At 42.4% G+C, this 71,736-nt stretch overlaps 2 protein-coding genes and 1 long non-coding RNA gene across 8 annotated transcripts; all 3 read left to right on the top strand.

Annotated features, from left to right (window-relative positions):
* The first annotated feature begins 2,477 nt into the window (after positions 1–2,477).
* Positions 2,478–23,938, top strand: LOC132540347 (butyrophilin-like protein 8). The gene is made up of 4 exons (XM_060197399.1): positions 2,478–2,587; positions 6,949–7,296; positions 19,506–19,781; positions 23,440–23,938. Exons 1-4 carry the CDS (start codon positions 2,539–2,541, stop codon positions 23,556–23,558), a joined length of 792 nt encoding a protein of 263 aa, XP_060053382.1. The 5' UTR covers positions 2,478–2,538; the 3' UTR covers positions 23,559–23,938.
* Positions 23,939–25,229: 1,291 nt separating this feature from the next.
* On the top strand, positions 25,230–25,758 carry LOC107522747 (uncharacterized). Its single transcript, XR_009551507.1, has 3 exons — positions 25,230–25,251; positions 25,546–25,587; positions 25,728–25,758. It is a non-coding gene; the product is annotated as an uncharacterized LOC107522747 (long non-coding RNA).
* A 10,049-nt stretch (positions 25,759–35,807) lies between these two features.
* BTNL9 (butyrophilin like 9) lies at positions 35,808–59,806 on the top strand. 6 transcript variants are annotated; one of them, XM_060197371.1, is made up of 11 exons: positions 35,808–35,996; positions 39,330–39,470; positions 42,378–42,725; positions 44,596–44,877; positions 48,184–48,312; positions 48,463–48,495; positions 48,942–48,962; positions 50,878–50,898; positions 53,410–53,436; positions 57,252–57,278; positions 58,472–59,806. In XM_060197371.1, the coding sequence occupies exons 2-11, from the start codon at positions 39,350–39,352 to the stop codon at positions 59,107–59,109; spliced, it is 1,647 nt and encodes a 548-aa protein (XP_060053354.1). In that variant the 5' UTR covers positions 35,808–35,996; positions 39,330–39,349; the 3' UTR covers positions 59,110–59,806. The 6 variants fall into 6 exon arrangements, with proteins under 6 accessions (XP_060053354.1, XP_060053355.1, XP_060053359.1 ...); XM_060197372.1 differs by having other exon boundaries at positions 39,333–39,470; XM_060197376.1 differs by lacking the exon at positions 58,472–59,806 and adding an exon at positions 57,549–58,464.
* Positions 59,807–71,736: the final 11,930 nt, after the last annotated feature.

The following is a 71,736-nucleotide window of genomic DNA, read 5'->3' on the forward strand; positions in this document are numbered from 1 at the left end:
AAACTGAGAAATGTTATGCATGTACAAACTATTGTGTTTATTGTTAACTGTAAAACATTAATCTTCCCTCCCAGGGAGTCAGGCTCTAGCACAGCGGGTTAAGTGCAGGTGGTGCAATGCACAAGGACCGGTGTAAGGATCCTGGTTCGAGTCCCCAACTCCCCACCTGCAGGGGAGTTACTTCACAGGCGGTGAAGCAGGTCTGCAGGTGTGTGTCTTGCTCTTTCCCTCTCTGTCTTCCCCTGCTCTCTCCATTTCTCTCTATTCTATCCAACAATGACTACAATAATAATAACTAAAAAAAAAAACCCAAAAATTAATCCCCTAATTAATCTAAAGGAAAAAACTTGAAAAAGAGATAAAAATCTGCCAATAACCTTAGGGGGATTTCTATTATAGGTGAATCTGTTCTTCTCTTGTTGCCCTTAGGATCCTTTAATTATCCTTCATTTATGTCATTTTAATCTTGTGATGTCTTAGTGTATATATAGTTAGGTTGATTTTGTATGGCAATTTATTATATCTACCTCTTTAATCAATCTGGAGGAGGCCTGGCAGTGGTGCATCCAGTTAAGCTCACATATCACCATGCAAAAGGACCCAGGTTTGTGTCCCTCCTCCCCACCTGCAATGTGAACATTTCATGAGCAGTGAAGCAGGTCTTCAGGTATCTATTTTTCTCTCCCTGTCTTATCTTCCCTCTCCTTTCAGTTTCTCTCTGTCCTGGCAAATAAAAAGAAAAAAATGGCCTCCGGGAGCAATGGATTCATAGTGGAGGTACTGAGCCCCAACGATAACCCTGGTGGCAACTACCTATACCTATACCTATACCTATACCTATACCTATACCTATACCTATACCTATACCTATACCTATACCTATACCTATACGTTCCAGTGGTCCCTCCTTCACTTCCTTTCTAGTTCACCCCTACACCTATTACTATTTCCAAGTGTCTTTCCTTCTTCCCTCCTCTCTCTCAGTTAAGCAAAACCATGCCTGACTTCCTCTGGTGTTGTCTAGATTTGCTTCCCTTTCATTGATGGTATGTAAACAAGATTCCTGGTAACCAGTGCATCAGGTTCTGGTAAAAGAGGGTACAGAGCCCTCAGGTTTACTCCCCCTATTGTTTAACCCTCTGAGTAGACACCTGCAGACCTATTTCACCACCTGTGAAGTGACTCCCCTGTAGGTGGGGAGCCAGGATTCTTACACCAGTCCTTGTGCTTTGTGCCATGTGCACTTAACCCGCTGAGCTACTGCCCAACTCCCAAGAATGTTTTTTGTGGTGATATCTATGGAGACTTACTTTGTGATCTAGTAACAGCCATTATTGAAATTTTTCATAGGTTTGAGAAGAGCATAATTCCTAACTATAGGGACTGCCATGTGTATCTAGTTAATGATTGAATGACTGGGCTTCGCTTTCCTCTAATCCCTGAACCATTGCCCAAGTGACTTCGCTAATACCTTGAATCTCCATAGAACAAATCCCTGCCTTATTCTAGCATGTTCTTATCCATCTGGACTTAGGAACTCAAGCCAAAGGAGAGATGGGAAAGATTAATTTAGAATGTGTCAGGAAATATAGCCCTAACTTGCTTTTGGTTTCACCTCCTAGAGCACTGTGATACACCTGAATATATTAAACCTTGTACTAGAATGATGTCTCTTTCAGGACTAAATCTTCACCTCCCATATAGTTTTGTCTGCCAGGAAAAAAAAAGCTGAATATATCCCTGCATATTCTTTTTTTATATATTTTATTTATTTATTAATGGGAAAGATAGAAGGAGAGAGAAAGAACCAGCCATCACTCTGGTACATGTGCTGCTGGGGATTGAACTTAGGACCTCATGCTTGAGAGTCTAACACTTTATCCACTGTACCACCTCCCAGACCACATATCCCTGCATATTCTTTTGTTTTGTTTTATTATTAAATTTTATTTTTTTTATATTTATTTTATTTTCCCTTTTGTTGCTGTTGTTTTTTTATTGTTGTTGTAGTTGTTGTTGTTATTGCTGTCGTTGTTGCTGGATAGGACAGAGAGAAATGGAGAAAGGAGGGAAAGATAGAGAAAGGGTGAAAAAGAGAGACACCTGCAGACCTGCTTCACCACCTGTGAAGCAACTCCCCTGAGGTGGGGAGCCGGGGGCTCGAACCAGGATCCTTACACCGGTCCTTGTGCTTGTGCCACATGTGCTTAACTCGCTGTGCCCAACTCCCTTTTAGGTTGTATTCTTAGAATATGCAGCGACTCCACCTTCTTTCTACTTTTGCTTCCTTGATGTGAGTTAAATATTTATGATCAGTGTCAATGAATGCAGTTATTCAAAGTCCAGAGACTCCATTCTCTTGACAGACAATCATTTCTGTGACAAAGAAGAAGAATGTAGTTTGCCATCAGTTTAGAAGGGAAAACTCATTGGCTTCTGCACCAGAAACAGCTGGAATGATTCTTCCTCAACTAATCCATCCACCTGTCCCTACTAGCATGTGTTCCATGCTGTGAGGTCTACCTAGAGAACACATCCATGCCTCTTCTAATCATTTTGATTCTCAGTTTTCTTAAGCTGGGGTCAGGTAAGTAATTCAAGCTAATCAAACTTTCTTCCCTTTTTCTGGATTGGATATTTAGCAAGAATGATTATAGTGTGTGGGATGAGGACATCTTTCTTTTTTAATTCAAATTATTTTATTAGGAAAAATAGTTGTTTACAAGACAGTTGTTATACAAGTATAGTTTCTTTTCATTTATTTAAAATGACTTTTATTTATGATTTAATAATGGTTTACAAGATTGTAAAATTAAAGGATTATAGTTCCACACCACACCCATCACCACAGTTTTCTGACCACCACCTCCAGCCAATCCTCCCACCATAATAACTATTATAATTCTCACAAAAGCCTTAGAGGAAGTTTGGTCCATAAGAGCAGTTTCTTATCATCCTGGGTTAGGGTGTCTGTGCTCTGTTCCCACCGCAAAATACTATCTTCACCATCGTGCATGGATCCCCATCATCCTCTCAACATCTCCTTCTTTCCCCCTTTAGACTCTGAAATTCTAATACACTAGACCACAGACAGTCTAAGTTTCATCCTGTATTTTCCCTTTCTTTGTTTCTTAACTTCCACAGCTTCTCTTGTCCTGGTCTATCAATGTCAAAGACTATAGCAACACAGGAAAGATTGAAAAACTCAGGCACTGTGGAAACGTGACAGTAGCCCAAAGTCAATGGGGATGGGTGTTGAAGAAAGACCACTGTAGCACAGATGAATGTTAAAGTGAATTAATTAAATGTTTGTCTTGAATAGATTGTGGGTTCTAGGCAGGATAGATCTGAAGTAGAACACCAGGTCTTTGGGTACCTGAGAAATAGGGGATGTCATTTAGGACATTTGGAGAAAAGATAATATCCCCAGTTGTGTGTGGGTATGTTGAGCTGGCAATGGTTGTGGTATGTGAGCTGCCAGTGAAGAAACTGTCTGATTTTTTTATGAAGAATAAAATAGCATCTGGCATATTCTGGCAGAACTAGGACTGGTAGATTACCAAAGGCGAAGGTGCATTCAGCAGACAGCTGAGATCAGAGTTGTGAAGCCTATAGGTGAATATGACAGGTGGGAGGAAACATATTCATCCCACTCCAGGGAACTAAGAGGGGTGGAGGATGAGGGGCAAAACTCAGTGTCTGCCAGGCCAGATCAGCAACTAGTCAGAGATCATTCTGTGAAGTCACATCTCATTAAATGATAATCTTCTTTAAGATGTATGAATACAATATACTTAGGAAGACTTAAAGTCCAAAGATAGGGATTATGAAATCTAATTATTGTGAATTCCCATTGAACTTAAATTTGCTCCAATGTATATACATACCTCCCTATATATTCACATATTATGAATTAATCTATGTATATAAATCAATCAAGAGACATTTAAATACCAAAGGGATATGTACACAGTGTTATCTCTGGATCCCCATAGTCTATAGTCTCTCTAAAAAGAAATATAACAGGGTTAGGGTTGAGTGCACATGTTACAGCATGCAAGTATCCAAGTTCAAGCCCCTGGTCCCCACCTGCAGGGGGGAAGCTTTGTGAGTGGTGAAGCATGGCTGCAGTGTATCTCTGTCTCTCCCTCTCTATCACCTTCTTCCGTCTCCATTTCTGGTTGTCTCTATGCAATAAGTAAATAAAGTTGATTTAAAAATTAAAAAAGGAAATAGAACTACTGCAGTACTGCAGAGTGGTAAATGTGATTTACACCAGGAAAATTACTTTAAAAATCACTAAAGAGTTGAGCAGGCAATGGCACACCTGGTTAAGTATACATTACAGTGCACAGGGACCTGGGTTCAAGCCTCTGGTCCCCACCTACAAGAGGAAAGCTTCACAAGTGGTGAAACAGGGCCTCAGGTGTCTCTTTGCCTTTTTCCCTCTCTATTTTCCTCTCCTCTCTGAAGTTCTCTTTGTCTATACACAATAATATAAATATATATATATGTTTTTATTTATAAAAAGGAAACACTGTCAAAAACCATAGGATAAGAAGGGTACAGTTCCCTCCACCAGAACTCCGTATCCCATACCCTCCCCTGATAGCTATTCTTTATCCCTCTGAGAGTATGGATCCAGGGTCATTGTGGGATGCAGAAGGTGGAAGGTCTGGCTTCTGTAATTGCTTCCCCGATGAACATAGGCATTGGCAGGTCAACCCATACTCCCAGCCTGTATCACTCTTCCCCTAGTGGGGTGGAGCTCTAGGGAAGCAGGGATCCAGGACACATTGGTGGGGTCATCTGCCCAGGGAAGTCCAGTTGGCATCAGGAACCTGGTGGCTGAAAAAAGAGTTAATATATAAAGCCAAACAAATTGTTGACTAATCATGAACCTAAAAGCTGGAATAGTTCAGATGAAGAGTTGGGGGGAGTCTCCATTTTGTAGATAAATCATTAAAGAGCAAAGAAGTAAGGAAGAAAATAGTGCTCACCATTCATATGTATAACCACACTTTGGGACTCAAGTTCTCTTCTTAGCATTGCGCTTGCTAGACTCAGTCTAGAGCTATGGGAAGAAAGACAGACCGTGTCTCCGTGAAACAAAGAGTTATGCAGGAAATATTCACAGAAAAGAAATAGTGATCATTCTTAAAAACAAATTAATGAAGAAAGTTTCAAAATTAAAGTGAAAGTAGAACTGTACCACAAAAAAATAAAGTAAAATAAAAGTGATTTTATTCATGAGCACAAGCTACCATATAAAATATTACAGATGTGTGTGTGTGGATGTGCTCAAAGAAAACCTTAAGGGTGGGAATAGATAGCGTAATGGTTATGCAAAAAGACTCTCATGCTTGAGGATCCAAAGTCCCAGATTCAATTCCCCACACTACCATAAGCCAGAGCTGAACAGTCTGGTTAAAAAATAAATGAATGAATAAGAAATAAATAAGAAAGCAAAAAAAAAGAAATAAAGAAAAAAGACTTTGAAAATTGGACCCCAAACACAGCAATACACTTTCCTCTTAAGTCTTTGGAAAGGGACATTTTTGAGGATGAAATGGGGAAACAGATGGGCAGAGAGGAGAGAATATATAATCTTCTCAAATCAAGAGGGTCTACTCTGGAGAGTATCCTTTTTTTGTCTCTTGACTAATTATTTAGTCTTTTTGGTACATGACTTTTTCTTTTTAAAAATGACAATATTAGTAAAAAGAAAAAGAAGAACCACTTGTCAGGATGTGTGTGAAGCTTGCTTGGAATGACTGACATGGAAGTTTTTTCTTAGATGTGTGGGATGAAAGAGATGTAAGTCACCAGGTTTGTAAAGGGGTATTTAATGACTGTTAGAATCCCATCACACCACCAGCCCTTGCCTTTCCTAAGCAGAAACACCAGTATGCAGCTTCCTGGGCCAGTGGGGGGTGGGAGTGGGTGGGAGGGATGGGTTACAGTCTTTTGGTGGTGGGAATGGTGTTTATGTACACTCCTAGCAAAATGTAGTCATATAAATCACTAGTTTATTAATATGAGAGAGGGAAAATCAATTGTATGGCTCAAAGTTTCTCAAAACACAGGCTGAATCTTTTTAATATATAGGCTGTGTATTTGATATGCGGACTCTCTCAAAGGCCTAGACCAAGTAGATTAGAAGCATCCAATAGCACAGCTATATACAAGATACTGGGTACTGTACAGCAAACCCTAACAAAAGGAGTTTTCAGAGTTAACCCAATTACCAAATAATGTGATGATAACATTAACTATCGATTGTCTTTTGGAACCCTAAGACAGCAGGAACCTCACATCTCCACTATAAAGCCTCTACTTCCCCCAGTCCTGGAACCCTTGGATAGGGCCCACTTTCCCGTATGCGTCTCCCAATCCATACCAAATAATATTGCATCCGCCGATCACAACCTAACCAACGCAACGATTGCCACCTCAACATGCTTCACCTCAGACTGTGTCCAGAGACTTCACGTGTGGAATGACAACCCTTCAGCTTCATTACTCGGGTTCCAGATGCCACCAGGATGCTGGCCAGGCTTCCCTGGATTGAAGACTCCACCAATGTGTCCTGGAGCTCAGCTTCCCCAGAGACACACCCTACCAGGGAAAGAGAGAGGCAGACTGGGAGTATGGACCGACCAGTCAACGCCCATGTTCAGCGGGGAAGCAATTACAGAAGCCAGACCTTCTACCTTCTGCAACCCTCAATGACCCTGGGTCCATGCTCCCAGAGGGCTAGAGAATGGGAAAGCTATCATGGGAGGGGGTGGGATATGGAGATTGGGTGGTGGGAATTGTGTGGAGTTGTACCCCTCCTACCTTATGGTTTTGTTAATTAATCCTTTCTTAAATAAAAAAAAAAAAAAGAAAGAAAGAAAGAAACACCAGTATGGGTTTTATTCTGTTATCTGCTATTTCTTCCCACAGGTCAGTGGCAGGTGACTGGACCAGACCAGCATGTCCAAGTCTTGATTGGGGAGGATGCTGTGTTCACCTGTTTCCTGTCTCCTGAGACAAGTGCAGAAACCATGGAAGTGCGGTTCTTCAAGAATGAGTTTTCTACTCTGGTTCATCTTTACAAGGATGGGAAAGACAAGAATGAAGTGCAGACAGCAGACTATAAAGGGAGAACTGAATTGGTTAAAAACTTCATGGCGGTGGGCCATGTCTCCCTGAAGCTGAAAAATGTCACTACTTTGGATGCTGGTCTATATGGTTGTTTGTTCAGCTCTGAAGCTTACTACCAAGATGCTCTCTGGGAACTGCAGGTGTCAGGTCAGTTGCTTATTTCAGATAGTCCAAGGCTAACTGTCAAGTTTCCCCATTCTGGACTTTATAAACAGAGTAAATTGGAAAATGCGTAGTTATCTCATTCAGCTAGAAGACATAATACATCAGTTAATTCTGCCTTGTGTTTGTTATGAGCTCTTTTATTTTTCACATGTGTAGATTTTTTAATTTCTTTATTAGGGGATTAATGTTTTACAGTTGACAGTAAATACAATAGTTTGTACATGCATAACATTTCTCAGTTTTCCACGCAATAATACAACACCCATTAGGCTCTCTGCCATCCTGTTGCAGGACCTGAACTCCTCCACACCATCACCTACCCCAGTCATTTACTTTGGTGCAATACACAAACTCCAGTCCAAGTTCTGCTTAGTGTTTTCTGATCTTGTTTTTCAGCTTCTGCCTGTGAGTGAGAGCATCCCATATTCACCCTTCTGTTTCTAACTTATTTCATTTAACATGATTTCTTCAAGCTCCATCCAAGATGGGGTGAAATCACCATTTTTACTGTGAAAATTTCCAGTAGTTCTAGTTTATCTATCTCTTTATTTAGATTATTTGTTTCTTTATTGATTTTCTGCCTGGATAATCTGTCAAGTTTAGCAAGTGGGGTGTTTAAGTCTCCTACTATTACTGTGTTGCTGTTAATATTTTGCTGTAGCTCTTTTCTTTCTGTAGCTCTTTCAGAAGATGTTTGATGTATTTAGATGGCCTCTCTCAGTGGGTGCATAGATGTTGATGATCATTAAGTCCTCTTGATGTCCAATTGGTCCTCTAAGCACTAAGTAATGTCCATCCCTATCTTTTCAAATTTTATTCATTTTAAGGTCTATCATGTCACATTTGAGCACAACTGTTCCTGCCCTTTTTTTGTGGGCCATTGGCTTGTATGATAGTTTTCCGTCTTTTCACTTTGAGTCTGTGTTTGTCTTATTGAGTTAGGTGGGATTCCTGCAGACAACATATGGGTTGGTTGTGTTTTCTGATCCATCTTCCTACACTGTGCTTTTTAATAGGTAAATTCAGGCCATTGACATTTACTGATATTATAGATTGAACATATTTTAATGCCACTATTGTAGATTTTTAGAGTGTTCTGATATATGGCCTATTTATGGTGGTCTGACTGTTTATAGGAGACCTTTCAGAACGTCTCTCAGGGCAGGCTTGGTGACAGTTGATTCCTTCAACTGTTGCTTGTCTGAGAAGGTTTTTATGCCTCCATCTAGTCTGAATGACAGTCTAGCAGGATACAGTAGTCTTGGTTGAAAGCCTTTCTCATTGAGCACTCGATAGATATTTTGCCATTCTCTTTTTGCCTGTAGTATTTGTGTGGAGAAATATGTTACTAATCTTATGGGTTTTCTTTTGTAGGTGACTCTTTGTTTTTTGTCTTGCAGCTTTCAGAATCTTTTCTTTGTCCTTATTCCTTTTCATTCTAAATATGATGTGTCTTGGTGTCTTTAAGTCTGGGTTAATTCTGTTTGGACCCTCTGGACTTCTTGAACCTTTGTGTCTTTTATGTTGTCTAAATTGGAGAAGTTCTCAGCTATTATGTTCTGTAGAATGCTTTCTTCCCCTCCCTCTCTTTCTTCCTCTGGTAGACCTATAATAAGTATATTATTTCTTTTTTTTTTCCTCTGCCAGAGACTAAGTCCAAAGGGAGTCCTGGTTGACCTGCTGGCTCCACAACCATGGCCTGGGGGTCTGGGAACTGGGATCCAGGATCTGGGTGCCAGGGTCTGGGGTCTGGAGTTCGGGTATTGGGATGTGATGGCAGACTTCATCCAGACTCCTGGTCAACCGCAAGTTCCTCTGACAGAGACTGAGTCCCAAGGGAGTCCTGGTTGACCCAGCAGCTCCAGAACCACAACCCAAGGGTCCAGGGTCTGGGTCCAGGTGCCGTGATGCGATGGCGGATTTCATCCAGACTCCTGGTGAACCCACGAGTTCCTCTGCCAGAGACTAAGAGTCCCAAGGGAGTCCTGGTTGACCTGCTGGCTCCAGAACAGGGGCCCAAGGGTCCGGGAACCAGGATCCAGATGCCAGATTCCAGGTGCCAGGTCCAATGTTGGACTTCATCCAGAGATCCCCCCCCCACCAGAGATCAAGTCTCAGCAGTGTTGTTTGATCCAAAGGCTTGCCCAAGAAGGGACCGTGACAGCCAAGAGTCAGAAATGGGCTGCTGGTCAACCCCCATATTATTTCTTTGGAAGTCATCCCATATGTCTCTGTTGTTGTTTTCACTATCTCTTAGTCTCTTTTTGAGATCTCTTACTTCTTTCTTATTTTTCTTTAATTTGTCTTCAATCTTGTTAATTCTGCCTCATTTATTCTATTCTTTCTCCCCTCTGTTGTTTTCTGTAGCTCAGCTATTTTGTTAGCCTGTTCTGATACTGTATTAGCTTGTTTAGCTAGTTGTGCCTTTCTGATATATGGCATTCTCGGGGTTTAAAGAGGTATCTCATTGTTGTCTTTATTTGCATTTCTCTGATAGTCAATGACTGTGAACACTGTATCATGTGTCTCTTGAGCCCTCAGAGCTCGTCCTTGTGGAAGTTTCTGCCCATAACCTCGCTCCAGTTTCTAAAGGGGTTATTTAGGGGCTTTGTTGTTGTTGTTTGATTGTTTTGTGCTGAGTTTACTGAGCTCTTCATGTATTTTGGTTATTAGTCCTTTATCTGAAGCATATTGTTTAAAAATCTTCTCCCACAAGTAGAGTGTTTGAGAGATAGTATCCTTTGCCATGCCAAAGCTTTTCAGTTTGATGTAGTCCTATTGATTTTTTTCTTTGCTGTTGGCTTAAATCTTTGAAGACATTTAAAAAATTTTTAAATTATCTTTATTTATTGATTGGATAGAGACAGCCAGAAATCAAGAGGATAAAGGGAAGACAGAGAGGGAGAGAGACACCTGCAGCACTGCTTCGCCACTCATGAAGCTTTCTCCCTGCAAGTGGGGACTAGGGACTTAAACCTGGTTCTTTTTTTAATTTTATTTATTTTTTATTTTTTATTAAAGAAAGGATTAATTAACAAAACCATAGGGTAGGAGGGGTACAACTCCACACAATTCCCACCACCCAACCTCCATATCCCACTCCCTCCCCTGATAGCTTTCCCATTCTCTATCCCTCTGGGAGCATGGACCCAGGGTCATTGTGGGTTGCAAAAGGTAGAAGGTGTGGCTTCTGTAATTGCTTCCCCACCGAACTCGGGCATTGACTGGTCAGTCCATACTCCCAGTCTGCCTCTCTCTTTCCCTGGTAGGGTGTGTCTCTGGGGAATCTGAGCTCCAGGACACATTGGTGGGGTCTTCATCAGGGAAGCCTGGCCGTATCCTGATGACATCTGGCACCTGGTGACTGAAAAGAGAGTTAACATACAAAGCCAAACAAATTGTTGAGCAATCATGGACCCAAAGCTTGGAATAGTGGAGAGGAAGTGTTAGGGGGTTACTCACTGCAAACTCTAGTGTACTTCTGCTTTCAGGTATATATTTTGCAGTAGTTTATGGACACATGTGAACATATGCTCTCTCTCACAGAAACTGGTGTATATCTAGGTTTTGGGACTTTGTTAGAAAATGAACCACTTGAGATGGAATTAGAGTAAACTATGAAAGGAAAGGTCTCACCTGAGTAATGAAGCTGAAGGGTTGTCATTCCACACGTGAAGTCTCTGGACACAGTCTGAAATGAAGCATGTTGAGGTGACAATCATTGCGTTGATTAGGTTGTGATCGGCAGATGCAATATTATTTGATATGGGTTGGGAGAGGCATATGGGAAAGTGGGCCCTATCCAAGGGTTCCAGGACTGGGGGAAGTAGAGGCTCTATAGTGGAGAAGTGAAGTTCCTGCTGTCTTTGGGTTCAAAAAGACAATCGATAGTTAATGTTATCATCACATTATTTGGTAACTGGGTTAACTTTGAAAAGTCCTTTTGTTATGGTTTGCTGTACAGTACCCAGTATCTTGTATATAGCTCTGCTATTGGTTGCTTCTGATCTACTTGGCCTAGGCTTTTGAGAGAGTCTGCATATCAGTTACACAGCCTATATATTAAAAAGATTCAGTTTGTGTTTTAAAAAACTTCGAGACATACAATTAATTTCCCCCCTCTCATATTAACTAGTGATTTATATGACTACATTTTACTAGGAGTGTACATAAACACCATTCCCACCACCAAAAGACTGTGACCCATCCCTCCCACCCACTCCACCCCCCACTGGCCCAGGAAGCTGCATGTCTACCCCTCACCTCAGGGTTTTTACTTTGGTGCCCTACCTACAATTTGGTCAGGTCCTGCTTTTAGTTTCTCTTTCAGATCTTCTTACTCAACTTCTGTTGATGAGTGGGATCATCCCATATTAAACCTGGTTCTTGTGTGTTGTAACATGTGCACTCAGCCAGGCATGCCACCACCTGGTCCCAGTGAAGACATTTTAAAAGCATAAATCATGACATGTTCTGCCAAGGTTTTCTTCTCTATATTTGAAATTTTATAGTTTAATGTCCTTGTCTTTGATCCACTTGGAGTTGACTTTTGTGCATAGTAATATGTAGTGGTCCAATTTCATTTGTTTGCAAGTTTCAATCAAGTTTTCCTAATATCACTTGTTGAAGAGACTCTCCTTTCTCCATTTAATGTTTTGTGTGTGTTGTCCAAAATTAGTTGTCCATAGGTATGGGGGCTTATTTCTGGTCTTTCTGTTCTATTCCGCTGTTGTAATTTAACTTAAAAAGGGTTTTAAAAAGATGTGGTGCATAAAAGGATTCACTGCAGGGAGCTGGGAATGGATTTAAACAATACAAGGTTTATTAGGGCATTACAAAAGTATGGGACATATATTTAGATACACAAAATAAGCAGTTATTACCAGGGGCTAAGAGTACGCTTGGTCCATGAAGTCTAAGTATAGTTATCAGAAGTTCAGTCCCATAAGATAAACAATTATCAGCTTTGGTAAAAGTTGCTCATGGCTGTAGAGGGGTCTAAAAGTTTACTGGCTAGCTGAGTCACATGTGTTCAGTTCCTAGAAGAAGTAGCCATGGCGGATACCTGGAGCACCTGTGTCGAGATGCTTCTGACCAGGAGAAGAAGCAGCAGCCAAAGAGAGAGGCTTGCTCCAAGTCCTGCCTTTTATACATTCCCTTCTCTGTCACACCTCCTCAGAGTGATGTCATTTGTATGCTAATAGTACCAAACTACTGTTGGGGTCAAAACAGTTCCTCACTTCTGATTAAAGATATGGACAAGATGTTCAGTCTGTATGAGCATAAGAGAAATAAGCAAATCTTCAGTGATTCTAGGGTTACCCCTGCAAGCTCTGCCTTTACCCCCTGCCGCAGAGTGTGGGTGCAATAACTGGGTATCAGATAAGGCCCTGTTAGCCTGAAGACCTGTGGTCTACTATCTGTGTCTAACCCAGAGACAGTCCATCACTTAGGGGGGCTCAGAACAGAGACTTACAGAGGTATCCCCAAGTTCAAGTGGCTCCTGGGTGGCAATCATGGCATATCCAGGGTATTGGATTGCTGCAACCCTTGCTTCAGCTCATGTTCTTATGAGGAGTTTGCAGATGAGAGGGGTTTAACTGATCAGCATACAGGACCTGTGAATGATAAACTAAAAGAAATATACCCTATGCCTTAAGTTAGTAATTTTATTGACTTCAGTCACAAAGACCAGGCAAATCACAAGGCATCTGCTTGGAGAAGGAATAGCTCTGGAAGAAAAGTAACACTTAGCAACTATCTGATTAGAATTATGCAGTACAAAATTTAAAATATATAAAGCTCTCTGTATTCTTCTGTTCGTGACTGAGAAATAGCCCTTTAAGGGTACATATGACGTTCCACAATTACTCATCTAGCGGGGTAGGAAGGCATGCAAAATGCATGTTTAGAAGAAATAGGCCTTAATCTAGAATCATATTTAGGGTCGTAGTTAGTCTAATAAGGAATACCTCAGCAGCAAAGGCAGATAAAGTGTTCACAAACATGGGTTGCTTACTATGCAACAGGTGGTATGTATATAGCCTATAACAATGTCCACAGAGATAGGAATAAATTTCAACTTAGCAAACTGAGGGATGTGTGAAACATCCATTTTTCAGAACCAACGTTAAAAAATCCACTGAGAAAAACACCCATAAAAGGGGAAGAGCCATGCCATTCTAGCATACAGGAACAATGAATGACTTGTGCTATACCAGAGAAATATCCAATCATTTAACTAGAGCTTAGCACTTTGGTAAAAGAAGGACTGGGAATTAATAGCTTGTCAGTATGCATCCTCATCCTAGCAGGATCATTGATGGCCTTTGTAAGTAGGGTATAGGGATCATACTGTGAAGCTCAAGTGCATAGGGCAAATGACAAATTTTAATTTGTCCTGCATGGTCAGTACCAATACTTCTAGAATGTGCTTGAACACTAGAGAGGTTAACTAGAGCATAGTAGCAAAACATCAGTAAAAGCTATGGGGAGAGGACACCAAACACTGGTGGATACATTCTACTGTTTTTTTTGTGTGTGTTTTTTAAGATTTTATTTATTTACTAATGAGAAAGAGGAAGAACCAGACATCACTCTGATACATGTGCTGCCAGGGCTTGAACTGAGGACCTCTTGAGTTTCATTGCTTGAAAGTCCAATGCTTTATTCACTGCACCATCTCCCAGACCACACTATTTCACTGTTTTTTCAACAAATGATTTAACCATATAGAGTAAAAGATCCTCCCCCCGCCTTTAAAGCTGATGAGTTTTTTCTAATACCTTTGTATTATTTTAATTGGAGAGAGGGTTGATGGTTTACAGTACAGTTGTTGACAAATCCTCATCTTTCCTTATAGATGCCTGCAAAACACTCTTTACTCCCAACTTATGTCCCTATCCACCACTCATGCACCAGGATGTGAATCACACCAGCCCTCCCCTTCTTCTTCTTCCCCAGAATCCTTGGCTTTGGTGGAATGTATCAAATGCAGTTCAAGTTTTACTTTGCCTATACACATTTATTATTTCTAGCAGACTTTTTTAATACTTTGTTTGTTTGTTTATGAGGAGAGGGAGGGATAGAATGAAAACCAGACATCACTTTGGTACATGGAATAGAACTCAGGACCTCGTGCTTGAGAATCCAGTGCTTTATCCACTATGCCACCTCCTGAACAATTTTCTAACAGTTTTTGTTTGTTTGGTGTGTTTTTTTTGTAATTGGCTCTTCTAATTTCATTTAAGTTTTCTAATTACTAAGCATCTATACATATTTAAATTCTGTGCTTACAGTGTCTTCTTAACACTTTTTTCCACTGGCTTGGGGGTCAAAGGGTAGCGCAGGGGAATAAGTGCACATGGCACAAAGCACAAGGACATGCGGAAGGAACCCGCTTCCAGCCTCTGGCTCCCCACCTGCAGGGGAGTCACCTCACAGGCTGTGAAGCAGGTCTGCAGGTGTCTTTCTCTCCCCTTCTCTGTCTTCCCCTCCTCTCTCCATTTCTCTCTGTCCTATCCAACAACAAACATCAACAATAATAATAACCACAACAAGGCTACAACAACAAGGGCAACAAAAGGGGAGAAAATGGCCTCCAGGAGCAGTGGATTCATGGTGCAGGCACTGAGCCACAGCAATAACCCTGGAGGCAAAAAAAAAAAAAATTCATACCTGCTTTTCATATTTCAATTTCCTCTCCGAAAGCTTACTGATACATTTAAATTATGTACATTACAATGCATAAAGATTGAATCCTATTTCAGTGTTTTTATTTGTGATACATAGTTTTACTTCTTAAAATGTGCAAAATTTGTTAATTGGAAAAATATATCTCACTATAGTTAATATTTTCTTGCATAATTAGTCACACTTTTAGTTTTTAACTCCTTTCTTTTTCTTTAATTTTTTAAATTTATATTTACTAATGAGAAAGATAGGAAGAGAAAGAGAAAGAACCAGACATCACTCTGGTACATGTGCTGCCAGGGATTAAACTCAGAACATCATGCTTAAGAATCTAATGCTTTATCCACTGCACCACCTCCCAGACATTATTATTATTAATTATTATTATTATTATTAGGATGAATTATTTACAGTCAACAGTAAAATACAACAGTTCACATGTGTAACATTTCTCAGTTTTCCACATAACAATCTTTTTTAAAAATTTTCTTTGTTGGGGGGATTAATGGTTTATAGTCCTTAGTAAAATACAATAGTTTGTACATGTGTAATATTTCTCAGTTTTCCACATTTCCATTTAACCCCTACTAGTTCCTTCTCTACCATCATGTTCCAGGACTTGAACCCTCCCCCTAAACCCAGACTCTTTTACTTTAGTGCAATACACCAACTCTAGTCCAAGTTCTCTTTTTTTATTATTTCTTTATTGGGGAATTAATGTTTTACATTCAACAGTAAATACAATAGTTTGTACATGCATGACATTCCCCAGTTTCCCATTTAACAATACAAACCCCACTATGTCATCTATCATCCTTCATGGACCTGTACTCTCCCCACCCTCCCACCCCAGAGTCTTTTACTTTGGTGCAGTATGCCAATTCCATTTCAGGTTCTACTTGTGTTTTCGTTTCTTTTTATTTATTATTATTTTATTTCTTTATTGGGGAATTAATGTTTTTGTTTTTTGTTTTTTGTGGGGGCCTGAACCTGGTGCCTCCTTATGCATAACCGTTATGCTGCCTTCCCCTGTTCTATTACTATTATTTCCCTTTTGTTACCCTTGTTTATTGTTGTCATTACTATTGTTACTATTGCTGTTGCTGTTGTTGGATAGGACAGAGAGAAATGGAGAGAGGAGGGGAAGACAGAGAGGGGAAGAGAAAGATAGACACCTGCAGACCTGCCTCACCGCCTGTGAAGTGGCCCCCCTGCAGGTGGGGAGCTGGGGGCTCGAACCGGAAGCTGTAAGCTGGTCCTTGTGCTTCACTCCATGTGTGGTTAACCTGTTGCACTACTACCCGGCCCCCATATTATTTTTAATAATAATAATACAGTTATAATAATAATATATTTTTAAATAATTTATTTCTTTATTGGGGAATTAATGTTTTACATTCAACAGTAAATACAATAGTTTGTACATGCATAACATTCCCCAGTTTCCCATTTAACAATACAACCCCCACTATGTCATTTATCATCCTTCATGGACCTGTATTCTCCCCACCCACCCACCCCAGAGTCTTTTACTTTGGTGCAATACGCCAATTCCATTTCAGGTTCTACTTGTGTTTTCTTTTCTGATCTTGTTTTTCAACTTCGGCCTGAGAGTGAGATCATCCCATATTCATCTTTCTGTTTCTGACTTATTTCACTCAACATGATTTTTTCAAGGTCCATCCAAGATCGGCTGAAAACAGTGAAGTCACCATTTTTTACAGCTGAGTAGTATTCCATTGTGTATATATACCACAGCTTGATCAGCCACTCATCTGTTGCTGGACACCTGGGTTGCTTCCAGGTTTTGCCTATTACAAATTGTGCTGCTAAGAACATATGTGTACACAGATCTTTTTGGATGGATGTGTTGGGTTCCTTAGGATATATCCCCAGGAGAGGAATGGCAGGATCATAGGGTAAGTCCATTTCTAGCCTTCTGAGAGTTCTCCAGACTGTTCTCCACAGAGGTTGGACCAATTGACATTCCCACCAGCAAGCAGTGCAGGAGGGTTCCTTTGACCCCACACCCTCTCCAGCATTTGCTGCCGTTACCTTTTCTGATGTATGACATTCTCACAGGAGTGAAGTGGTATCTCATTGTTGTCTTTATTTGCATTTATCTAACAATCAGAGACTTGGAGCATTTTTTCATGTGTTTCTCAGCCTTTTGGACCTCTTCTGTGGTGAATATTCTGTCCATGTCCTCCCCCCATTTTTGGATGGGGTTATTTGTTGTCTTGTTGTTGAGTTTGGCAAGCTCTTTATACATGTTGGTTATTAAACTCTTGTCTGATGTATGGCATGAAAAGATCTTTTCCCATTCTGTGAAGGGTCTCTTGGTTTGGGTAGTGGTTTCTTTTGCTGTGAAGAAGCTTTTTAATTTGATGTAGTCCCATAGGTTTATACTTGCCTTAGTATTCTTTGTAATTGGATTCGTTTCATTGAAGATGTCTTTAAAGTTTATGCGGAAAAGAGTTCTGCCAATATTTTCCTCTAAGTATTTGATAGTTTGTGGTCTAGCATCCAAGTCCTTGATCCACTTGGAATTTACTTTTCTATTTGGTGACATACAGTGATTCAGTTTCATTCTTCTGCATGTTTCAACCCACTGTTTCCAACACCATTTGTTGAAGACCAAGTTCTTTTTTCCCTTCTATTCTTATTTGTCAACTTTTGTCTATGAGTAAGAACATCCCATATTCATCCTTCTGACTTATCCCATATTCACCCTTTCTGACTTATCTCACTTAACATTATTTGTTCAAGCTCCATTCAAGATGGGGTGAAGATGAATTCACCTTTTTCTTTTAGTGTTTTTTTTTTTGAAATCTCAAAATTTTAGGTTTTTTATTTCAAATTTAGCCTGTTATTATCATACTTCTTCTTTTACATAGGTATTCAGTTTCTCTAGACTATCCAGTGCATTATAAGGTTGATGGTTGTAACATTAAAGAGTTATTAAGCATTGAAGACCAACAATATCCAAATATGCTGCTATTTAACATTAAGTATACTGCCTAAGTTTATTTAATTGTTTTAGGAAATCCCTATACAAAATAACTATCAATGAGCACATCATTATTCTTTTAATGATTAGTTCATTCTAGAGAATTAAAGAACTGGTTTTTTTTTTTTTTGTAAGAAATGGAAGGAGAATGTCATTTGCACAAGACATTTTTAACAGCTGAATAGTATTCCAATGTGTACACAAACCACAACTTACTCAACCACTCATCTGTTGTTGGAAACCTGGGTTGCTTCCAGGTTTTAGCTATTACAAATTGTAATGTTATGAACATAGGTATACACAAGTCTTTTTGCATGGTTGTGTTGGGTTGCTTAGGATATATTCCCAGGAGAGAAATTGCAAGGTCACAGGGTAAGTCCATATCTAGCCTTCTGAGAGTTCTCCAGACTGCTTTCCACAGGGATTGAACTAATTTACATTCCCACCAGCAGTGCAGGAGGGTTCCTTTGTCCCCACACCCTCTCCAGCATTTGCTACTGTTACCTTTTCTGATGTATGACATTCTCACAGGAGTGAAGTGGTATCTCACTGTTGTCTTTATTTGCATTTCTCTGACAATCAATGACTTGGAGCATTTTTTCATGTTTTTTTGCCTTTTGGATCTCCTCTACACTGAATATTCTGTTCGTATCCTCTCCCCACTTTTGGATGGGATCATTTTTTTTTCTTGTTGCTGAGTTTGGCGAGCTCTATATATTTTGGTTATTGGCTTCTTCTCTGATGTACGGTATATAAAGGTCTACCATTCTGTGAGGGGTCTCTCTGTTTGGATAGTGGTTTCTTTTGCTGTGCAGAAGCTTCTTAATTTGATGTAGTCCCACTGGTTTATTTTTGTTTTTTTTTTCTTTGTAAATGGATTTGTATCATTGAAGATACCTTTAAAATTTATTTGGGAAAGGGTTTTGCCAATATTTTCCCCTAAGTTGATAGTTTCTGGTCTAACATCCAGGTTCTTGATCCATTTGGAATTTAGGTTTGTGTTTGGTGAGGTATAGTGGTCCAGTTTCATTCTTCTGCATGTTTCAACCCAATTTTTCCAACACCACTTGTTGAAGAAACTCTGCTTTCCTCATTTAATAGTCTGGGCACCTTTTTCAAAGACTAGATGTCCATAGGTGTGGGTCCACATACCAATCTAACCCCCTCTAGGTCCTCCTCTGCCATCATATTCCTGGACCTGAACACTCCCCCCACTCCTGAGTCTTTTACCTTAGTGCAGTACACGAACTCCAGTCCAAGATCTCTAGCATTCTTTTAATCTAATCTTTAAAGTTTTCAATAATTATTTCCATGATATCTGTAAGTAGTGATAATTTCACTTCTTTTACAATTTGGGTTATTTTTATTTGTCTTTCTTGTTCACTGCTCTGTGTAGATATTATAGTGCTGTGATGAACTGTGGTAGTGAAAGTGGACATACTTACTTTGTGTGGTTTTTTGTTTTCATCTCTATTCTATTTCTCCCCAGCACTTGGTTTATCCCCCCTGGTTTCTATTATGGGGAAAGTTGGCAGCAACATCCAACTACTCTGCAAGTCTTCAGGCTGGTTTCCTCAGCCCACAGTAAAGTGGAAAAATTCTCAAGGACATGATTTTCCCTCAGACTCCAAGGTGAACGTAGGCACAAATGGTCTGTTTGATGTTGAGAGCTCCATTGTAGTCCAAGAAAATACCGGGAGCATATCTTGTTCCATCCAGCATCCTTATGAGAAACGACAGGAGGACTTTAGAATACTGATAAAAGGTGAGTGGAAAAGAGAAGCAGGGTGGAGTCCTGGGTATCCCAGAGTGAGTGTTTCTTAAAGTATGAGACAACTTAATTCAAAGATGTCAGTAATCACCATCAATGTAAGAGGACTTACTTTGCCTGTAAAAAACAGAGACTATCAGGTTACATTTATAAAACCCCAACTGCTGCATTTCATAACAGAAAAAAATGTAAAGTACATGGGCTATTCATTAAAAAATAAACAGGTGAAAAAAAGTTCAGGAAAATATTAACCAAAGGAGAGGCATAATAGATAAATCAGAAAAATAAAGAGATGGGAGTCGGGCAGTAGCGCAGCAGGTTAAGCGCACATGGTGCAAAGCACAAGGACTGGTGTAAGGATCCCGGTTCGAGCCCCGGCTCCCCACCTACAGGGGAGTCGCTTCACAGGCGGTGAAGTTTCAGGTCTGCAGGTGTCTCTCTTTCTCTCCCCCTCTGTCTTCCCCTCCTCTCTTCATTTCTCTCTTTCCTATCCAACAACGACAACAACAATAACTACAACAGGAAAACAACTAGGGCAACAAAAGGGAATAAATAAATAAATATTAAAAAAGAAAAATAGATTTATTTTAAAAGCAGAAGATATATGAAAAACAGACAAAAGGTTAACATCCAAAATATGTAAATAACTCGTATAACTCACCAATAATAAAATTAGTTTTATTATAAAAAAGTCACAATATATCATAGTTTAGAGTTAACATACATTCCGGAGTTACAGTTACACCGTAAATGATTATATCAGAAATCTTAAAACTGGAAATTGATACTTATTTCAGAATTAACTTGAAGAGAACAGAATAATGGAAATAGTAAATAGAAGAATTTGCATAAATTTACATAAAATGACAAAGACTGTAAGTCTAAGTTTACTGTCTGCTGGTGAAGAGGTGTTGGGTGAGAATAGGAGAGAGCATAAGCACCAAGGAAACTGGATGGCTGGACAGAGGAGAAGAAAAGATGGTTACCAGGATGATAGATTCTGAGATTTGGATTTTCAGTAATGTGTCTACCATTATGATTGAGGCAGGAGTCATGGATGTCTGGGGAAAGTTTGAGGAGGGGAGGGAGCCAGAATTATCATCAAAGAGGAAGGTTTGAACAGCACTTACATCATGAATGTTATCTGTATAGTCATTCTGGATTTCAAGTAACTCAAGTAATAGAAACCAAGCTTCAAAATTTTGAATTCAGCATTAATTTTCCATGAATCTGAGACCACGGGTTTGGGCAAGCACACTCCTGTTTGACGTTATTTGCAGATCTTCACTGAATTATGGTGTTGTTGGTTTTTTCTTTCAATTTTTACCTTACTAAATTTTTATATTATCTTTATTTATTTGATAGAAACAGCCAGAACTCAAGAGGGATGGGGGAGGTTGAGAGGGAGAGAGACAGAGAGATACCCGCAGCACTGCTTAACCACTTGTGAAGCAGCAAGAGAACCCTGCAGGTGGGGACCAGGGGGTTGAACTTGGGACCTAGCGCATTGTAACATGTGTGCTCAACCAGGTGTGCCACCACCCAGCCCCTTATGGTGGGCTTTTATGGGCTTGCATAGTGCTGTTTATCTGAGGACTACATATAACTGCCATATCTTTTTTTTTTTCTGGAGCTCCATTTTCTTTTTTTTTTTTTTAATTTCTTTATTGGGGAATTAATGTTTTACATTCAACAGTAAATACAAAAGTTTGTACATGCATACCATTTCTAAGTTTTCCATATAACAATACAACCCCCACTAGGTCCTCTGTCATCCTTCTTGGACCTATATTCTCCCTCCCACCCACCCCAGAGACTTTTACTTTGGTGCAATATGCCAGTTCCAGTTGAGGTTCTACTTGTGTTTTCTCTTCTGATCTTGTTCCATATCTTGTGTGAAGAATGTTTAAGGGCATTGAAATTGTAATCCCAAATCACCATATGATTTCATTTATATGTGGCACCTGGAAAAATCAAATGAATGAAATACTAAATAAAGAAAAAATGAATTTACTGCAAGCCACTAATTTCCCCTAATGAAAAATAAAATGGAAAAAAAACTTTTGTGGTCTGGGAGGTGGTGCAGTGATAAAGCTTTGAACTCTCAAACATGAAGTCCTGAGTTCGATCCCCAGCAGCACATGTGCCAGAGTGATGTCTGGTTCTTTCTCTCTACTCCTATCTTCTTCATTAATAAATAAATAAATAAATAAAATCTTTAAAAAATTTAAACTATAAGACCAAATTGAAGTGAAGTAGATAGAAAGATGAGGGAGTCAAGTAAAAGGGGTCAACCGTAAAGTAAAGAACAGAATTGAACTTTTGGTGGTGAGCTTAATGTAGTAGGTATTAGTGTTAATTTATAATTATTCACACCTGAAGCTTCTATAACATTATGGTGTGATGTACTTCAATTAACAAAAATTAAAACAATAAATAAAAAGAACAAGTTGAGAAGCTTAGTATGCCTAAATTAGGCAAAAGAAAACACAGAGACAATGGTACAGACAGACAACCAGGAAAGAAATCTGTAACTCAGCACACATTTGATATAGACAAACACTTATTGTCACATTGCATATAACTTTGCATTAAAAGGTGACCGTTTTAGAAAGAAATGGAGTTTTAGAAGGTAGTGATATTCAACCTCTATATATACATTTATATACCAAAAATTAAAATAAAATATACAGAGATGCAAAGCTTTAATCTTGTAGAAGAAATGATAGAAAATTTTCCTGTTCATGGCCCAGTGGCACAATGGCAGCATTCTAAATTTAAGCATGAAGTCCTGAGTTCTATCCCCAGCAAAGCATGTACCTGAGTGCAGCCTCCAGGTGGTGTGTGTGTGTGTGTGTGTGTGTGTGTGTGTGCATGTGCGTGTGTGTGTGTGTGGAGGTGGCGCAGTGAATAAAGCCCTGGACTCTCAAGAATGAGGTCCTGAGTTCAGTCCCTGGAAGCACATGTACCAGAGTGATGTCTGGTTCTTTCTCCTCCTATCTTTCTTATCAGTCAATACAAAAAAAAAAAAAATTGGGGGAGTCAGGTGGTAGTGCAGCAGGTTAAGTGCATGTGGCACAAAGCACAAGGACCAGAGTAAGGATCCCGGTTCGAGTCCCCCGGCTCCCTACCTGCAGAGGAGTCGCTTCACAAGTGGTGAAGCAGGTCTGCAGGTGTCTATCTTTCTCTCCCCGTCTCTATCTTCCCCTCCTCTCTCCATTTCTCTCTGCCCTATCTAACAATGATGACATCAATTACAATAATAACTACAACAATAATAAAAAAGCAAGGGCAACAAAAGGGAAAATAAATAAATATTTTTTAAAAATAAAACAAAATTTGAGGCCAGGTGTGACGCACCTGGTTAAATTAAAAACATATATTTAATTGTAACCCCAAATCACTATATTATTTCATTCATATGTGATATCTAGATAAGACAAATGGAAATAATTAAAGAAAACATGAACTTCTAAACCATAAGACCAAATTGTTGGTAATCAGAAGGGAAGTAGGTGGAGAAGGGTGTATGTTGTGAGAGTAACAAAATAAATATTAAAAAGAAACATTTCCTGTTGACTTTAGGATTAAATAAGAGTCAAACTGCCCTTATTGCTCAGTAACTACTGAGGGCCTGTGAACTGTTTTGCAGACACCTTTTTCCAGTCTTCACCCTTGAACCTGGTTTATATTTTGCTGGGAGTAATCTGCTTGGTCTGTATCATTATCATCAGTGCAATGACTTACTGCATCAAACGTATGAGTAAGTAAAAGAGAATAAAAGAACAAATATGTGGTGTTTTCAAAATTCCAGTGGAGTCAAATTAAGTATCACCTAACAGACTTGTTCTTGATGCCCTGTACAATAAAAATTCATCTCCTGGAACACAGATACCACAGTCCTCTCCCACTCTACGTCAGCACAAAAGGATTTTGCCCTTTGAGAAATACCAGCTCCCATCAGGCTCTTTCTAGCAAAATGAATACAATTATCAGTGGGAGAACTATTTTTAGTTTCCTCATAGCTCATACAAATTATTTAATTCTTTTTTATGTTTCTTTACTATTATTTGACAGGATAAAAATAAATTGATAGGGAGAGGAGGATAGACAGACAGAGAGGAACTTGCATCACTGCTTCACTGCTAGTGAAGCCTCCCCACTGCGGGTGGGAACCAGGGACTTAAACCCTAGTTCTTGTATTGGTAACATTAGTGTTCATCTGTGTACACCACCACCCGGCCCTTTAGCTCATACAAAAAATAATAATAAATTTTTAAGAAGATGCCAGTTTATGTTTTCTAAGACTTTGTGAAAACTATGGTGATTATCTTTGGGAAGTGGGAGGGTGACTGAACTTTGGTGATATGTGCAGTGTGGAACTATACACTGTAATCTTATAAACTTGTAACCCACTATTAATAACAAAAGGAAGATGATAGCTAAAAGATGCTTCAATGTAGTTTAAGAATAAATAAAGAAGAGATAGAGTAATAACTAGTCACAGAGTTTTTACCTCAAGAACCAGTTTTCTTCTTGGAGGTGACATATCCCGTTAAGAATGTGGATCAAGATCCCACCACTACTCTCGTTACCTTCGTCCTATTGGCTTCCATCTTCACCGCTAAGGGATACTAGAAGTCAATTCCTTTCTTTAGCAATAATGCTTCTGATTTCATTTTCATCCCCATGTAGATGCCTTTAGTACAGGGGCTGGATATGGGGCATAGACTATGTTTTTTCTTCACCCATTTTTGTGTTCACCACTGAATGTTCTCTCTGTTTTAGAGAAAACCCAGGCAGAGTTGGGTAAGTAGCTTCTCAGGTCTACCCTTCCTCATACAGTTCTTAATAACTGACATCCCCACAACCACACACCACCCCAAATCTAACAGCCAGGGTTGTTAGTGCCTCTCACATTCACCAATGAATGCTCTCTTTCTGTTTTAGAGAAAACCCAGGCAAAGTTGGGTGAGTATCTTGTCACGTTTATCCATCCCATATACAGATCTGAACAGCTAATCCCTTGCCATACTCCCCATTCAAGGAGTCAGGACTGTGTGTGTTCCTTACACATTTTTTTTGTGTTCATTACAGAAACCTCTCGTTCTGATTATGAAGAAATCAAGGAAGAGTTGGGTGAGTATCTTGTCATGTTCACCCCTCCACATACAGTTTGGGGCAGCTAATCCCCTGCCCCATCCTCAGTCAGAGTCAGAATTGTGTTTGTTCCTCACATATGTTTGTGTTCACCACTGAATTCTCTCTTTCTGTTTCAGAGCAAACCAAGGCAGAATTGGGTAAATATCTTGTCATGTGCACCCCTCCCACACATCTTCTGGGCAGCTAATTCCCTGCCCCATCCTCAACCAAAGAGTCAAGAATTGTGTTTGTTCCTCACATATGTTTGTGTTCACCACTGAATTCTCTCTTTCTGTTTCAGAGCAAACCCAGGCAAAGTTGAGTGAGTATCTTGTCATGTCTACCCATCCCATAAACCGTTCTGAACAGCTAATCCCTTGCCATTCTCCCCATTCAAGGAGTCAGGACTGTGTGTGTGTTTCTTACACATTTTTTTGTGTTCTTCACAGAAACCTCTCGTTCTGAGTCAGAGCAAACCCAGGCAAAGTTGGGTGAGTATCTTGTCATGTCTACCCATCCCATAAACAGTTCTGAACAGCTAATCCATTGCCATACTCCCCATTCAAGGAGTCAGGACTGTGCACTTTCCTTACACATTTTTTTGTGTTCTTCACAGAAACCTCTCGTTCTGATTCAGAGAAAATCAAGGAAGAGTTGGGTGAGTATCTTGGCCTGTTCACCCCTCCACATACAGTTTGGGGCAGCTAACCCCCTGCCCCATCCTCAGTCAGAGTCAGAATTGTGTTTGTTCCTCACATATGTTTGTGTTCACCACTGAATTCTCTCTTTCTGTTTCAGAGCAAACCCAGGCAGAATTGGGTAAATATTTTGTCATGTGCACCCCTCCCACACATCTTCTGGGCAGCTAATCCCCTGCCCCATCCTCAGAGTCAGAATTGTGTTTGTTCCTCACATATGTTTGTGTTCACCACTGAATTCTCTCTTTCTGTTTCAGAGCAAACCCAGGCAGAATTGGGTAAATATCTTGTCATGTGCACCCCTCCCACACATCTTCTGGGCAGCTAATCCCCTGCCCCATCCTTAGCCAAAGAGTCGGAATTGTGTTTGTTGCTCACATATTTTTGTGTTCACCACTGAATTCTCTCTTTCTGTTTTAGAGAAAAGTCTAGCAGAATTGGGTGAGTATCTTGTCATGTCTATCCATCCCTTACACAGCTCTTAACAGCTGACCACCCCCACCACACCCACCCACCCAATGAAAGAGTAAGGCCTGTCTTTATTACTTACACATTTTTTGTATTCATAAAAAAAAAAAAAAAACTCTTTCTAAGTCAAAGGAAACCCAGGCAGATTTGAGTGGGTCTTTTTTTTATGTCCACCTGTCCCATACAAAGTTCTGAACAGCTGATTGTCTGCCCCGCCCCCAATCAAGGAGTCAGGACTATTTATTCCTCACACATTTTTGTGTTCACTGCTGGATGCTCTCTTTCTGTTTCAGAAAAAAACAAGGAAGAATTGGGTGAGTGTCTTGCCATGTCCCCCTCCACACACACACACACACACACTCTCTCTCTCTCTCTCTCTCTCTCTACCTCTCTCTCTCTCTCTTTCTCTCTATTCTGGGCAGCTAATCCCCTACCCCATCCTCATCAAGGAGTCAGGATTGTGTTTATTCCTCACACAATTTTGTGTTCACTACTGAATTATCTCTTTGTTTCAGAGAAAACTCAGGGAGATGGTATCTTGTCATGTTCATACCTCCCGCACACAGTTCTGAACATCTAGTCTCCTACCTCCAGCCCAACCCCAACCAAGGAACTAGGACAGGGGTAGATAGCAAAAGACTCTCATGTCTGAGGCTCTAAAGTCCCCAGTTCAATCCTTTGTACCACCATAAGTCAGAGCTGAGCAGTGGTCTGAGAAAGAAAGAGAGAGCGGAAGGGAGGGAAGAAGGATGGGAGACAGTGAGAGAAGAAAAGAAGGTACGCTAAAAAATAAAAGGAGTCGGGACTATGTTCCTTACACATTTTTGTGTTCACCTCGAAACAAACCAGACAAAGTGGAGTAAGTATCTTGTTATGTTCACACCTCGTACACACATTTCTCCTGCACTATTATTGTTGCAAGGTTTCAGCCATGTGTGCACTGTCTTGGCACTAAACAGGATAGTAAGTTTGGACAGGGCAACTAGAACAACTGGCTTAACCTCCCCATCCACTGAACAAGTATAAATATTAAAAAATAAAAGTCCTCGGGCCATGGTGTGGAGCAGGTTTAAAACAATCAGAAGTTTATTACATGGCAGTTATTTAGATACTATAAAGTAGGCAATGATCAGCAGAGATAAGACTAGGCTGGGCCCACGAGTCCATAAAAAAAAAAAAAAACTCTGGTTAAAGGTCACTGCAGAAACACAGCCAGTACCCCACAATACTCTTCCCAACTTCCATATGTCATCAACCACCCTTTTGTTTCCAGCTTCAATGTAAAGGAGGAATCAGTGCCATGCAGGTGAAAGAAATTATTTTTCTCCCTGATTTCACTCATAGACAGGAGTTGAAACCGTGAATCCATAATTTGATTAGCCAAGGGGTTAGAATGTTTGTCCCCTAAAACTGCCTACAAATATTCCCTATTGGCAGATTTTTTGGGGAGAACTATAGATTCCTGAGGATCCAATATGGTGAAGAGCTTGTGTCTGGTGTTTCCCTCAAATTATTTCTGGCTTTTTGAATCTTTATCCATGCATGTTTCATGCACTGAATATTCTGCCTTCTTTTTCAGAGAATTGCCAGAAACTGCTGGCTAAGGGTCACTGCACAAACACAGCCAGTACCCCGCAATACTCTTCCCAACTTCCATATGTCATCAATCACCCTTTTGTTTCTGGCTTCATTGTAAAGGAGGAATCAGTGCCATGCAGGTAAAAGAAATTATTATTCTCCCTGATTTCACTCACAAACAGAAGTTAAAACATAAGAACAGAAGAGAGATTATTCTCCCCCACCCCATTGATCTCTTCCTTCCAAATTCCTAGTTTGTGAATTCTTATAACCTGAGGAATATGTGACCATGCAGAAGTGATTCTATGATAGGACACAGGACTGTAAGAACCCTGAAATTATCTGCAGCTTCTAGGGAGAGGTGTATTTTTTCAAGAACTTTATTAACTTTTGATTTTTTTTAATTTAAGAAAGGAGACATTAACAAAACCATAGGATAGGAGGGTACAACTCCATAATATTCCCACCACCCGATCTCCATATCCCATACCCTCCCCTGATAGCTTTCCCATTCTCTATCCCTCTGGGAGTATGGACCCAGGGTCATTGTGGGTTGCAGAAGGTAGAAGGTCTGGCTTCTGTAATTGCTTCCCCACTGAACATGGGCGTTGACTGGTCGGTCCATACTCCCAGTCTGCCTCTCTCTTTCCATAGTAGGGTGAGTCTCTGGGGAAGCGGAGCTCCAGGACACATTGGTGGGGCTGTCAGTCCAGGGAAGTCTGGTCAGCATCCCAGGTGGTCCACTCCCCAATAAAGTCCCCAAACCTAGATATATACCAGGTCCCGAGATACAACTTTTGATTTTTAAAGTGGTTTTCATATTGTATTATATTTATTGGATAGAAACAGAGATAAATAGAGAGGGGATAGGGAAGATAGAGAAGGACAGAGAGACACCTGCAACACACCTTCAGGAAATGTAGTGCACTGGTTACTGGTTACTGGTTACAAGCACAGAAGAAGGTAAAGTTGGGCTGGAATTGAGGACAGGAGAAAGATGTCTAGTGAGGTAGTATGATCTCAAACAGCGTTATCCCGGGTTTACATGGGGATGAGAATTGTCGAGTTATAGGTCATGTACAGAAGTTAGGACCTCACAGATCGGCACTGCTATGCAGATTAGACTCTGGGGCTGCACTCAGGGAGGAACTGGGTAAAGAATTTGATGGAAACTTTGGTTCTAGGACCTTGCTTGATCCCACCTTGAGGGTATCTTTGGTAAAAGGGGGCCTCTCTTTGCCCAACTCCATTTTCTGCCAGTCATTCATGCTCTCTCTTCCACTAATTCCTCAGAACAATGGCTGTAAACCAAGAAACGATGTCCTGCTCTATATCTTGGAAACAAGAGACTCCTTCTCTGAAGTGGGAAGCAAAGAAAACTTAAAGTGGATTTATTTGTGAAAATTGTACCCAGCTAAGTGGCTTCTGCAATATCACAACCTCAGAGGCTTATCACCTATAAACAGAAATTCCTACCTTCAGGGCTGGAGTGAAGATTAAAGAGACAATGATGATGAAACATGCTGTACGTTGTCTATGGCTTGATGTTAGCTAATGATTCATTCTTTTTTGTTGTTAATATGTTTTTATTTTGAATAGAAACAGAAATTGAGATGGAAGGTGGAGATAGGGAGAGAGAGACCTGCAGTACTGTTTCAAATACCTGCAGTATTTGAAGCTTCCTACAGGTAGGGCCTGGGGACTTGAACCTGGGTCTTTGTGCACTGTAGTATGTACACTAAACCAGGTGTGCTCTGCCCAGCCCTGCTAATGATGTACTCCTATATTCTTCTTCTATGCAGCCTGAACTCTGGTTATCTATTTCATGTTAATTATTTTTCCTTTCTCCACATATTTTATGGAATATACATTGAGTGCCTGTTCTGTGCCTGGTCCAAAGAATCAAACAAGAGGAAACACTTTACAGTCTTCCTATAAGGCTTATATTACCCAGTTACCAAAGTCAGATAAAAACAGTGCAAGAATAGTAAAACTACTACAGATTCATATGTCTCATAGATAGATGCAAAGTTTCTAAATAATGTTTAAGCACATTGAATTCAATAATATACTCAAGAACAATGCATCTTTGTTGGATTCTACTCTGTTGTGCAGAGCTGGCTGAATAATCAACTACCAATCAGGTTAATTCATCACATCAACAAACAAGATGACAAACATAAGACTATGAGCAGAATTTAAGTACATTATATTCATTTAAATATATATATATATTTGGATATATATATATATGAATATAATGTAGCTCAAGCCTGAGATTCAGTCTCAGGTTCTATCCTCCACACCACCATAAGCAAGAGCTGATCAGCATTCTGATAAAAAAATAAAAATCATAAAAAAGTCATCCTCATGACCCGGGAGGTGGTGCAGTGGATAAAGCATTGTATTCTCAAGCATGAGGTACTGAGTTCAATCCCCGGCAGCACATGTACCAGGGTGATGTCTGGTTCTTTCTCTCTCTTTTCCTATCTTTCTCATTAATAAATAAATAAATAAAAATCTCTTTTTTAAAAAAAGTCATCCTCTGACACCACCAATGTGTCCTAGAGCCCCACTTCCCCAGAGCCCCACCCTACTAGGGAAAGAGAGAGACAGGCTGGAAGTATGGATCAACCTGTCAACACCCATGTTCAGCAGGGAAGCAATTACAGAAGCCAGACCTTCCACCTTCTGCATCCCTCAATGACCTTGGGTCCATACTCCCAGAGGGATAGAGAATAGGAAAGTTATCAGGGGAAGGGATGGGATACAGAGTTCTGGTAGTGGGAATTGTGTGGAGTTGTACCCCTCTTATCACACGGTTTTGTTAATGTCTCCTTTTTAAAATAAATTTTTTAAAAAAAAATTTTTTTAAGTCATCCTTGGTACTGGGTGGTGGCACATCTGGTTGAGTACACATGTTACAATGCATAAGGACTCAGGTTCAAGCCCCCACTCCCCAGCTGCAGAGGGAAAGCTTTGCAAGTGGTGAATCAGGGCTGCAGATGTGTGTCTCTCTCCCACTCTATCTCCCCATACCCCTTTGATTTCTGGCTGTCTCGATCCAAGAAATAAAGATAATAAAAGAATTTTAATGTAATCCTCAAAAGGTTTCATACCATATGATTCCACTTTATATCACACTCTCAAACTGAAAAAAAAGAGGACAGAGAATTGATTGTTGAAGTCAGGGAATGGAAGGAGACTACAAGAAGTAGCATGAATGAGTTATTTCATGGCTAAAGCACAATATCTTGATTAGGGTAACAATTTATGCATCTAGTAAAATTGTATAGAAACACACACACTGCAAAAACTGGAGGAATATAATTAAGACCTACAATCTATTAAACAGTATAATCAATTTCATGGTTTTGACATTATACCATAGTTAAAAATATTATCACTTGTCAGTCTGTATGAGAAGTGATGAAGACTGCTGCAATATTTGCATTTTCCTATGAATCTATAGTTACATTAAAAATTACTTTAAATTGCTTTAAACCTACAGTTATCTTACAATACACTTAATTTTTTTTAAAAAAAGAGGTGATTGAGTTTGGCCACGGTTCATTGTATATGACAACTAGAATAAAAGAAAATATTGATCAGCACTTTAGAGACTGAAATATTGTTGGCCCACATCAAATTTGAAAATAGGGCTTTTAGCAGTTCCGGTAGCTTTGAATATCAGAAGAGTTATCTTCAATTCATCTAAACTGAAGGATGCGTTATCCAAGACAAACAGGACTTAAAATGGTTAATAAGACATTCTGTAAATAAGTGAAAACCTGACATTAATAAAATGTAATGGTTGGATTTCTGGGGCAGAGCTATGTTGACCTAGTAGTCATTGAAAGTTGGCTCTCTCCCAGAAAACAGCTATTACAACAAAATAACAGATTTCATTAGAAGACAGCAGGAATTTCTATTAAAGAAAGGAATGTCGCTATCTAGAGGTTGGCAACTACGTGTGGACAGTGGGAGCAAGAAGGGAAGGAGAGAAAGACTCAAGCAGAAATTCAGCACAGCACTGCTGGTGGGAGCCATATTTGCAGTTGTTTTAAAATCCATGTGGTGGACATTAAGGGCCCATGCAGCTAGCTGCTCAGGAACCAAGTGGTCTAATAATAGGAGCCTGGAACTGCTGTTGAGAGTTGTAGAAGCCACAGGCTCTTGAGTGAACCATAGGGGATCATTTGAGGGAACCAGTGAACAGAATACCATCACAACCAAACTCTATGACATCCCAGCTGCATTAGAGACCCTGGTAAATGGGATCAGACTGTCCTACAGGAGAGAAGAGTGATTCAGTGCTCACAGCAGAGTTCACACTTTCAGGAGTCGGTTTATGAAGAAAAGTTGTTCAGTGGCAGAGCTCAGATTTGGCATGTATGATGTCACAGGTTCCATCCCCAGTAATACTTATGCTGAAGTGGTACTCTCTTGTTTAATAATAATGAATGAATAAATAAATAATTTTTAAGTTGTCTGGATAATGGACCCCTTTGTGGGCCCCTATTGGACCTTGCCCTCAATGTATATCAATAATGGTAGGGAATATTCCGTTCTCTGAAAGGAGGTTGGACAACATAATCTACCTGCTACCCGAGGAAGATGGGTCCTGAAATTAGTGCAGTCTGGAAAGTTCCTAACTATGACCACAGAATGCGAGCTCAGACCTACAGGGATGCAGAGGTTACATAGGATCCTATGCTGAATATGGGACCCAGATCAAATCGATGGGGTTTACAGTTAACAATATTTATATACTTTCCCCATATTTGGAGGTTACTCTCTTCCCTTATCCAACTGTCTAGTCCTTTTTCCAACTATAACCATCATTTCCACAGACAATAACTTAGATAACCTGCATATCAGATGTTAGGCACAGTCAAAAACTAGTAAAGTCAAAAAAAAAAAAAAAAACTAGTAAAGTCATGGGCCTCTTAGAATATACTTAAAATAGACCTACTAACATTTTCTGAAATGGAGACCCCAAATCTTCATCTGCAATATTCTTGCTATTAGGTTCATGATTAGTCAACAATTTGTTCTGCTTTATATCTTAACTCTTTTTTAGCCACCAGGTTCCAGATAATACCATAATACTAACCTGAATTCCCTGGGCAGACAACTCCACCATGTCTTGGTGCCCCACCTCCCCAGATCCCTGCCCTCACTAGGGAAAAAAGAGCCAGGCTAGGAGTATGGATCGACCTGCCAACACCCATGTTCAGCGGGGAAGCAAATACAGAAGCCAGACCTTCCACCTTCTGCATCCCATAATGACCCTGGGCCCATACTCCCAGAGGAATAAAGAATAGGTAAGTTATCAAGGGAAAGGATTGGATATGGAGCTCTGGGGCAGGGCATTGTGTGGAAACATACCCCTCTTATCCTATGGCCTTGTCAATACTTCCATTTTATAAATAATTTTTTTAAAAAGTTGTCTGGGAAGTGGTGCAATGGATAAAGCACTGGATTCTCAAGCATGGGATCCTGAATTCAGTCCCCAGCAGCACATGTACTAGAGTCATCTCTGGTTCTTTTTCTCTCTCCTCCTACCTTTCTCATTAATAACTAAAGTAAGTCGCCAAAGTAAAAGACTCTGGAGTGGGTGGGAGGGGAGAGTGCAGGTCCTGCAAAAGGATGGCAAAGGAGGACCTAGTGGGGACTATATTGTTATGTGGAAAACTGAGGAATGTTACGCATGTACAAACTATTGACTGTAAAACTGTTACTGCTTGTGGTCCGGGAGGTGGTGCAGTGGATAAGGCTTTGGACTCTCAAGCATGAGGTCCCAAGTTCATGTGCTGTCCCCCCAGCAGCACATGTACCAGAGTGATGTCTGGTCCTTTCTCTCCTATCATTTCTCATGAATAGATAAATCAAATCTTAAAAAAAGAAAAAAAAACTGTTACTGCTGACTGTAAACCATTAATTCCCCCCAATAAAGGGGGGAAATGAACAATAAACAAAGTAGGTATAATAAAAAAAATAAAATACATAAATAAATAAATAATTTTTTAAAGAAACAAAGAGGGTGTCGGGTGCTAGTGCAGCCTGTTAAGTGCACGTGGCGCGAAGTGCAAGAACTGGTATAAGGATCCTGGTTTGAGGCCCCGGCTCCCCATCTGCAGGGGGGTCAATTCACAGGCAGTGAAGCAGGTCTGCAGGTGTCTTTCTCTCCCCCTCTCTGTCTTTCCCTCCTCTCTCGATTTCTCTCTGTTCTATCCAACAATGACAGCAATAACAATAATAATAACAACATCGATAAACAAGAAGGGCAACAAAAGGGAAAACATAGCCTCCAGGAGCAATGGCTTCCTAGTGCAGGCATTGAGTCCCAGCAATAACCCTAGAGGAAAAAAGAAAAAATAGTAAAAATAAGTATATGGGTTTTAAAGCATTATATTATCACACATAACTAAAAAGTGAAAATTTAACTTAAATGAGTAAGGTGAGGGAGATAGCAAAGTCGCTATACAGAGAGAGAGGCTCCAGGGTCTCAGAGTCAGTCCCTTACACCAACATAACCTAGAGTTGAGCAGTGCTCTGGGGAAAAAAAAAGGATAGATCAAATAAATGATTTTAAATTTTATGAGAACAATGTTGACTACCAGAAGGAAGGACATATATATAGGACTTTGGTAGTGGTTGTGCTGAACTACACACACACATATGTGGATACGAAAATATGCCCCTAGAAATGTTATAGTTTTTTTCTGTTTCATTCTTCATTTTTAATTTTATTAATGATACAATGTTGATTTACAGAGTTATGAGAAAACATGATATAATTCTCCATCATTCCCACCATCAGAATTCTGTGTCCCCCTTCCCTTCATTGGAAACTGCAGATCTCATCCCTATAATTATCTATTTTTATATATTTGCCCATTTTTCCTATGGTCTTGCCTTCTCTTCCTTTCTAAGTCACACCTACACCCACGACTACTTCCGACTATCCTTCCTTTCTTCGTCTGATTTGAGATTCAGAGTCGTGTGTTCATCTACCCCTAACATTTCTTCCCCTCTGGGAGTATGGACCAAAATACTTTTGGGGTGCAGAAGGTCAGAGATCTGACTTCTGTAATTGATTCTCCATTGGACATGGGCATTGGCAAGTCAATCTATACCCCCAGCCTGTTTCTATCTTTCCCTAGTAGGGTAGGGCTCTGGAAAGGTGAGGTTCCGGGACACACTGGTGAGATTGCCTGCCCAAGGAAGTCAAGATGGAATCATAGTAGCATCTAAACTTGGCAGGTTAAAAAAAAAAAGTAAGATATAAAGCAGGACAAAAATCTTTAATAAACAGATGCCAAATAGTAGGAATAGAGTAGATGAGAAGAGGGATCTTAGAGTGGTAAGAAGCTAGGAAGTCTATTTTAGGTATGTTTCTAGGAGGCCCATGGCTTTAGTAATTTTTGCATGATTGACTGCTAACATGCAGGTAGACTAAAAATATTGTCTGGGAAGGTATCAGAGTTGATAGTAGGGCTAGAAAGCTAGATTAAGGCAGAGAATAGTTCCCAAACTTGAAGAAAATACAATACATACAATTGACTCTTTATCACCATGATCTCATGTATTTAGCATATAAGTCTGTGTAGCCTCCGAGTCCCTTGCAGTCTGAGCTCACAGACATGGTCACAGCTGGGAATATTCTAGACTGCACTCACTTCTATATTCCTCAAGAACTTAGATGCGAAAAAATTCTATATAGAGCTTTGTCAATTTGAATCCATTCTATGAAAGATGATATATTGCTTCTAGATGTGACCAATCCCAGGGCTGCAGGCTAGCCTGAATATTCAAGCATCTGTCAGTTTCTGTATGTCTTATGGTAATGATGAGAACAGGGGTGATAACTGGGGTGGGGAGGAGGGTTGCCTCACTGGAGCCTGGAGGCTCAGGACAGGCAGCTGGAGAACTTTCTCCTTACTCTGAACAGTTCCCAGTGTCTACACAGCTCCTGTTACCTTTCCCCTCCTTCTCAGATCTTGGGGGAAACATTTTTCCATGGGAAGGCAATTTATGATTTTCCTCTGAATGACAGGATATGACAGAGACTTCCTCATTTTGTTCTGTCCATCTCAGTATTTATAGCAAATAGCAGGAGAAGCCAAGAGTGACTGGAGGTGGGAGGTGGGTGGGTGAGCTGTCACAGATGAGCCAGTCCCCTCCACTCAATTACCTGCCAGTGTCTGGGGGACCTTAACCTCCGTGGCCAGAGCACTCTTGCCCTTACAACTCCTCTGCAGAGGAGCTGGGATCCTAGGACTCCTCTCAGTTGTGGAACCCTCAAGCTACCTGCCAGGTAAGTGGTTCCTCCTCATCCTTCAGAAACAGAAATCCAAGAATGACAGTGGGAAGCTTTGGGGATGCATTGGTACCGTCGCACCTGCTACAAGATGGGGTAACCAAGGGGGGCCAAGGGAGGGCTGCCTGCTCAGGTAGTGGTCTCTGAAGGACAGGCTTCTGGTCTCTCCCATTGCCCCCTCAGCCACTGAAGTACTCACTTGGGGTTCTCTTTTTGGATGGTCCATCTCCCTAAAGAAACTGAGGGCAGAAACCCTCTTGTGAGACCACTGAAATCAAACTGGGGAAGCACCAGTTGGCAACCTGTGGAGGGCACTGCACTGGAGCAGGTACTGGAAGCAGAGGGATGGTGGTCAAAGAACAAACAAAAACTCTGCCTGTGGGCCACTGATCAGGACACTGGGGAGGGTGAGTGGGGCGGGTCAAGGCATGCTGAATTTACACAGCCCAAGTTCACAAGGGAGCAAAAACAAAGTTCATCTTTAAAGAGAGTCTTGGGGGCTTGGAGGTGGAGCACCAGGTTAAGTGCACATAGTACTAAGCATGAGGATCCACTCAAGGATGCTGGTTCAAGCCACCGGCTCCCCTCCTGCAGGGGAGATGCTTCAGAAGAGGTGAAGCAAATCAGCAGGTGTCTCTCTGTCTCTCCCTTTCTATCTCCCTTCCTCTCTCAATTTCTCTCTGTCTTATCTAATAAAATGGGGGGGGGAGGGAGGCCACCAGGAGCAGTGGATTCGTAGTGCCAGAACCCAGCCGCAGCAATAAGCTTGGAGGCAAGAGTCTTAAAACTGAGTCTAAGAGACTGGAAATCAGAGAGCACTAGGTAATGTTTAGGAACTGGAGATGCAGGAAGAGAAACTGGAGTGGGGTTGGAGTGAAGCCAGGGACAAAATGAGAAGGAGAAAGGGAGGTGGAGGGTGGAGCACTTCTTGGGCATCAGTGTGCAAAGCCCTTATTCTTCCCAGCATGTCTCCAGGAGAGAGAGAAAGACAGAGCATCTCAGAGACTTCTGGGAGAGCAGGGACAGTATTCCCACCAGCAAAGCTCAGAGCCAGCCCCGGGGCCCGTTTCCATCCATCCTTCCTTCACTGAGTCCTCCTCTCACCAAAGCAGCTCGTGTGTGTGATCTCACATCTAACTGCCAAAACCTCCCCACCCAAAGCACAGTCTCACTCAGGCAGTACTTCCCTTCCTGGGGGTACTTGCATGCCAGGCAGGTCCAAAGTCTTTCAACTACAGAGCAACATCAGAAAATAGAGATCTTTGGGCAGCAAAGTGGGGAAGAAAGTGAATAACAGAAATTACAGGACTCTGTAGGGAGGGGACACGAAGGCTTGCTAGGCCCTCTATATCCCTTCGGAAAGCCACCTGACCATCTCCATCTGACAGAAGACTTTCAAGGCTGTGTGCCAGCATGTTAGCAGCAAAGGGGCCCAGGGCCTGTGCCTTTTGCCCAACAAGCTTCTACTGATGGGGGCTGTAGGAACCCAGTTCTGGCTTCTTTTTTTGAGGATTTTGTTATTCGTCAGCTGGTTGACTGGTTGGTTGGTTCAGTGAGTGACACCTGAGGACTCAGGTTGCTTCTTCAGTGCCTGTGGGAGGATGTCAGTGAGGAGGATGTGGACAAGAGGACCTAACAGAGGTCTCAGATTGGGAGACAAGAGGGATGAATGAGGGTGCAAGTGGCATAGCTGGTGAGGACTGCACTCCAGTGTGTATGGGGGGAATCCCCATACCAGTACCTCCTGTCTGGAGAGGGGAAGGGAGATAGAACGGGAGCAAGTTACTTGCTTTCTTGTGCCATGGTGTCTTTGCTTTCAGTTAGTACTTAGTAGTACTAATAAGGCTTCATATATAACCATTTGAAACACAGAAAGCACTCGGCATGTGCTGGTCTTTATTACTCTATGTGTGAGTGAAAACACTTGCGTGTTTAGATGTCTACAGTCCCCTCCCCTGAGTACAATAACCCTGCCACCTCCGGGGTGGAAATCACACAACAGGACATACAGTCTTTACAATAATCCCAGGGTCTGGAAGACACTGGCCATCCCCTGGGAGAGGGCAGTGTCCCTTCCCCAGAGAAATGGGAGCACATGCTTCTTCCTATGAGTTGCCCTCACCCCACCCTAGTGTGGAGTCTGTTCAGTGCCCCAGTGGTGGCTCAGGAAGGACCCAGTTTGACATCTAACGCCCATCTAGACTTGTTCTTCAGCAAGCACAGGGTCACCTAGCAGTCCTGCCTGGAAGCAGGACTGGAGGAAGATGCCCAGATGTGGTGGGAGCTGGCAGGCAGCTGCCAGGCACGGTCCCTTCTGGAAGATCAGAACTCTGTATTTGTTCTTCTGTTTCATGGACCTGATGTTCTAGGGCAAAGGGAAGTGGAAGTGAGGTAGGACGGTGAAAGCACATCTGAGAGTCCTAACAGCTCTCCCTTTGTTTGGGGGAAGTCGCTGAAGCTCAACTGAGCCCCCACACAATGTTTGGTCCTATTTCTGGCTCTCAACAATACCAAGTTCAGAAGCTGCTTCCCCTGGGACCCTTGAGCCTGTCTCCTCACAGCAGCTCCATCAATCCCAGCAAGGCCAGTGGAGTCATTAGCAGTGTCTCCTGGTAAAATTAGAAGCAGTTCCCACATCTGGTTATGACTTAAAAGAAGACAGATTAAGGGCTAAGCAGTGGTGTACCTGGTTAAGCACACACATTACCATGCATGAAGACCAGGGTTCAAGCCCCCACTCCCCATCTGCTGGGCAGAAGGGTGGATAGCTTCACAAGCAGTGAAGGATGGCTTTAGGTGTCTCTCTTTCTCTTTCCTTCTCTATCTCCTTCGCCCCTCTCAATTTCTCTCTGTCCTATCAAAAATAAAAACAAAACAAAACAAAACAAAAAGGAAACATGGCTACCAGGAGTGGTAGACTCGTTGTACAGACTCTGAGCCCCAGTGTTAACTAACCCTGGTGGCAAAGAAAGAAAAGAAAGAGAGAGGGGTGAGGGTAGGGTAGGGTAGGGCAGGGCAGGGCAGAGCAGGGCAGGGTAGGGTAGAGTGAAAAACAGACAGATAGATGCTGGGGCTTGTGAGAACCAGACTGAGAATGGTCTGGGAGGTGGTGCAGTGGACAAAGCATTAGACTCTTAAGTGTGAGATCCTGAGTTCAATCCCTGGCAGCACATGTACCAGAGGGATAGCTAGTTCTTTCCCTCTGTCCTGTTTTTCTCATTAATAAATACAATTTTAAAAAAACAGGCTGAAAAAATAATGGAGACACCAACAGACCCTTATGCACAATAAGCTGAGTTCCAGCTCTCTGGCTTTTCTCTTGTCCCCTAGAAGGTGGCCCCACTGCAGAGATGGCGGACTGCTCAACCTCCCTGGACTCCTCCTCCCAGCGAGCATCCTTGCCTGGCAGGCTCTTCTTCCTCACCTTCTTCCTCCTCCTCCTCCTCCTGCAGCTTGGGGAGCAGAATTCAGGTAACTTGTGTGGTCTATAGGCCAAACAGCCAGAGTGAGAATGTACCTACTTCCACTCAACCTTCCTGCCAGGTGCTCCTGGCCTGAAATGTCTCATAGCCACATTCCACACCACACCACGTGCTAAGAAACAAGCTGTTCTTCTCAGTTAAATAGCTACAGTCCCTAGGCATCATTCAACCCTACCGAAGGGAGAGCTTTGGGATGGGGTTCAGCTGAGCTTCACTGATGGGCAAGTAGGTACATAGAAGCCAGAAAGAAGAGTGAGGACATGTAGGTGGGCAGGTAAAGCTCGCGCAAATGCGTTACTACAGAAACAGCAGCTCTTCATCAAGTGGGAAAAGAGCAGGTGGGTTGGGAGAATCAGGGACACATGGATACACTGAAAAAGATTGAAAAAGATAAGCAAATAACCATTCTCAGAAATTCAAATACCAAGGCAGGATTTAGCCCTTAGGTAAGACAAAAAAACAAGAAATAGGGGTCCCCGTGTATTATTCAAATGCCTTTTGCGATTACAGAAGCTGTCCCGGTATAGCAGAAAAACAGGAGAAGCAAATAGCTATTTCCCTCTTACAGAAGTTTCCCTCCTCAGTAGTCAGGTCTCTCACTCTTTCTCTTCTTAAAAAGAATCCTTAGCTCCCCACCTACAGGGGGGAAAGCTTTTTGAGTGGTGAAGCAGTGTTGCAGGTATCTCTCCTCTTTCTCCCTATCTCCTCTTCGCTCTCAATTTCTCTGTGTCTCTGTCTTATAATAAATAAAGAAAAAAAAATTTTAAGGATCCTTGACTTCATGTTTTTAAAAGAATGAAGCAAGTACTGCAGATGTCTCTCTGTCTCTTTCCCTCTCTTTCTTCCTCTCCCACCCCAATTTCTCTCTGTCTTATCAAATAAAGGAAAGAGGGAGAAAAGAAGAGAGGGAGAGGGAGAGGGAGAGGGAGAGGGAGAGGGAGAGGGAGAGGGAGAGGGAGAGGGAGAGGGAGAGGGAGAGGGAGAGGGAGAGGGAGAGGGAGAGATCACAACACCAAAACTTCTTTCAGTGCAGTGAAGACCAAGCTCAAGTCTGGGTCATTCATATGGCAAAACAGCACACTCTCCAAGTAAGCTATTTGGTCAGCCCTAGGTCTCTCTGAACATTTATAAGCAAATGTGTGCTTAGTCAAATCAGAGCAGAGTATACATATTTATGAAGCTCACTTTCTAAATAAAAAATTTCATTTCACATGTCCCCAATTTCTAGCTTCAGGGGGGAGCTGTATGAGCAGTGAAGCAGTGCTGCAGATGCCTCTCTTTCTTTCTTCTTCTCTGTCTCCCCCTTACCTCTCAATTTCTCTTGTTTCTATCCACAAATAAGTAAAATCTTCAAAAAAAATTTAATTTCATTGAATGTTCTACCCTCATTTGCCATTTTTCTTCCTTTTCTTTCTTTTTTTTTTTTTTTTTTTTTTACCAGAGCTGATCAGCTCTGGTTTATGGTAGTGCAGGGGATTGAACCTGAGACTTTGCAGCCTCAGGCTTGGCAGTCTATTTGCATAACCCTTATGGTGTCGACATCAGCCCCACCCTTATTTGTAAAGTTGCCCCCAAAGTAACAATTGTAGTTGGTTGGCTCACACCAGCAGTGAGTCCAGCACCCCACACTGAGTATTTGCAATGTCCTTGAGTCTTTTCTGGTGTGTTTACTTTTGCCATGGCAACTGTAGTTCAAAAAGCTGACCTGCTGTCCTCTGTCTTGCCTTCCCTGTTTGTACAACTTTTATTTGTCTCTATGCACTGCAAAGGGAAGTGATAAAACTTGCATTTGATGTTAGGAAAAGATAACTAGAAATCTCTGAAACCCAATTTTTTTCTACTGCTTTTTCTTTTTATATTTATAAAATAGAAATATTGGCAAGACTATAGGATAAAGGGGATACATTTCCACACAATTCCCACCACCATATCTCATCCTCTCCCTTGATAGCTTCCCTATTCTTTATCCCTCTGGGAGTATGGACCAAGGATCATTGTGAGTTGCAGAAGGTGGAAAGTCTGGCTTCTGTAATGCTTCTCCGCTGAACATGGGTGTTAGCAGGTCAATCCATATTCCCAGCCTGTCTCTCTTTCCCTAGTGGGGGCAGGGATATGGGGAGGCTGAGCTCCAAGATACATGGTGGGGTCTTCTGCCCCAGGAACTCAGGTTGGCATCATGGTAGTGTCTGGAAACTGGTGGCTGAAAAAGAGTTAAGACAAAATGCAGAAAAAAATTGTTGACTAATCATGAACCTAAAGGCAAGAATATTGCAGATGAAGATTGGGGTATCAGTTTTTGGAAGAAGCTAGTAGGTCTGTTTTATGTATATTCCAGAGGGCCCAAGACTTTACTAGTTTTTGCCTTCGCCTGACATCTAATATTCAGGTGGACCCAGATTGTTGTCTGGGGAGATGGTGTCATAGTTGGAAAAAGGGCCAAAAAGCTGGATCAGGGAAGAGAGTAGCTCCCAAATATGGGGAAAGTATATAAATATTGTTAACTGTAAACCCCACCGGTTGAAACTCAATTCTGTCAGGACCCAGAGAGAGGAGAGGAGAAAAGGAAAGATATTCAGAAGGAGTAATAGGTATAGGTGTGACTTAGCAAGAAAGAGAAGGAAGTACCATAGAAAAAGAATGGGCAAAAAATACATAGATAGATAAGCAGACAGACAGCTGTAAATAATAGTCAACCCATACATATCTGTGACCTTGGGAGAACCACTGCGGTTTCCAGTGGAGGGAATGGAGACACAGAACTCTGGTGGTGGGAACGGTGTGGAGTTGTACCCCTGCTATCTTGTAATTTTGTAAACTAATATTAAGTCATTAATAATAATAATAACTTGCATTTGAGGAGACCTGATTAGACCTTTGTTCCGGCTTCTCATCCTAGAAGAGTTCAAGGTGGTGGGCCCCGGGGAGCCCAAGCTGGCGCTCGTGGGGGAGCAGGTGGAGTTCTCGTGCCACCTGTCTCCGTACCAGGACGCCGAGCACATGGAGATCCTCTGGTTCCGGCACAGCATCGCCGACGTGGTGCACCTGTACCCCGAGCGGCGGGAACCCTCCGAGCTGCCCCTGGCGCAGTTCCGGAACAGGACCAAGCTGCTCAAAGACCAGCTTGTCGATGGCGCCGTCATCCTGCAGCTCCGCGGAGTCCTCCCCGCCGACCGCGGCCCTTATGGGTGTCGCTTCCTCTCCCCCAGCTTCTCTGGGGAGGCCGTGTGGGAGCTGGAGGTAGCAGGTGTGTGAGCCCACCAGGCCCCAGCAGGGGAGGTGGAAGGGAGGGGCCCTTGGAGATAGTCACTCTGAGTAGCTAGAGGACAGGAAATTCAATTTTTTTTTTTTAGAAATAAAACATGGGGGGCCGTGCAGTAGGTAGCGCAGTGGGTTAAGCACACATGACGCGAAGCACAAGGACCTGTTCAAGGATCCCGGTTTGAGCCCCTGGCTCCCCACCTGCAGGAAGGGTCACCTTACAAATGGTGAAACAGGTCTGCAGGTGCCTATCTTTTTCTCCCCTTCTCTGTCTTCCCCTCCTCTCTCCATTTCTCTCGGTCCTATCCAACAACAACAGCAATAACAACAATAACAAAAGAGACAAAAAGGGCAACAAAAATGGCACCAAATCCCTGAAAAAAAAAAATGGTGATAACCCTGAAAGAAAAAAAAAGAAAGAAAACATGGAAAACTCAGGAAAACATTGCTTTATTTAGTTATTTTCCAAGGAGAAAAGCATTTGACTGATCACTTAGATTTTTTTTTCTGTTCATATTTTAGTTGATATTAATAACCCTGTAAAATTGCCTTTCTCTTCCTCCTTCCTTCCTTTCTCCCTTTCCTTCCTTCCTTTTTTTTTCTTTCCCACCCTCTCCTTTCTCCTCCTTCCCTAATACAACACACCCAGTTCTAGTTTCACTTTCTGACCTTGTTTCTTAAGTTCCACCTGTATTTCTTTTTTATTTTCATATATATATATATACATATATACATATTTGATTGATTTAATTGTGATCGGCAGTTAAGTAATAGGTATAGGTGTGATTTAACAAGGAAGAGAAGGCAGGACCATAGGAAAAGAATGGGCAAATAAAGATGGTAGATAGAAAGATAGATAGATAGACAAGAAGGGTATAATTCCATGAATTTTTAAAGTTTTATTTATTTAATAAGAGATACTTGAAAGAGACAGAGAGAAAGACCAGAGCAATGTTCAATTCTGACTAATGCTGGTGCATTAGTGATTGAGCCTGGAATTTCAGAGCCTCAGGCTGAGAGTTTCTGATAGAACCACTGTGTGATTTCCTCAGCCTGTAATTTTTTTTTTTGACTATGAAGAAAGGGATGGGGAGCAGACAGGATGAGGAAGAAGTTCACTGAACCTGCATGCAAGAGGCCCTAATACAATCTTCAGCACCTCCATAAGCCAATGCTGTGCTATGCCCTGCTCAAACAAAAATTGTTTAAGAAAGATCCACTAGTGACCCAGAGGTGATACACCTGGCAGAGTGCGTATGTTTCCATGCACCAAAACTTGGGTTTACAAAGACCTTGGTTCAAGCCCCTAGTTCCCACCTGCAGGGGTAAATTCCTGAGCAATAGAGCAGTGCAGCAAGTGTCTGTCCCTCTCTGTTTCTGGAAAAGAGAGAGAGAGGAAGATGAAGAAAAGAAGGAGAAAAAAAGGAGAGAAAAAGGAAAAATGCCAAGTGGGAGTAGTAGAACAGTCATTTAGGCACCAAACCCCAATAATAACTCTGGTGGCAAAATTAATTAATTAGTTCCCAATAGGATATTGTTTGCAAAAAAAAAAAGGTATGAAAATGGTCATCTGCGATGAAAAGATCATCATTTTCACCCATAATTAAAGACAGATTAAAGTTCCACTGAGATACAAGTTAGTTTTACCTCAGTGTAACTTTAATCTGTCTTTAATTCTGTCCAGTGCTGTGTCCATTTCCCACAAGCCAACACTGATTTAGACGGGGTCACTGACAGTCATGTGGGTAGGGTGTGAGGCTCACAGGAGGAGTCATAGTTAGCGATGGATTACAGTGTCTGAAGATGGTGAAGGGTAGCATCAACTTCACATCCAGTTGCTGTTCTTCTCACTCTAGGGCTGGGCTCAGACCCTCACATCACCCTTGAGGGCTTCAAGGAGGGAGGTGTTCAGTTGAGGTGCTCTTCCAGTGGCTGGTACCCCAAGCCCCAGGTGCAGTGGAAAGACCACCAGGGACAGTGCCTGCCTCCAGAGACCGAACTCATCCTGGAGGATGCCCAGGGCCTGTTCAGTCTAGAGACATCTGTGGTCGTTCGCAGAGGAACCCACAGCAACGTCTCCTGCTCCATCCAGAACCCCCTGCTGGTGCAGAAGAAGGAGTTCTCAGTCCAGATTGCAGGTCAGTGAGGGCTGGTTCACCTTCCTCTGTATTCCTCTGTATCATGTTCTCGTTTCCAGTATCTTAAAGGCTTTTGTACTGGGGTAGTGTGGCTATGTGTGTGCAAGTGGGGAATAGGGAGGGTGTTGAACTTGACACCTAGAAAGACAGCAGCTTGACGACAAGGAACCGTCTAAGAGTACAAGTGACAATCTAAGCAGTAAGTGGGGGAAGCTCCAGAGAGCCAACATTATGTCCCAAAAGCCAGGCACAAAAACTCAGAAATTCTACTCTTTGTATATCATCAGATGAACCTTGTAGTCACAAACATTTACTAAATGCCCACAGTGTGCTCCAAACTCCTGCCTTCAAGCTATCGTTCCAGCAGGGAAGACAAAGCAGAGAGGGAATTACACAGGATGTATGTCAGCAGGTGTTAGGTGCCACAAAGAAAAGTGAAACAGGAAAGCATGTTGAGGAATGTGTGTGTGTGTGTGTGTGTATGTGTGTATGTGTGTGTGTGTGTTGGTGCATGGGAAGGAGTGGGTTAGTGGGTTAGGCAATGACTTGAAGGCAAGGCCTTTATCTGCAGTCAGTCTTCTCATGAGATTAAAGGATTTCATCATGTTCATGGCTCTAATTCTTTAATTCTTTTATGATCAGAATAAGCCTAACCTATGGTTCATATCCCACAATAGTTCAGAAAGATAATCTGTGGGTAGAGCATAGGGCAGACATGCATGAGGTCCCAAGTTTAATCCCCTGCACCTTTTATGGCAAAATGGAGTAGTGCTCTAGAACCTGCCTCATTCTCTCTCCCTCCATCCCTTCCTCCCTCTCTCCCTCCACCTCCCTCCCTCCATTTCTCTCTCATAAAACAAATATTGTTAAAAGAACTTAAAAAGGAAAACTAGTTCACCTTGTCTTAAACAATAACCTCTGTTGTGCATAGTTCACCTGAAATCCACAAGTGGCTGGCATGTGAGCTAGTCACCTTTATCAAAAGAAAAAAAGAATCTCACACCTCTACAGTACACATGTAGTTATGATGTGAAAGCAGGTGACTAAACTTCAGAAGACTCAGAGGTAAAGTCACTTTCCTTTTGATGCAGACAGAGAGAGATGATTCTGAGTTACTTAAGAACAACATTCCTGAGTTTCAAAACTGGCAGTGATTTATTTAGTGTTCAAAACAATCTATGCTCATCTCAGAGAGATGAACAAATAATGAACAGGTACTCTAAGAAACAGAAAGGAAAACAGAGGGATAAGGTCAAGGGTCACATGATAAGAGGCAATCATGAATCATGAACCATAATTAAATGCTGTGAAGGGGGCTGAGTGGTGGCACACCTGGTTGGATGCACATGCTACAATGTGCAGGGACCCAGGTTCGAGCCCCCTGGTCCTCACCTGTAGGAGGAAAGCTTTGCAAATGGTGAAGCAGGGCTGCAGGTGTCTCTCTTTCTCTCTCCCTCTCCCTTCCCTCTCTTATTTCTGACTGTTCCTATCCAATAAATTAAATAAAAAATTTTTTAAATGATATGTGCTATGAAAAATCAATTCACCCAACCTTTTCATACTAGATAATAAATGTGCACTATTAGGAAAGCTAAATCAAAGGCAAACTAGTACATATTAAGTGAAACTAACCAGACACAAAAGGTCTGATAGTGTGATCATGAGAGCCCTAAAGCAGACAATTAATGAGAGCCCTAAACATGAGAGCCCTAAAGCAGACAATTAATAAAGATGTGGATTAGAATATAGTTTGCCTTGGGCAGTGGAGGTAAAATGGGGTTAGTGCCTCATGGATGCAATAAGAGAAGATGGAGAGAGTTCTGGAGACTACTGATGGAAATGACTCATAACAAGATGAATGCACTTAATGCCCCTAAACTGAAGCCTTCAAGATCTTTAAAGGCTGAAGAGACAGCATAATGGTTATACAAAAAATCTTTTGTGCCTGAGGCACCAGAGGTCCTAGCTCAGTCCCCAGCACCACTACACACCAGAGCTGAGCAGCACTCTGACAAATAAGTAAATATATCATTAAGAGAGGCTGCAGGTTCAATCCCCAGCACCACCCTCTGGCAGTTGGAAAATACTCTGGTCTGTCTCTCTATCTCCTCTCATAATAAAATAAATAATTTTAAATGGTTGGAGTGGAAATGTTTGTGTTATGCATATTTTGCCACAATAAAGAAAAAAACATACATTGAAAAACTGCCCAGACTTGGGAGAGATAGTGTGTAGTGGTTATGTAAAATATATTTCATGCTTAAGGCACCAAAGATTCCAGGTTCAATCCTCAGCACCACCATTGGCCAGAATTTAGGGACAGCCAGACAAAAAATAAATAAGTACCATCCAGGTAGCATTTATGGAAGTGGCACGGTGGTAGAATACAGGACATACCAGCAAATAGTCTTATGCCAGTGATACTCTGATAATCTGATCTGGGCCTCTCTCTCTCTCTCTCTCTCTTTCTCATAAATAAGTAAACATTTTTAAGAAATTAAGACCACCGAGATAAAAACAAAAAAGTACCATTTTGTCATTATTTTCAACAAACACAAAGCTATCACACTGAATTACTACATCAAGAGTCTCCAAAGGTTGTTCTAGAGTTTGCCGTGAAGAAATCCGCCCATCCACATCTTGTTTGAGTGAGATCCTAGGAAGGTGGGACGTGGGATGGGATCTGTCACTCAAGCCCCATGTGGCTTCACTGTCAGTTCTTCCAAGGCTGTGATGAGAGTGTTTGTCTGCAAGAGGTGGGAGTCCTACGGTGACAATGAGAGCAGAGCCCAATCACTCACCAGGTTAAGACTGCAACAGAGTACACTGGATTCTCTGGTCCCGCAGAAGTTGACAGGCATGGGGAAACGTAACCAAAGGAGGGGCCTTGGGCACTGTGACCCTGAGCCTTCACTTTCGGACATTACCCCCTTCCCTGTGAATAAATCCAAGTCCTCCACTGTTCCTGGGTGGTTCTCAAGAGTTACACAGTCACTCTCGGGTTTTATAGATGACACTGGTCTACAAGGGGTCCACCATAGTGGGTTTTTTTTTATCTTTATTTATTGGATAGAGACAGCCAAAAATCAAGAGGGAAGGGGTGATAGAGAGGGAGAGAGACAGAAAGACAACTGCAACCCTCCTTCACCACTTGCAAAGCCTTCTTAGATGGGGGGCGGGGGGGCTTGAACCTAGGTCCTTGCGCATTGCAACCTTTGCACCACCACCTGGTCCCCCATCGAAGTCTTTTCACTAGCTGATGAGTGGAGCCTCCATGAAGACAGTTCCCTGTGGGGTGTTTTCCAGACGTGTTTTTACCTGGAAAGTCCCCCTGGAAGAGAGCTTTCATCGGGGCTCTGGTGACACTGCCGCTCCTCCTGGCTGTCCCCACCATGCTGGTGCTGTACTTCCTTCAGAAACAGCAGAGGTCCCAAGGTACCTGGGGTGGGCAGGGGATGTGACTGACTCTGGCGAGGCGAGGTGTGCAGGGAGGGTGTGGGGCACCACGATGGCTGTCCCATCCAGAGGTGAGGTTGGAAGGGGCCATGCATACTCAAACCCTGTCTCCTTCCTACTTCCTTTCAGAAAATTTGGAGAAGCAGGCGGAGAAGGATCAAGGTAAAGTAGGGGTGGGAGGTTGGGTAGGGAAGGATGGGGTGGGGGTGGGAGGGGAAAGGGGGTGGGCATTACCCTACACCCCATCTAATGCTTTCATATCCATAGGGTTTGGGACTAGGTTTATTTTTTTTCTTTTAATATTTTGTTTATTTATTTATTTATTGGATAGAAATGAAGTGAAATTGAGAGAGACAAGGGAGATGGAGAGAGACACCTGCAGCACTGCTCTACCACTTATGAAGCTTTCCCCTTGCAAGTGGGGACTGGGTGGTTTGAACCCAGGTCCTTGCACATTATAACATGTCTGCTGTACTAAGTGCATCACCACCTGGCCCTGGAACTAATTTTCTTCCCTGGGTTCCAAGAGCTGAGCACATTGGAGAAACGAAGCTTCCATGTTCACAGACCAAGTGAAAGTTTTCTTTTTCCTTTTGTTTCTTCTGCAGTGAAACTGGTGGCAGAGCTGGGTAAGTCCTGAGTGTCACTCCCAGTGGTCTGGTGGGTAGCCCAGCAGTGGGTGCTGTAAGAAGGGCTCAGTGATTCCAGGCTCCCATTGGAGTGATGGGCAGCAAAGGTCTCCTTCTAAGTCCTTCCCCTGCACACATATTCCACACACACACACACACATTCTCTGCCTCCAGATAATGAGCTCCTGCCAAGAGTTTTGACCTGTTTAGCTACAATCCCACTGCGAACTGGATAACTTCTTTTTAATGCAGATCTCACCAGGAAGGATAGTGCCTCCCTTTTCTACCAAAGTGAGAGCAATTTATGGAATTCATTTTTCTCCATTGTTTAACTCAATATCTTGAAACCATGGAGTGTGTCCGTTTATACAGAGGAGGGGAGAAAGATACAAAGGAATGGGGGTGGAGAAGGCCATTGTGAGGGTGGGTGTGGGAAGGGAGACCTGGAGATTCACTTTGCCTGACCCAATAAAACTCCAGGCAAAATCTGAGGGTGAAGAAGCTTGTCTGATAGTCTGTTAGTCTTCACAGTCCTACATGTCACTGAGATCAAAGAACGCCCCGCTCTTGCAGCCCACTGGTCCTCTTGACCTCAGGCAGCCAAATAGCCATGATAGTGGCTTACTAACTAACACTACAGTTCAGAATAAAGTAGAAAATTGCCTCTTCCAGGAGCATTTACTCTGAAAGAGATTATGGGATGGACAGGTTAGCAAAATGCATTTATAGGGCCAGGCAGTGGCGCACCAGGTTAAGCACAAATAGTACTAAGCGCAAGGGCCTGTGCAAGGATCTGGGTTCAAGCCCCTAGCTCTCCATCTGCAGAGGGGACACTTCATAGGCAGTGAAGCAGGTCTGCAAGTGTCTATCTTTTTCTCTCCCTTTCTGTCTTCCCCTCATCTCTCAATTTCTGTCTGTCAGCCAATAAAAATGAAAAAAAAGAGGGAGTCAGACTGTAGTGCAGCAGATTAAGCACAGGTGGCACAAAGTGCAGGGACCGGCATAAGGATCCCTGTTCGAGCTCCTGGCTCCCCACCTGCAGGGGGGTCGCTTCACAAGCGGTGAAGCAGGTCTGCAGGTGTCTATCTTCCTCTCCCCCTCTCTGTCTTCTCCTCCTCTCCTCATTTCTCTCTGTCCTATCCACCAACAATGACATCAATAACAATAAAACAACAAGGGCAACAAAAAGGGAATAAATAAATATTTAAAATTTTTTTTTAATTTTAAAAATGAAAAAAGAGAGAAAAAAATGCATGTATAATGGTGAAATGTCAGTGCCCTTGATAATCAGCCAGGGGAAATCATTAAAAGTAGTGACCGTCCAGGGCCTGGTGGTGGCACACCTGGTTGAGCACATGTTACAGTGCACAAAGCCCCAGGTTTGAGCCCCCGGTCCCCACTTCAGGGGGAAAGCTTCTCGAGTGGTGAAGCAGGGCTGCAGGTCTCTCTGTCTCTTTTCTTCTCTATCACACCCTTCCCTCTCAATTTCTGTCTCTATAAAATAAAGATAATTAAAAAAATTTAATGTGATGACATTCCAATCATTTAAGCAATGTACTCAGCCAGTAACCCTAAGGGTTTACAGCAGTTACTGCCTGAGCTTATGAAGCACTTCCTCTCCATGAAAACTTGTGGTTTCAGGACAAATAACTAGTGGCTTCTCCAGATCACACCTGAGCCCTGGGAAGAGGCCCCTCCAGACCCAAGGCCTTCCCAGCCCTGTGCAGATCTCTTCCACAGAGCAAATAGGATGAAGTTTAAGAGTCCTGCAGATGGGTTTTGCAGAGACAAAATGAGATTGGTGTGAGCAGCAGTTTCAGACTGAGAAACTCTTGCCAGTGTCTCTTCTCGGCCAACCATGGGTGCTTCCACTCACCACAAAGACTGATGATCTCTCTGTGATTTCTACTTACAGAGAAACTGCAGAAGGAACTTGGTAAGCAGTGTATTAGATTTATTTCTTCTTGCCTGTATTTTAGCATCTGGCTGTCCATGTATGTTCTTCTCATCTCCCAGCCTGGAGTGATACCCAGCCTGACTCCCTGCTGACTGTGTGGGTGGTGAGAGGGAGAGGGTCAGGAAGCACTTGATAGCAGGGAGTCTGCAGGAACCCCATGTTCTTTTTTTAAATCTTTTTTATTTAAGAAAGGATTAATTAACAAAACCATAGGGTAGGAGGGGTACAATTCCACACAATTCCACAACCCAAATCTATATCCCACCCCCTCCCCTGATAGCTTTCCCATTCTCTATCCCTCTGGGAGCATGGACCCAGGGTCATTGTGGGTTGCAGAAGGTAGAAGGTGTGGCTTCTGTAATTGCTTCCCCGCTGAACATGGGCGTTGACTGGTCAGTCCATACTCCCAGTCTGCCTCTCTCTTCCCCTAGTAGGGTGTGTCTCTGGGGAATCTGAGCTCCAGGACACATTGGTGGGGTCTTCAGTCCAGGGAAGCCTGGCCGGCATCCTGATGACATCTGGCACCTGGTGACTGAAAAGAAAGTTAACATACGAAGCCAAACAAATTGTTGAGCAATCATGGACCCAAAGCTTGGGATAGTGGAGAGGAAGTGTTAGGGGGGTACTCACTGCAAACTCTAGTGTACTTCTGCTTTCAGGTATATATTTTGCAGTAGTGTGAACATATGCTCTCTCTCACAGAAACTGGTGTATATCTAGGTTTTGGGACTTTGTTAGAAAGTGAACCACCGGGAGTCGGGCTGTAGCACAGCGGGTTAAGCGCAGGTGGCGCAAAGCACAAGGACCGGCATAAGGATCCCGGTTCAAGCCCCGGCTCCCCACCTGCAAGGGGAGTCACTTCACAGGTGGTGAAGCAGGTCTTCAGGTGTCTGTCTTTCTCTCCTCCTCTCTGTCTTCCCCTCCTCTCTCCATTTCTCTCTGTCCTATCCAACAATGACGACAACAACAATAATAATAACTACAACAATAAAACAACAAGGGCAACAAAAGGGAATAAATAAAATAAAATAAAATAAGAAAGTGAGCCACCTGAGATGGAATCAGAGTATGCTATGAAAGGAAAGGTCTCACCCGAGTAATGAAGCTGAAGGGTTGTCATTCCACACGTGAAGTCGCTGGACACAGTCTGAAGTGAAGCATGTTGAGGTGACAATCATTGCGTTGGTTAGGTTGTGATCTGCAGATGCAATATTATTTGGTATGGATTGGGAGACGCATACGGGAAAGTGGGCCCTATCCAAGGGTTCCAGGACTGGGGGAAGTAGAGGCTCTATAGTGGAGATGTGAGGTTCCTGCTGTCTTAGGGTTCCAAAAGACAATCGATAGTTAATGTTATCATCACATTATTTGGTAATTGGGTTAACTTTGAAAAGTCCTTTTGTTATGGTTTGCTGTACAGTACCCAGTATCTTGTATATAGCTCTGCTATTGGTTGCTTCTGATCTACTTGGTCTAGGCTTTTGAGAGAGTCTGCATATCAATTATACAGCCTATATATTAAAAAGATTCAGTTTGTGTTTTGAAAAACTTTGAGACATACAATTAATTTTCCTCCTCTCATATTAATTAACTAGTGATTTATATAACTACATTTTACTAGGAGTGTACATAAACACCATTCCCACCACCAAAAGACTGTGACCCATCCCTCCCACCCACTCCCACCCCCCACTGGCCCAGGAAGCTGCATGTCTACCCCTCACCACAGGGTTTTTACTCTGGTGGCCTACTTACAGTTTGGTCAGGTCCTGCTTTTAGTTTCCCTTTCAGATCTTCTTCCTCAACTTCTGTTGATGAGTGGGATCATCCCATACTCATCTTTATCTTTCTGACTTAGCTCACTTAACATAATTCCTTCTAGCTCTGTCCAAGATGGGTCAGAGAAGGTGGGTTCATTGTTCTTGATAGCTGCATAGTATTCCATTGTGTATATATACCACAGCTTTCTCAGCCACTCATCTGTTGTTGGGCACCTGGGTTGCTTCCAGGTTTTAGCTATGAATTGTGCTGCTATGAACATAGGAGTACACACCTCTTTTTGGTTGGGTGTTATGGAGTCCTTGGGGTATAACCCCAGGAGAGGAATTACTGGATCATATGGAAGGTCCATGTCTAGCCTTGTGAGAGTTTTCCAGACTGCTCTCCACAGAGGCTGGACCAATTTACATTCCCACCAGCAATGTAAAAGGATTCCTCTGTCCCCACAACCTCTCCAGCATTTGTTGCTGCTGTCCTTTTGGATGTATGCTATTCTTACAGGAGTGAGGTGATATCTCAATGTTGTCTTAATTTGCATTTCTCTGACAATCAGTGACCTAGAGCAGTTTTTCATATGTTTGTTAGCCTTTTGGATCTCCTCTGTAGTGAATGTTTTGTTCATATCCTCTGCCCATTTTTGGATGGGGTCATTTGCTTTTTTGGTGCTATGGAACCCCATGTTCTAATTCACTTTTTTCTTGGCTGCTCTAGAATGGAGAAGGGCTGAAGGCCAGGCTGGTGAGTGAACCCCATTTCCATGTTACACCTCAACAAACTCTTGCTCTGACTAATCAACCACATATCCTTCTGGTGTATTCCACAGCCTCACATAGCATGCTTTAGTTCATGTCACTTAGTAGAGGTTATATGGGAATTTTACTTTCATTTTTATTTGTATGTTATCCTGAGGTACAAACATACTGTAAACCATTGATTCCGATCCAGGTTACACATGAGAATCACCTAGACTCCTAGTGCTCGTCCTCAATGACTCTGACTCATGGGTGTGGAGTGGGTATGCCATCCCATATCCCATATGCAAATATGTCTCTGTTTATCTCCTTTCATCCTTCCATAAAGCAGTCTACATGAATCTATTCTGTGAGAATTTTTGCTGGTGCTTATTTAGCTCCTATGTCTAGAAAGGACTGTTGGCCTGCATGTTCATTACTTTGAGTACTTTAAAATGTAAGTTCTCTGGAAGTAAAACTATGTCCTGACAGAACCTGGCATTTTATATGAAGGGGTTCTTAAAATACCACCATGTAGTGTGCATTGGTTATTCCTCTCTGCTTATAGCAAGATATTCCAAGAAAGAAGTCTGTTCGGACAGGAATTGGATGATTCCCGAACAGAGATGAAAGATAACTCAGTTCTGTTAAGGAAAATTCTCTGCTTGTGGACCCTAATCTAAGTTGACTCAAGCCCAGCAGGGTTGGAAAAATTCAATTGCTTCTTTCCCTCCAAGCAAGAAAGTATTCAGTTCTTGATTTTTCTCATGCATCATCCATTAAAATTTCCTCTTCCAAAAAATAGCAGTTACACAGATGTAAAATGTTAGATGAAAGATGATGTCTCCTACCTAAGCCTGTTTTTAATTTCAATGGACTCAAGATAGTTGTGACTAAATGAAGGACAGGTCTTATACAGACATAAATAAGTTAGCTTGGACTGTGATTATTAGTACATAGAATTGTCTGGAAGTAAACGGAAAACTTACTAAATATTTTAGAGAAATTATGTTGCCAGCAAAACAACAAACTTTAGAAATCTGCAAAAAAATAAATTGATTAAAAAGCAAGTTCCCGGGAGTCGGGCAGTGGTGCAAAGAGCAAGGACTGGCTTAAGGATCCCGGTTCCAGCCCCCAGCTGCAGGGAAGTCACTTCACAAGTGGTGAAGCAGGTCTGCAGGTGTCTCTCTTTCTCTCCCCCTCTCTGTCTTCCCCTCCTCTCTCCATTTCTCTCTGTCCTATCCAACAACAACAACATCAATAAAAACTACAACAATAAAACAACAAGGGCAACAAAAGGAAATAAATAAATAAATATTTTTTAAAAAGCAAGTTCCCTTCTATCTCTATTTCCATTTTAAAATGAAAGGACCTTTTCAAATAAAATGTAGAATAAAATTATGAAGTTCCTAGAAAAGCTCCAAAAGAAGCTTTACATGGATTTCTCTAATCTATAGATCAGTTGAGGGCACACTGACATCTTTATATAGAATTGGGTTAATCTGTGCTCTGCCTACATGTTTTCAAAATTCCACCAGCTATTTTTTTTTAATTTATAAAAAGGAAACATTGACTAAACCATAGGATAAGAGGGGTACAATTCCCACCACCAGCACTCCATATCCCATCCCATCCCCTGATAGCTTTCCTATTCTTTATTCCTCTGGGAGTATGGACCCAAGATCATTGTGGGTTGCAGAAGGTGGGAGGTCTGGCTTCTGTAATTGCTTCCCCGCTGAACATGGGCATTGACAGGTTGATCCATACTGCCAGCCTGTCTTTCTCTTTCCCTAGTGGGAAAGGGCTCTGGGGAAGCAGAGCTCCAGGACACATTGGTGGGGTTGTCTGTCCATGGAAGTCTGGTCGGCATCATGCTAGTATCTGGTGGTTGAAAAGAGAGTTAACATACAAAGCCAAAAAAATTGTTGACCAATCATGGACCTAAAGGCTGGAATAGTGCTGATGAAGAGCTGGGAGGTCTTCCATTTTGTAGACAGCTAGTAGGCTTATTTTAGCTATATTCCAAAGGGCCTGTGGCTATACTAGTTTTTGGTTTTTTTCCCCTGAGCCTGAAATCTGATATGCAGGTGGATCCAAGTTATTGTCTGGGGAGATGATATCATAGCTGGAAAAGGAACAAAAAGCTATATCAGGGAAGAGAGTAGCTCCTTAATATGGGAAAGAGGTATAAATATTGTTGACTGTACATCCTACCAATTTGATTTGGTCTGGGGCCCATATCAGCTTAGGAGCCTATATGACCTCTGTATCGCTGTAGATCTGAGCTCACATTCTGTGGTCATGAGTAGGAATGTTCCAAGCTTCCCCACTATCAGGACCCATCTTCCTCAGGTGTAGCATAGAGTATATTGTCCATCCTCCCTTCAGAGGATGGAACATTCTCTATCATTGTTGATCCAAGTTGAGGGCAAGGTCCTATGGGGGCCTTTCGGGGTATCTCTCTCTCTCTGGTGGGGTGGTCTCCAGGGGAAAGGTAACAGGCTGGTTCTTTCTCGCTCATGACAGGGGTGACACGAAGTAAAAGACACCAGGGGACTCTTAGTGTGCCTAGAATCTGAGTCCGTTTATTAGCAAAGTGGACATGAGTTAAATAGAAAAGCAATGGAGGTAATTATTGTTGAAATATGTCAGAAATTACAGGTTTCTTAACAGTCAGCATGCCCCTAAGGTAGCGGGCTGGTATGACAGGAATTGATGAGATACAAGACAGTTATTCTCCATGACACAAGCAACTTAATTATCCAAAGGTATTTGAGAGAAGCATAGGGGTTAAACCCGTAGGGTGAGACAGAGAGAAGATGAATATCAAAAAGCCATATAGTTTGGAATTTCTCTTGTCTGGGGTCTGAGGTGTGTGATGAAGTGTGTGATAAGGTGTGTTCTTCTGTGATCAGAAGGTGACTTTGAATAAGTGAATCTGTGGCCATGTGACCTGCAGTTAATAGAGGGAAGTATTGGAGTTTCTGTGGGCCTGAGAGTCAAGAAGGAAAGAACCAAGTCTCAGTTTCCCCCCTTAAGCTCACCTCGGTTGAGAGAGTCTTACCAAGAGGTTATCTTCTCAGACCTCCATCCAAGGATGGGGGTGGTTCTCCCTAAGCTCTATCAGGCTTACACATGGTCCCAACAGGGGCCCACAAAGTGATCTATTTTGTTGTTCCTGTTAGAGATGACCGGTAACAATGGAGAGAGGGATTTATTTGAGGTCTAGGCCCATCATGTCTGTTTGGGAATCTCAGGACTCCCTGAATAGGGCCCCAGCTCACCAGCTATTTTGATGCAAAACCAGAGTTGAAAGTCTCTGGAACACTAAAAACTTCTATTACTTTTGCAGTTTTGTGAGTTGGTGAATGCTTGTTGAAAAACTAAATAGAAATTCATCCAAAATGGCTCACACTAGAAGGGGAGGCAAGACAAGTTATCTAGAGAGCAGTTTAGCACAGGTGTCATGTTCAGCTGAATCTCCCAGGGACTGAGCCTGGCGGGCAGAGACGGAGGATTCATTTCCATCCTTCAGGGCACCTTGCCACTTACACTGGTCCTGTACCCACATTCTCTGTCCCACCTTTTGCAGCACAATCTCAACCTGCATGCAGCTTTGGAATAACCCAGCACCAGCACCAACCCCTTACTCAGCCCCAAATCCCCAGGCAAATGCCATGGTGGACCTAGACCCATGTGGACCCCACTGTGGGGATGGAGTTTGATATATGGGTATCCCTCATGCATCCTGGACCTCCTCCAAGATTCTAGAATTATCGATTCAGTTATCTGAGCCTGTGTTTCTTTTCTTTTTGGTTTCAGAGTGGAGAGAAGCCCAACAGTATGCAGGTAACTGAAGCCAGGGAACTGGGGCTTGTGATTCAGCTTGACTGGATCTGAACCAGAAGGGAGGTGGAGATATCTGAGATTGGAGGAAGGGTCTGTCCAGGGGCCAAGTGTGGGCCCTGCAGAAACAGACACACAAGCACCCTTGCACACACAGCATATACTGCATGCACCTGCATGCGCGCACATGCAAATAGACACCCCTGCATGTGTCTGTGTGACACACAGAATGAGACTTGTTTTATTTTGTTTTGTTTTGTTTCCATCTGGCAGGAAGTCTCCTAGGTAGATCCTGCTGGCAGGAGAGAACAGTGTTTATAAGGAACCTCTCAGATCATCTGACAGAGGGGTCCCGAGGGGGTGCCCATTCATCAGATGGGTGTGTTGGAGTATATAAAACACTGGATCAGATGATCTCAGAAGATGAAATTCATAAAATTTGGAGCAGGGGAGACAGCGTAATGGTTATGCAAAAGCCTTTCATGCCTGAGGCTGTGGAGTCCCAGGTTCAATTCCCTGCACTACAAGAAGCCAAAGCTGAGCAGTGCTGTGGTTAAAACAAAGAAAAGAGAAGAAAAGAAAGCAAAAGAAAACAAAAGAAAAGAAAGGGGAGAGGAGATAGCATAATGTTTATGCAAAATGACTTTGATACCTTAAAGGCTCTTAAGTCCCAGGTTCAGTTCTCCACACAACCATAAGCCAGAGCTGAGTACTGCTCTAGCAAAAATAAATAAATAAATAAATAAATAAATAAATGCCTTTTAAAAGAAAAAAATATATGTACATAGTAACCATATTTTATCAAAGCACTGCTTCACTATGGTTTATGGTGGTATAGGGAATTGAACCTAGGACTTCAGAGCCTCAGGAATAAAATACATTCTTTTGCATAACCATTATACTATCTCCCCAGTCCTTCTCATTACTTTTTAATATTTTTTTTCTAATTCATAAATTCATGCAAGCCAAAGGCCCAGAGCTCTATTGATTAGAGGGAGGTTAACATAAAATTTAGGACTGATGACTCTGGAGCGACTTGTACCCCACTTTAACGTCCAGGGGGAGTGCGGTAGTGAGGGTGGGAAGGGTGTTAACCATTGCACCACCTGCTCCACGAGCAGAAAGAGAGGGTTGCCAGTGAGGTGGGCAGAGCCCAGAAGCATCCCCTGCGGGCACTAACCATCGCCTCTGTGCAGTGGACTTGACCCTGGACCCGGCCACCGCACACCCTAGCCTGGAGGTCTCGCAGGACCTCAAGAGCGTGTCCTCCCGCGCTGTGACGGCGGAGACAAGCCCGGGCCCCCGGCTGGCCGAGCCCGAGCGCTTCCAGGAGCAGACGTGCGTGCTGAGCAGCCAGAGCTTCTCTACCGGCCGCCACTACTGGGAGGTGGACGTGGGCCGCCGCAGCCGCTGGTTCCTGGGCGCCTGCCTGGAGGCGGTGTCACGCTCGGGGCGCGCGCGGCTGAGCCCCGCGGCGGGTTACTGGGTGCTGGGGCTGTGGAACGGCTGCGAGTACTTCGTGCTGGAGCCGCGGCGCCTGGCGCTCAGCCTGCGGGTGCCGCCCCGCCGGGTGGCCCTGTTTCTAGACTGCGACGCCGGCAAGCTGAGCTTCTTCAACGCCACGGACGGCTCGCACATCTTCACCTTCACCGACTCCTTCTCTGGCCCGCTCTGCGCCTACTTCAGGCCCCGCGCCCACGACGGCGGCCCGCACCCCGACCCGCTCACCATCTGCCCGCTGCCGGCGAGGGGCGCGCGGGGCCCCGAGGAGAACGAGCGCGACTTCTGGCTGCAGCCCTACGAGTCCCTGGAGCCCACGCTCGGCCAGTGGTGAGGGCTGGCCGTGGGGTGGGTGGCTCCCGGGGGCACCTGGCCCCAGCTTTGCTCCCTCTAAGGGGAGAAATGCATCGGAAATCTGCACCAAAATGCCAGCAACTAAAGACACCATCAGACAGGAGACTAAGACAGGAACTTTACGTGTGTGTGTGTGTGTGTGTGTGTGTGTGTGTGTACATATTGCATGTACATGCACATATTTTTCAGACAAAGAGGCAATTTCAAAGTTTGTATATTGTATATTCTAGATTGCAAGACTGAGAAAGTAAAGTAAATTGCTAGCTGAGTGGCTGAGTAAGTTGTGGTCTCTATACACAAAGGAATACTACTCAGCTATTAAAAATGGTGAACTCAACCTTCTTCACCTCATCTTGGATGGAGCTTGAAGGAATTATGTCAAGAGAGATCAGCCAGAAAGAGAAGGATGAACATGGGATGATCCCACTCATAGACAAAAGTTAAAAAAAAAAGAAGAACAGAAGGGAAAACACAAAGTAGAACTTGGACTGGATTTTTGCATCAAAGTAAAGGACTCTGGGGTAAGGGGAGAAAGTTCAGGTCCTGGAACATGATGGCTGAGGAGGAGCTAGGTGGGGGGTTAGAGTGTTATATGGAAAACTAAGAAATGTTACACATGTACAAACTACTGTATTTCACTGTTGACTGTAACCTTTAATTCCCTAATAAAGAAATATATATATATATATATTACTACCTCTATCTTTTACTATCCCTTATCCATTGCTTCCCCTATGTTACAGACAATGTAACAGCAGAAACATTTACCCTCAGCAGAGAGTCAAGAGCCATTCCAGAAATGTGAAGAGAACAGTTTACTTAATATTAATGGGCCACAGAAAGAGCTCATGCTCTGAAAGAATTCTGTGCCCCAAACAAAGGGAAGGTACAGTTTATACAGACTCCTTGACTGGGCAGAAAAAGCACTGGTAAATCTGGGACACCTTGCACCATAAGTACAAATGTGTTAATTAAAAAAAAAATGATAGCAGGAAGTTGGGCAGTAGTGCAGCAGGTTAAACACACATGGTGCTAAGCTCAAGGATGGGCGTAAGGATCCCGGTTCAAGCCCTGACTCCCCACCTGCAGGGGAGTCACTTCACAAGCAGTGAAGCAGGTCTGCAGGTGTCTATCTTTCTCTCCCCCTCTCTGTCTTCCCCTCCTCTCTCCATTTCTCTCTGTCCTATCCAACAATGATGACATCAATAACAACAATAACAATAATAACTACAACAATAAAACAGCAAGGGCAACAAAAGGGAATAAATAAAATAATTTTTTTTTTAATTTTAATGATAGCATACTAAAGAAACATAGGAACTAGGTTAACGTGACTCAGCAGACAAGTTATGGGGCAGTTTGAAAGTTACTGTGGATAGTGTGAGAATTGATGGTGATGAAGGGGCTAGGTGGTAGCACACTGGGTTTAGTGCACATAGCTTGAGTGCAAGGACCAGCCCAGGATCCAGGTTCAAGCCCCCAGCTCCTCACCTGCAGGGGAGGTAACTTCACAACCCATGAAGCAGGTCTGCAGGTGTCTGTCTTTCTCTCCCCCTGTCTGTCTTCCCTTTCTCTCTCAATTTCTCTTTGTCCCATCCAACAACAATAACAGCAGCAATGGAAAAAAAAAATATGGCCTCCAGGAGCAGTGGATTCATGGTGCAAGCATTGAGCCAGAGACAACCCTGTTGGAAAAAAAAGTAATGGCATTCACACAGTGAAAACAAAATCCATGAGTATGAATTTTCCTTATAGATCTGAAAGGGAATAAGTCACCTTTGCAACAAACGCATCTGTGATATTACACAATTGCCTAAAGCTAATGCCACTAAAGATGGAATAAAGGATATTAGCTTGACAACTAGAAACAAAGAAATAAAGATTATGTATTTAAGTATTACATGAATGTGAATTTTCTTATTGTAATATTTGCACTGTGTATGTGTCTGTACAGAACATACTTGTTCTGCAGATATGAGACATAGAGCAACTCAGAGGAGGTGAATAATGACTTCAAGTATGCAAATAAAAATGACCCCCAATAAAACTCCATTGCAGACTTCTGGGAGGCGTGGACATGGAATAACAGGGATCAAATCGTCTCTTCTCCCAAAACACCAAATAAATACAACAAGAGACCCAACTGAAGTCATAATCTACAGCTGAACGTTCTGCAGCCTCAGGTGGGTGCTGCGTGTGGTTGGGGCAAAAAGGGGCGTGGGTTAGAGAACAGCAAAATCGAATTGGAGCTCCAGCTGGTGCCGGCACTGAGCCACCCATTTTGGCAATTTCACTTTAAGCACAGCAAGCAATGACGATTGTTCCAAGTCCCAGAAGAAAAGAGAAAGGGGCTTTAAGACCTCTCAGTCTTTAATTATGGGGGTGTTTAGCCTTCTGAACTTAATTAAAGGACACAGCATAAAACAGAGCATTTGTGACAAGACAGCCCAAAGCAACCACCCTTCCCACCCCATGCCACCCAGGGAGGATCCTGCAAAGGAGAAATCTAGAGAATACAATAGCACTACCTGCCGGCCATCAATAACCAGCACAGAGTAGCAGCAGCTGCATCTCTCTACTCTTCCCAGTCAGACACAAATCAATCCAGGTGTGACTAGTAGATTGAATGGTACTGAGAAAGGGACCTCATAACATACCATATACAATGGTTAAACCAAAAAGAAACATAGGAGAAATAAACCAAGACAAAAGTCCAGATAAACCACCCCCCAAAGGGTTTTGAGAACAAGATCCAAATATTAACTGACTTACTAGTCACAGGATTGAGGAAAGAGTTTGAAAATAAGATCATCAGAAATGGGGAAACAGCAAATGAGGCTCCGAAAGAAAACACTAACTATCTGGAGGTAATTGGAGAGCTGAAAGCTGAAATAGCTGAGCTAAGAGCACAACTAGTTGAACAAGCTAATACAGTATTGGAACAGGATAACAAAATAGCTGGGCTACAGAAAACAACAGAGGAGAGAGAGAATAGAATGAGGCAGAAAACAGAATTAGCAAGATTGAGGATAAATTAGAGAAAATTAAGAAAGGAGTAAAAGATTTCAAAAGAGATTAAAAGATACTGAAAACAACAGCAGAGACATATGAGATGACTTCAAAAGATGTAATATATGCATTATCGGCTTGCCAGAGGAAGAAAAAGAGGGAGGAGAAGAAAGTATTCTACAGAACATTATACCTGAGAACTTCTCCAATTTAGACAAAATAAAAGACATAAAGGTTTAAGAAGCCCAGAGGGTCCCAAACAGAATTAACCCAGATTTAAAGACACCAAGACACATCATATTTAGAATGAAAAGGAATGAGGATAAAGAAAAGATTCTCAAGGCTGCAAGAGAAAAACAAAGAGTCACCTACAGAGGAAAACCCATAAGATTAGCAGCAGACTTCTCCACACAAATACTACAGGCCAGAAGAGAATGGCAAGAGATCTATCGAGTGCTCAATGAGAAAGGCTTTCAACAAAGACTATTGTATCCTGCTAGACTGTCATTCAGACTAGATGGAGGCATAAAAACCTCATACAAGCAACAGTTGAAGAAATCAACTATCACCAAGCCTGCCCTGCAAGAAGTTCTGAAAGTTCTCTTATAAACAATCACATCATCATAAACATGCCATATATCAGAACATTCTAAAATTCTAGAATAATGGCATTAAAATATCTTCATTATATAACATCAGTAAATGTCAATGGCCTGAATTCACCTATTAAAAGGCACAGAGTAGGAAGGTGGATCAGAAAACACAACACAACCCTATGTTGTCTGCAGGAATCCCACCTAACTCAACAAGATAAACACAGACTCAAAGTGAAAGGATGGACAACTACCATACAAGCCAACAGACCACAAAAAACAGGGCTGGGACAGCTATTATCAATTTGACACAATAGACTTTACAAGTAAATTTTTAAAAGATATGGATGGACATTACTTTAGGCTCAGATGATCAGTCAATCAAGAGGTCTTAATAATTATTAGTGTCTATGCACCCAATGAGGGACCATCTAATAAATAAAACATCTACTGAAAGGGTTACAGCAATATATTAACAGCAACACAGTAATAGAAGGGCATTTCAACACCCCTTGGATGTTAGACCAGAAACTACCAAATATTTCAAGGAAAATATTGGCAGAACTCTTTTCCATCTAAATTTTAAAGGCACCCTCAATGAAACAAATCCAATTAAAAAAAAAGGTTAACAATAAACACAAAGCATAACTTTGGAGTGCAGTTGGTGTTTTGCAACTAAAGTTAGGGGTGGGGTAAGGGTCCAGGTCCTGGAACATGATGGCAGAATGTTGTAGACAACATGTGGCTCCATTTAAGGTTAAATAAAAGAGAGTTTTATTCATAAAAATCACTGTATTGGAATAGGGCACCAAAGTAAAAACCCTGGGTTAAGGGTGAGGGTGTACGTTAGGCTTCGTGGGGTGGCACAGGGGTGGGTGGGTGGGTGGGATGGGACATAGTCTTTTGGTGCTGAGAATGGTGTTTATATACACTCCTATTAGTCTGTAGTCATATAAATCACTAATTAATTAATATGAGGGGAAAAATTATTGAATGTCTCAAACTTTTAATGCACAGACCATAGGCTGAGTCTTTGATATGTTGACTCTCTTAAAATCTTAGACCCAGGAGAAAAGAAGCAACCAGTGGCACAGCTATATACAAATAATATTAAGGGACATAAATTATGGTGATGTTATGAATGATACAGCAAATCCTAACAAAGGGATTTTTCAAAATTAACCTATTTGCCAAATAATGTGATTATAGCAATAACTATCTATTGCCTTCTTAAAACCTAAGACAGCAGGAACCTCCCACTTCCTCTATAGAGCTTATATTTCCCCAGTCCTGGAACCTCTAGAGTGGGGTTCATTTTCCTGCATGCTTCTCTCAATTTATACCAAATGATATCACATTTGCTGATCCCAACCTAATCAACGCAATGAGTACCATCTCAGTATGCTTCACTTCAGACTGTGTCCAGAGACATCAGGCATGGAATGTCAGTCCTTCAGCCTCATTACTTGGGTGAGACCTTTCCTTTCATAAGATTCTCTAATTCCATTCCAGGTGGTTCACTTCCCAACAAAGTCTGAAAACCTAGATATAGACCAGGTCCCGTGAGATAGAGCATATGTTCACATGTATCCATAAATTAGGGCAAAATATATACCTGAAAGCAAAAGTACACAATAGGCTACAGTGAGTCAGTATGAAGTTCATAATGAGATAGTGTCTAGTTAGACTTAGATACCCTCCTCACCTACTTTCTATTACACTTCCCTCACTCACTCCCATGCTATCCTTATCAAAGCAAGGACTGCAAAAGCTGAATAAAGGCAAGAGACTGGCATACTTTAATGATGACTCTTTAGTCACTAACAGGCCACTCCATTAGCTGGGGCTCTATTCAGGGAGTCCTGAGATTCCCGAACAAACATGATGGGCCTAGACCTCAAATAAATCCCTCTTTCCATTGTTACCGGTCGTCTCTATCAGGAACAAAACAGACCCGTTGTAGACCCCCATAGGACCTTGCCCTCAACTTGGATCAACAATGGTAGAGAATGTTCCATCCTCTGAAGGGAGGATGGACAATATACTCTATGCTACACCTGAGGAAGATGGGTCCTGATAGTGTGGAAGCTTGGAACATTCCTACTCATGACCACAGAATGTGAGCTCAGATTTACAGGGATGCAGAGGTCACATGGGCTCCTAAGCTGAATATGGGCCTCAGATCACATAAAATTAATGGGGTTTACAGTCAACAATATTTATACCTCTTTCCCATATTAGGGAGCTACTCTCTTCCCTGATACAGCTTTCTGTTCCTTTTCCCAGCCATGACATCATCTCCCCAGACAATAACTTGGATCCACCTGCATATCAGATTTCAGGCTCAGGCAAAAAAAAAAAAACTAGTATAGCCACAGGCCCTTTGGAATGTAAATAAAATAAGCCTACTAGCTATCTACAAAGTGGAGGACCCCCCCCCCCAACTCTTCACCTGCACTATTCCAGCCCTTAGGTCCATGATTGGTCATCAATTTGTTTGGCTTTGTATGTTAACTCTCCTTTCAGCCTCCAGGTTACAGATGCTAGCATGATGCCAACCAGACTTCCCTGGACAGACAACCCCATCAATGTGTCCTGGAGCTCTGCTTCCTCAGAGCCCCACTATACTAGGGAAAGAGAAAGACAGGCTGGAAGTATGGATCAACCTATCAACGCCCATGTTCAGTGGGGAAGCAATTACAGAAGTCAGACCTTCTACTTTCTGCATCCCATAATGACATTGGGTCCATACTCCCAGAGGATTAAAGAATAGGAAAGCTATCAGAGGAGGGGGTGTGATATGGAGTGCTGGTGGTGGGAATTGTGTGGAATTGTACCCCTCTTATCCTATGGTTTTGTCAATGTTTCCTTTTTATAAATAAATAAAGTGGGGCCAGGTAGTGGCATACCTGGTTAAGTCCACATGTTACAGTGCGAAAGGACCCAGGTTTGAGTCCCTGGTCCCCAAGTGTAGGGGTAAAGCTTCACGAGTGGTGAAGCAGTGTTGCAGGTGTCTCTCTGTCCCCCTTCTCTCTTGATTTCTGGCTATTGTCTCTATCCAATAAATAAATAAAGATAATTTTTTTAAAATTTTAAATAAGAAATACAAAAGTCTTCCCCATTCTTTAGTTACCTCACTTTTGGCTAATCTTCTGTGTCTTCTTTTAAAATTTTTGTTTATCATCTTTATTTATTGAATAGAGAAAGAAATCAAGAGGGATGGGAGATAGAGAGGAAGAGAGACAAAGAGACACCTGCAGCCCTGCTTCACCACTTGCAAAGTTTTCCCCCTGCTGGTGGGGACCGGAGACTAGAACCCGGTCCTTTCGCACTGTAACATGTGGGCTCAACCAGGTGCACCATCTCCTGCCACCCCACTCCCTCTACATCATCTGTACATGTCAGGACACCCCAATATTCTTTGGGAAGAATATTGCATGTTTGGGAAGACTACTGTAAGAGGTTCAGTGTCGGTGCCGACAAGTCAAACCGAAAGCTGGAGAGGGTGTGAAGAAACCTGGAGAGGATGAAGAAAAAACAGACATACAAAAGATAGGATTGGGAGGGCCAACAGTCCAATGACTGAGAGCCCAGATTTATTTTCTCACAGTCTTTTATAGCACTTACAGCATGCAACTTGCAACTTTGTAAATTTCTCAAGACATAAGCAAGGTACAGTGGGCATGAAAGTACATGCAGTTAACTAACTATATTTTCCCAGGGAGTCTGCAAAGTATTCTTTTCTCAGTTCCATTGAATAAACATAAGGGGAAGGTCAGGAGCTCACAGAAAGCCTACTTTGTAAGCCCTTTGCTCACAGGCCCAGGGGCTTTGCCTATCAAGGACCTGCTGCTCCCTACAATTCAATACGCCCAATTCTGCCAATGTTCTTTTGACTTACAGGAAATTCAGGTGTGTGGGCCATGTTGAGTGTGGATTGGGTGGATTTCTCTACAAAAGCCACCTCTCCCCTTTTCCTCTAACTCCAAGTTGAGCAAGATGCTGAGCTCTTCTTATAGACACCCCCCAAATCTGCATACCCTAGAGGGTCTGCTTAGGGGAGTGGCCAGTAGCCCCAGTCACTGAGGACAGGAATTAACCACCATGAGCCATGTGCATTCTATTCCCAAGGCCTAGGTGATGCCTTTTGCCAGCCTCCTTCCCATTCCCCATCTCCCAAAAGAAATGAGTTCTTTTGGTCACTTATTTATTTATTTCATTTACAATTTGTGGTTAACGCAATTCTATAAAATGAAAATCTAAGAAGAGTCAAGACACAAGTATGCAAATTCAAAATAGATACTCAACACAGAGTGTGCACACATTAAAACAGGTCTGTATACACACACACACCAGCAAAGAATCTAGTAGATGAGGTTTCAAAGGCTAGCAATGCTTTTCCTCTTGAAATTCCACTGCTGATCAATGCGTGTTCACAGGAGCTAAAGTTTATTTCTAAAAACTTTTGCCACAATGAAATGGTTGTAAAACCAGGAATAAAGCCCATTATCCTTGGTGTTGCCAGTTTCTAATGACTGACATAGAAGGTATTCCCATCCTTTTAAAGGTTAAAAAAAAAAGTAGCTTTAAAAATAACTCAGAAGAATGAGTGAGAAGTTAATAATGCTGGTTCTCTCCCAGTCTTCCTCCATCAAGGGTGGTTCTGTTCCAGCCTCTGCAGGTGTGTGTCTTACCTTGACCTTGACCCCATTCCTATGTCTCCAGCTTCCTTCCCAGGCTCCTCCACTAGCAGCTCCGTCATGGCTCTAGGCAGCTGTGTCTGGTAACTGAGCATCTTTACAAAGTCCTGGCTAAGACCCTGGAACCACAGGTGCCATGGCTCAGGGGCTCCCCAACATCTGTGGTACTTATGGGGCTCCTCCTCCAGTCAGCGGACCCTTGCATATTGGCTGCCACAGTTTACATCAGGCCGAGGGCCAACAACTTTTTCTGTATTCTTTCCCAGGAAGAATCTAGAGAAAAGCCAGTAGACAAAGGTGCAAAACCACTTCATCTCTGGTCTCCGCATTTTCTGTCACTCCTGCTGTCTCCCAAATGGGGGTAGGGGCTCTCAAAAACTCCCTACAAGTTCACTGTGGAGAAGATCTGGTCAGTGAGAGACCTGGGAGAGGCCTAGGAGTGGAAGAAGAGAAACAGAGGGTGAGCTAGGCAGCACAGGAGCACTGATACAGGACTTCTCTTTGTTGGCTGGTTTCAGAAATGTGAACCCCACATAAGCCTAGATCCAGTTGTCTTCCACTAATTCAAAACTTCACTATGAGACCAGGCACTGACCATTTTTAAACTGTCAACTGGACAAGTTGTTCTAAGTACATCAAAGAAGCAAGAATTAAAGTATTAAAGTAAGAATTAAAGTATTCTTCTTCTTCTAGCTTTTGCCCTTCTTCCATAGCCAGTCAACAGCGTCAGGTTGAGCCTGATGTAAAGTTTCAAGACCTCCTTTGAATCTGGAGAGGTGGCAGTCGTTGACTATGTGGAACATAGTCTGTCTGGAGCCGCAGGGGCAGATCGGGTCATCTCTGGCCTCCCAGCGATGGAACATAGCAGCGCACCGGCCATGGCCTGTTCAATAGCGATTGAGGAGGGCCCAATCATAACGTGCTAGGTCAAAGCCGGGTTGACGCTTGCAGGGGTCTGTGATGAGGTGTTTGTTCTTTACCTCAGCTGACTGCCAACTCTGTTTCCAAGAGACTGGAACAGAGAAGTTCAGTGTAGGCATAGGGGACCAGATTGGGTGACGAGACGTCAAGCGTTGGACAGGGTGGGCGAAGATATCCACGTATATTGGCAGGTCCGGTCGAGCGTAGACATGGGAAATGAACTTAGATGATGCCGCATCCCGACGAATATCTGGTGGGGCGATGTTGCCAAGAACTGGCAGCCATGGAACTGGGGTGGAACGGATGGTTCCAGAAATTATCCTCATGGAGGAATATAATTTGGAATCGACCAAGTGGACATGGGGGCTACGGAACCACACTGGGGCACAGTATTCTGCAGTGGAATAGCATAATGCCAGAGATGATGATCGTAGTGTGGAAGCAGAAAGTCTGAATTTCACCCACTCAAGTAGGAAGGCCTGGAAGCTTCTTCACAGAATGGGTGCCGGTAGCCAACCCCCTCCCGTCTCCCATCCTCCCATATCTCCAAACTCAGTGGCCAGTCACCTAACTCAAGTTGGACGTGCTAAGAGCGACCCAGTCTGGAAAAGAGAAATTTCCCACGAGTGGTCATCCCACTTCCAGTTATCTTGTCCATCTCCAAAACTCTCTCCCTTTACACTGTCTGAACTGGAAGATGCTTTGAAGAGGGTTAAACCTGGAACAGCTGCTGGCTATGATAACATCACCCCAGAACTCATTCTTAACCTGGGTCCCACGGCAAAGAAGTGGCTCGCTTCATTCCTGTCCCACATCTTGGAATCTGAGTCTATGCCCAAAGTTTGGCGTCGTGCGAAGATTATAGCGGTTTTGAAACCAAAGAAAGACCCAACACTGGCCGCCAGATATAGACCAATTTCTCTCCTTTCCGTGTGTTACAAACTCCTTGAGGCTTTCTCTCCTCTCCTCTCCTCTCCCAGATCAACTAGGAATACCAAAGGAGACCACCCGGACCGAAACAAGACAGGACTAGAATGACCACAGAAACCCAGTAAATCACCCGTGAGTCCAAACACGCGTGGCTCATGACAGAGAGGAGAGAGGGGCCTAAGGAGAGATTAAGTGACTGCTAACAGTTCAACAGTTTGTCAGTGGAGACACCACCTTCAGTCTGCTCCACCAACAAGGGGACAGCTGAAGGGAGGAAAGGACTCCCCAGAGACTCACCAAGTGCAACTCTGAGTCTCCATTGCTACTACCTTCAGAATCTGGAGCAGCAACAGGGAGGGACACCAGGGTACAGAGATCTAACCGGGAAACTCAGAAGACCTATACCTCGGTGGCATAGCTGAGGGGCTGTGAAAGTCTCTTTGCATAACCACTGGATTATCTCTGCCACACCCTGCTTTATCTCTTGGTCAGGAGTCAGTGATTAAGCTAAGAAGCCTATTGATAGTTTAAAAGCCCTCAGGCTCCCATAGCCTACAGGGGAAAAAAAAAAAGGCTTTTACACCACTGAACTCCAACTCAGGGATTGAAAAAACTGTTAACTTATTTAAAATGGTTAAAACAACAAGAAAAAATATTGGAGACTCGAACCAGGACAAGAGTCCAGCTAAAAGTCCTCCAGAGGGTGAAGCACAAAACAACGAGTTCAACATCCAAACATTAGCTAAGGAAATAATAACAAGAGTGAGTAAAGAATTTGAAAAAATTGTAATCAGAAATGCAGGAACAACAAATGAGAATATTGAAGAAAATTCTAATTATCTCATGGTTATTAGAGAGCTGAAAGCTGAAATTGCTGAGCTAAGAAGGCAACTAGCTGAACAAGCTAAAACAGTATTACAGCAGGGCAACAAAATAGATGAACTCCAGAAAGCAGTAGAGGGCAGAGAGAATAGAATCTATGAGACTGAAGACAGAATTAGCAAGATTGAGGATGAATTAGAGACAACTAAAAAAGAAGTAAGAGATCTCAAAAAGAGATTAAAAGATGCTGAAAACAACAACAGAGTCCTATGGGATGACTTCAAAAGAAACAATATACGCATTATTGGCTTACCAGAGGAAGAAAGAGAAGGGGAGGAAGAAAGCGTTCTCCAGGCCATAATAGCTGAAAATTTCTCTAGTCTAGACAAACCAAAGACATAAAGATTCAAGAAGCCCAGAGGGTCCCAAACAGAATTAACCCAGACCTAAAGACACCAAGACATGTCATACTTAGATTGGAAAGGAATAAAGATAAAGAAAGGATCCTCAAGGCTGCAAGAGAAAAACAAAGAGTCACCTACAAAGGAAAACCCATAAGATTAGCAGCAGACTTCTCCATACAAACACTACAGGCCAGAAGAGAATGGCAAGATATCTATCGAGTGCTCAATGAGAAAGGCTTTCAGCCAAGAATACTATATCCTGCTAGATTGTCATTCAGACTAGATGGAAGCATCAAAACCTTCTCAGACAAGCAACAGTTGAAGGAAGCAACCATCACCAAGCCTGCCCTGAAAGAAGTTCTGAAAGGTCTCCTATAAACAGTCAGACCACCACAAATAGGACATATATCAAAACACTCTAAAACTCTACAAGAATGGCGTTAAAATATCTTCAATCTTTGATATCAATAAATGTCAATGGCCTGAATTCACCTATTAAAAGACACAGAGTAGGAAGATGGATCAGAAAACACAACCCAACAATATGTTGTCTACAGGAAACTCACCTAACTCAACAAGACAAACACAGACTCAAAGTGAAAGGATGGAAAACTATCATTCAAGCCAATGGCCCACAAAAAAGGGCAGGAACAGCTATTCTCATATCTGACATGATAGACTTTAAAATAGATAAGATTAAAAAAGATAGGAATGGACACTACTTAATGCTCAGAGGATCAGTCAATCAAGAGGACTTAACAATTATTAATATCTATGCACCCAATGAGAAGCCATCTAAATACATCAAACTTCTACTGAAAGAGCTACAACAATATATTAACAGTAACACAATCATAGTAGGGGACTTCAACACCCCACTATCTCAACTTGACAGATCATCCAGGCAGAAAATCAGTAAAGACATAAGGGAGCTAAATGAAGAGATAGATAAACTAGAACTATTGGACATTTTCAGAGTCATTCATCCCAAGAAACTGGAATACACATTTTACTCAAATCCACATGGATCATTCTCAAGGATAGGCCATATGTTAGGCCACAAAGACAGCATCAGCCTATTCAAGAGCACTGAAATCATCCCAAGCATCTTCTCAGACCACAGTGGAATTAAACTAACATTTAACAATCAACAAAAGATTAGTAACAGTGCCAAAATGTGGAGCTCAACAGTACACTTCTTAACAACTTCTGGGTCAAAGAGGAAATC

The sequence above is a fragment of the Erinaceus europaeus genome, chromosome 9, assembly GCF_950295315.1.
Source record: "Erinaceus europaeus chromosome 9, mEriEur2.1, whole genome shotgun sequence".
Taxonomy (NCBI): domain Eukaryota; kingdom Metazoa; phylum Chordata; class Mammalia; order Eulipotyphla; family Erinaceidae; genus Erinaceus; species Erinaceus europaeus.

Bases quoted from the DNA above. Each gene is read 5' to 3' on its own strand.
- BTNL9 (XM_060197371.1), top strand. From the start codon at position 39,350: ATGGCGGACTGCTCAACCTCCCTGGACTCCTCCTCCCAGCGAGCATCC. The intron at 42,726-44,595 runs GTGTGTGAGCCC...TTCTCACTCTAG, and splicing joins GTGGGAGCTGGAGGTAGCAG to GGCTGGGCTCAGACCCTCAC. The intron at 48,313-48,462 runs GTACCTGGGGTG...ACTTCCTTTCAG, and splicing joins GAAACAGCAGAGGTCCCAAG to AAAATTTGGAGAAGCAGGCG.
- LOC132540347 (XM_060197399.1), top strand. From the start codon at position 2,539: ATGCCTCTTCTAATCATTTTGATTCTCAGTTTTCTTAAGCTGGGGTCA. The intron at 2,588-6,948 runs GTAAGTAATTCA...TTCTTCCCACAG, and splicing joins TTTTCTTAAGCTGGGGTCAG to GTCAGTGGCAGGTGACTGGA. The intron at 7,297-19,505 runs GTCAGTTGCTTA...ATTTCTCCCCAG, and splicing joins CTGGGAACTGCAGGTGTCAG to CACTTGGTTTATCCCCCCTG.